This window comes from Ambystoma mexicanum, chromosome 14 (assembly GCF_040938575.1).
Source record: "Ambystoma mexicanum isolate Mex_15411 chromosome 14, UKY_AmexF1_1, whole genome shotgun sequence".
Taxonomy (NCBI): Eukaryota; Metazoa; Chordata; class Amphibia; order Caudata; family Ambystomatidae; genus Ambystoma; species Ambystoma mexicanum.
This window is the reverse complement of record NC_090940.1, coordinates 487,628,510-487,700,598: the sequence shown is the minus strand read 5'-3', so window position 1 is coordinate 487,700,598 and position 72,089 is coordinate 487,628,510.

The window sequence follows — 72,089 nt, the reverse complement described above, 5'->3', positions numbered from 1 at the left end:
CTACCAGCCATCATGGGTAGGGCAGGGTGTATTCTCATCTACGTGTGGATGCATTAACTCAAGTCCTGGTTTCCTGAGCAGTCAGCAGAGGCAAACACTTGATTTGTTTACACCTTCATGTGTAACACAAAACTGTAATTTCTAATTTTTAATAGCATTTGTGTGTCAAGAGGGTATTTTTGGCAGCCAATATAGGTACATTTGGTTTATAAAAAAAAAACATCTATAAATATAAAATGCTTAGGTGTGTTTCTGTACTCAGCTGATGCAATGTATCAGTGTTAGCTTTCCATCTGCTGTCCAAATGGAAAATTGCATCTCTGTTTGATAAACAGAATGAACATGGTTCTATGCGGTCACCTTCACCTTCCACTAATGCAAACATGCAGAATAATTTCAAGTTACTTCTTTCCATCGCACTTCTCTTCACACAGGGAACAGCCATTCCAGTGTCAATGAACAGTTAATTACTGGCTCAACGTTTCAGTCACTAAAGAATGAAATGCTGTAGGATGAATGCCTCCTTACAAGCTAAAACTCTACAAAGGAACAAAGGAACAAGTTTGACACTTACGCATCTACAAAGACACCTCATAGAGGCTGTGTAATCAATGGAACTTAGAGGTAATGTTCTTATACCGTGCATACCTTTCATTTCATCTGATACAAATATGCCTTTCAAATTCAGAAGAAGACAGTTACCTATACGTTTAGCCTTTTCAATGATCATTAATGAAGCAATAGTCGTACCGGAGTACTAAAAGCATTTGTTTCTTGAGCTGAGAAACGGCATTGAAACCGTTTCTCGACTCGAGAGAAAAAAAGAAATTGGCCGCCAGGGATCAGGCAGAAGGGACTACATGTAGTCCCTTATCCTTTCCATGGTGGCCATTTTACTCACTTGTTTGATTATATGTTAAGTGATGTATTAATCAAAGTTGTTGTTATGTTACTTTTATTGCCTGTTTTGGCTGAAATAAAGTTAAATGAACGAACAACAAAAATGTGTACAGGCAGATGTACTTCACAATTGCTCCTGATTTTGTTAAAACACTCTGAATAATCCTGTATACCCATCACTTAATGTATTAATAATGTTGGTATCCAAATTATTATGTACATTCCCATTCAAGTTAGCATCTTGTGCTCATGTTTAGTTCACCTATGATTACCATGGTAAGTATGTTATGATCACCAAAGGCCAGCACCCATGTAAGGAGATCACTGTGGCACCATACTCATTGCAGCATTTCCACCTAGTGTGATTGGAGCCTGATGTCGAGGTGGCAATATTCCAGCAGAGGTTTACAATTGAGTAAGGGGAAATAAACCTTGTCTATTGCGTCATAAACCTCTAATGCAAAGTAGAAACATTATACAAATATATGGAAATTGTAATACCATTAGCAGTGCTCATGTTGCGTGTTTAAAGATATCGATGGCAAGTTAATTTTGAAAATGAAAAAAGTTAGGATTCCATTTAGTAAAGTCTTTCAAATTACAATAAAAAGGCTGGTGCATTGTACAATTACTCTTAAATCACGAGGCACCGATCTAATGTATTCAGCATGGTCACACATGTAAAGCAACAGAAATGTATGCAGGATAGAAACACACATTGGCCTCTCTTTGTTCCTGGACCTGGAAGGGGATAGAACATGACACCAATGTATTTTAAAAAAAACAATTATATTCTTCACTACTGTGTTCTTCACTAAACGTTTTTTATAAATAAAAATGTGATGCTAAAGCGAGCTCTCTGTTGGGGATCAATGTGCGTGCTCGCTACCTTCATTTACATTGAGCCAAACTCCCATACATTACTATGCCTAAGACAACCCTGGGCATTTGTATGCCTGTTTGATCAAAGAAAATGCTTTGTCCCAAAGTTTCTTTGGGCTGTCCATTGAAGAAAGAAGAGAGCATTCCTCTGGCAACCTGACTGGAAGACTGTTCAGAAATAGACCTAAGGAGACATAAAGCACAAGGTATAAGAAACAAGCCCTGGGAATAAGAACGTATTTAATTACTACCCTGAACAGATGAAGGACCTTATCCAAAATGATCTTGAGCAGTAGCTTGAACAAAGAGAAAGGTATTTGCCTTGTGGGTTTTGCATACCAAACTTACAACTATTTGCTGCGCTGATAAAAGGAGTCTACAAGCTGCTCGGGTATCTCTTTAAACTCCAAATACCATTTACCTCTAAACCATTTCCATTGGCTTGTTACTTTGTTAAATTAAAATCCAACGAGTCCAGCCCTGCTGATCACTAATGGGGAATTCACTTTGGCCTATCTATTCTTGAAAGGCATGCAATGAAACACAGCGTTTTCTGGAGGGCTTTGTGGAATCCTTCCAGAAGAGGTACCAGCTGACCATAGCTAGCGATTCCAGACACATCATTGAATTGTATGCATATTTAAAATGTATTCAAGGTCTTTTGGCAGCGAAAAATAGAACAGATTGTTTTCCTGGAGAATTCTTTTTAGACACAACTTTGCAAAAATATTTTGATGCTGAAATGCAAAATCAGATAGTGTATTATAGTGTGGTGGTCACCACACAATATCTATGGAGAGTAGCATAGGGAATCAAAACAATGAATTGCTATTAACATTTGACTTGTATGGTGAATTTGATTGAAAGTTTGCAGACAATTTTGTACGCACATTTTGGCTGCATCCCCTTATCCCCCCTCCAGACTACATTATGGGAAAGGTTCATAAAAAAAATTAAAATTTACTAAGAAAATTTGTAAAAGAACCTTTGTCCTAGTCCCCATTCATTTTCAAAATCAAAAAGGCCAATATTTGCCAGACTGCACAGCGAAAATCACTGGAGGGATTTGGACCAGGTCCGAAACATCTTGGGCGCAAAGCGTTGACTCCCGATCCTTTTGTGGTTTAGTGTTATGTTGTCCAGTATTTTAAAAAATATTTGCCATAGAAGGGAGTGCCGCCCCGTCCCCCAAGAAAATAGATATATCTCCCATAGTGCTTTGCAGGATAGTGGCTTTTCAGAAATGAAAAAGCTGCCATGTTTTTTTCCCGGTGAAATAGATAACCGCGGCTATACCCACAGCTACCCAAAAACAAAAAGCAGATAAAGACCATTTGGAGCTGGAAAAATGACTAAATGGAATCAGGTTATGGGAATGGTCGGCGGAGGACACTATGTGACATTTGTGAGTTGGTGGTGAGCCAGGGACCAAGTTAAGCGTACAAACGAGTTCCCATAGCCGCTATTACTCATCAGGATAATTGCTGCTACAGCAGAAAAGACTAGCAGGAATGAAAGTGCATCAGACAGAAACAATGAGCGTTGGGGGCAATAGGAGAGGGCTGGGGAGGTAGGGAGGCCTGGAGGGGAGTGGGGAGAGGAGTGGGGAGAGCAGGTGCAGATGAGGGGGGCACTTGGTGAGTGCCTGCAAGGGCAGAGAAGCATTGTTTGTTTGCTTTTTCCGATATCGATGGGTATCGAACAACTACAGATAACTTCGACTATCTGTAGTACATAGTTATTATAGCCGTGTTTATGGGAAAAAACGTTTTTAAAAGAAAAAAAAAAATATATATATATAAATATATGTGTGGAAAGAAGGGAGGAAAGAGCGAATCGCACTCCCGCAGGCACAAACATGAATGCCAGGTTCAAAAGGTTCGGAAAAAACAAACAGACACAGTATAGGAATTACTGATGTCTTTAATGTTTTGATAAATTAAAAACCAAACGCATCGTGCAAAAAACAAATACACGATACATAGCAGCACATAGAAGACAGAACAACAACAGGACGCCTAAGGGTAGCAGCCTGCAAACATCGCGTTTCGCGCTATACTGAACGCTTGATCACGTAAGGGGGAGAAGGTTGTACAGTGTAAATACATCATCAATAATGGTCCCTCAACTATGTCGATGGCAATGACTAGTACCAGTTGCAAGGGAACAGGGGCGGCCATGTTGGAAGGGAGTGTGCATATATGCTAGAAGTTAAAAGATAAGAGCACAGTGCTATGCAGATGCTTTTATCAATGATCAGTAGAGAAAATCTCAAACTGACCCGGGTTTTAAATTAAAGAATACAACACCATAGTCTCTGAATTAAGCAAAAAGGGCCTCAAACATGTATAAATACATAAAAAGGGACTTGACAACATATTAATACACAGTGTATGAGGTAACGGTGTGATAATCGCATAGCATAAAAGATATAATGAGCTACACTCAAGATAAATCAACCAACATTAAAGAAACACCCCATATAAATGCATAGTCAGTCCAGTAAAAAAAGTCATTCCCAACACTAAAATTAGACAATGCAATACAATGACAATAAAGCTAGTCAACCACGGTGAGATGTAAAATCAGGTTAAAAACAGTAGGACTGGACCTAAATGTTAAAAATTGGCAGCAGAATGATGCAGCCGGCAAAATATTGTTTGGTGCAAACAGCAGAGATAGCAGCTGAAACATCAAGTGTCAATTATATAGTGCAAATAAGCAAAATAAAGCAGCAAGGCAACAGTGTGCCTATCCAACCTCCAAAATGGAGGATGTAATAAGGTGCCGGTGCATCAATCTAATAGACTGTGCAAAATTGCAAAAATTAGCAGCTAAGTCATCAAAGTGCAAGTGCAAACCATGATGTCAAAATAGCTAAGGCTGAAGGCACAAACGTAATATAACAGATCCAGAACATACAGTGGACTAGAACAGAAATTTGGAAACATTGAAGGATAATAAAGAGCAATGTCAGGAAATGAAGGGAATGACACAAATAACCAAAACAAAGGACTGCATATAAGTCCCCAAAATAAGCAAAACATAATTGAGACAACGCTCCCCCTATTGCAAAATAATCAGCTAAACCAGACAGGTGAGACAAAATAATAAGCATGAGTGCGAAAACAAAAAAAGATGGGTCAATATCTGCGAATAAACCATCAAAAGTAGAGCAGGAATACAAAAATACAGAAATAATAAATCAGAAAGACAAAATAACCCCAGCCATGAAAAGCACAGCATAAATGACAAGGAAAAAGCAATAATGAAAATGAGAATTGCACATAGAAAGAAAATTAGGTTCCGAGAAAGGTATACAATTCCTCGTCTACATTGCGGCCTCTGGGAAATTTAGTGTCAAGATCCAAGATGAATCTGGTTTCGAGTTGTCTCAGCCTCAAAGTACGATCACCGCCCCTCGGATGAGGGGGTACATGTGCCACAGCGAAAAATGTTAATAAATTGGCATCATTGTTGTGTACAGATTTAAAATGCTTGGCCATAGGATATGTCGGATCAGAATTCTTGATGGCTCTCAGATGTTGAAGAATTCTGAGTTTTAGTTTACAGGTAGTACTGCCCACATACCACGGTCAACAAGGGCATGAAAGCACATAAACAACAAAATTTGTGTCACAATTAATAGAATCACATATCTTCTGCTGGACCTGTGTGATAGGATGCAGGAAAGATTTCTTGACAATAGCATGGGCACATGCTTTACATTTCATACATTTAGTGAATCCTGTATGAGAGACTGGAAGCCATGTTTTGAATTGCTGAATCTTGCCCATAGGAGGTAGAAAACTAGACACAAGTTTGTCCCTTAGGGAAGGAGCATGTTTGTAAGTCACAGTCGGACGCTTGCCCAAAATGGGCTTCAAGTCAGCATCAAGGGTAAGAACATGCCAATGTCTTGCTACGATCTTACGAATGTCATTGGACGAAGTATCAAAAGTAATAATGAGTCTAGGATCATCATTTGGGACAGTTTTGGAGCCAGTATCATAAATCAAGGTATCTCTAGACATGCCACGAGCTCGGAGATATGCCATTTCAATTGTTCTTTTTTGGTAACCTTGCTTTAGAAAATCCATAGCTGCTTGCGCACAATGATAATCAAAACATGCAATGTTGGAGCAATTGCGACGATATCGGATAAATTCCCCATAAGGGATTGATTTTTTGCAAGTTGTAGGATGACAGCTATTGGCATGTAGTGGCAAGCCAATATTGGTAGATTTCGTATGTAATGCCGTACTGATACCTGAGTCATCCATCATGACAGTTACATCCAGATAAACAATTTTAGTACGGCTGTGGCATTCAGTAAAGCTGAGATTGACCTGATTATTATTGATGCTTGTAACAAATGAGAGCCAGTCAGTTTCGGTGCCCTTCCAAATGATAAAAACATATATGTGTGTGTGTGTGTATACAGCTACAGTGAGGTAGGGTTGAAAAATCATGAGCCATGGCTACAAGCCATGGCCAGTGGCCTGGTAGTGTTTTAAACAATAGAGTGGGCACAGGCTAAATCTGGCAGGGTTTCTAAAATATACAGTGGGCAGGGACGAAGGTCACAGACACTGTCCATGGCCAAAGGCTGTGGCTAGTGCCCTGGTAATGTTGTAAAATATACAGTGGACATGGTCGAAGACCATGGCTAGTGGCATGGTGGTGATGTAAAATGTACAGTGGGCATGGCCGAAACTCCTGGATAGTGCCCATGGTACCCATGTATAGTGGCCATGGCCAAAGATCATGGCTAGTGGCCTGGTAGTGTTGTAAAATATACAGTGAGCAAAGCCAAAGACTGTGGCCACTGGCCACGGCTGAAGGCCATGTATAGAGGCTTGATAATAGTGTAAAATATACAGTGGGCTTGGCCGAAAGCCAATGCTGTTGGCCCGGTAATGTTATAAAATATACAGTGAGCACGGCCATGGCCAAAGGCCATGGGAAGTGGCTTGGTAATGTTGTCAAATATACAGTGGGCACAACTGAAGGCTGTGGTTCGGTCATGGCTAGTGGCCTGGTAATGTTGTAAAATATACAGTGGGCGCGTTCAAAGGGCGTAGCCAATGGCCATGGCCGAAGGCAATGGCGAGTGGCTTAGTAGTGCAGTAAAATATTCAGGGGGCACAGCCAAAGGCCATGGCGAGTGGCTCAGCAAAGAAATATGGTATAACAAAACCTTTAAAATTCATAAAAATACATTAGTTAAGGTGGCCAAATGTATTACAACAAAAACCCTGAATTTCAGCGCTTTTGGGAAGTCATGACCGGCTTAACTTGGGGCGTTCCCATTGCAAAGCCAATGAACCCAAGATATTATCAGAGAAGCTCTTCACAATGACATACAGAATGGCATTATGGGGGACATGGCATTATGGGGGACATCAGCGGGAGCGTGCTGAGTTACGCCGGCCATGACTTCCCAAAAGCAGTGAATTACAGGCGTTTTGTTTGCGATAAATTTGGGCACATTAACAAAACTTTAAGTAAGGTTTTCTCAGTGATTTTATATATATATATATATACATATATGAAATTATCAAGTTAAAACATATCGTTTTACAATAAAGTGAAATAAATTAATATTTCCATGAGGACTGAGGAAAAAGATTGTCAGTGCTTGGCATGGGATCATTGTAGAGGATTGTAATTGTTTATTTGTACAGCACTTATACACAAGTCAAATGCTTAAAAGCACTTCAAGGTGGGAGGGAGCAAGGGAAAAACAGTAGTCAATCTTAGGCCTTGAAGATTCGGAATGATCTAACAAAAAGAGTGGATAGCGTACTAGGCCTGCCAGCATTTCACCTAGTGCAAGTGAATGATGTGTAACAGGCACAACCAGATTAGGGAGGGGAGACAAAAGGAGGACAAGGCAGAACTTACTAGGCCTAAAGATTTCAGGTCATGCAAGTGTACAGACAGAGGTGCAAGGGAGGGGGAGGGGGAAACACGTGCACCCAGTCCATCAGGACCCTGGGTTAAGTGCAGAGATGTTACCTCTCTCATGGAACGAAAATCTGAAAGTGCAGTAGTGCTGGGCATAGCACAGAGGCCTGGAGACAAGTGAAACGACTGGTGTGGGAGCCTGGGACCTGTGAGGCTCTGGAGGTGAGCCAGGTGAGCAGTGAGCAAAAACTGAGCAGAGTTAGAGGAGAGATGGAGGAGTGAGGCTGGAGAGAAAGAGAGAGGAGGTTAGCAGGGGATAGGGAGAGAGAAAGAGGAAGAGAAAGGGAAGGTCTTGACGAGTTTCCAGAATTTAAGGCAGAGAGTGGCAGGTGGCACTTCCAGATGAAGGCACCTGCAGAGGATAAAGATCTACCCCCAAATCTCTGCTTGGAAAAACGGCTCACAAGCAGTTTGGAAAAGGCCGAGCAGAGAGCTCTAGAAGGAGAATATTTAGGAAGAGAGTGTTGTAAATAGTGTGGCCCCCAGCCACAGAAAGCCTTGTGGACTATGCAGGGGGCTTGAACTTGATCCTAGCAGCCATGGGGAGCCAGTGTAGGAATTTCAGCACCAGAGAGATGCAGTCCCTGGGCTTGAGGCTAAGGATAAGTCTCATGGTTCTGTTCTGGATGAGTTATAGCGGTTGGAGAGTAGAAATAGGCAGATTGAGAAAGAGGCTGTTGCAGTAGTCTAGCCTAGAGGGACCCAGGGATCTGGAGACAGTGAACCTTTGGAGGAAGGTGATAAAATGTAGAATACCTTTGAGGAGGTGCAGCTAGTGGTGGGACTTTTTAGAGTTGTTCGTGATGTGAGAAGAGAAGGAGAGAGTGTAGTCAACAGTTACCCCCAAGATTTTTGCCTCACTAGCAGATGAGGGTGCAGGGCCAAGGGAGGCTGGCCAGTGGGAAATTGGGAAAGCAGGAGCAGGAGTCCCAATGAGGATGATCTCTGTCTTACTGGCATTGAGGCCCAGATTGTTAGCAGCACACCAAGACTGAATTGCGGACGGACAGTCAGGGATGAGCGAGGAGGAGGAAGGGGCCAAGGGTAGCCTGAAGGAGAGCTGTGTGTCATCCGCGTAACACTGAAAGTTAGAGGTGGAGGGTCAAGTGGTTCAGAGGGGCCATATAGACATTGAAGAACCATGGGGATAGGTTAGATCGCTGGGGGACGTCACAAGTGGAGAGAGTGACAGAGGAGAGAAAGGACCCAAGTTCCACCTGGGTGGACGGTCAGAGAGAAAGGAGGCAAGCCACGGCAGGGCCAGATCTGTGATGCCCAGGGTATGTCAGAGACAGGAAACCAGGATGTTGTGGTTTACAGTGTTGAGGGCAGAAGAGAGATCGAGAAGAATGAGGACAGAAGGAGAGTTAGAGTCAATATTTGAGAGCAGGTTTTCACAGGTGTTCAGAATAGCAGTTTCCCTGCATCTGGATGCTCTAAAGCCAGACTAATGGTCATGGTGACAACCAACAGATTCAGTATGGAGGGTAAGATGAGAGATAGATAATTTCTGCAGGAGTTTGCACAGGAAAAGAGTGATATAGATTGGGCAGTAGTTTGCTGGGATAGAAGGGTCAGCAGAGGGTTTCTTGAGCAGAGGGTGCACAAAAGAGGGCTTGAGGTAAGTGTGGAAAACTCCAGTGGCAAAAGAGAGGTTGCAGAGGTCGGCCAAGGCTGGAGCAAGAGAATCAATGTTGTCTTTGATGGTTTTAGGAGGGCAAGGGTCAATTAGTTTGGAGGATGCTTTTATGGACCGCTCTTGTCAAGAGACCTCCTCAGGTGTGACAGGGGAGAGGGAGGGGAGAAAAGGAGGGGGATTTGCAAGGGGGGCCCCAGAGAAGTGGATGCAGGTGAAGGTGGTATGGGGAGAGAGAGAGCAGGATGTCCTGTGTTGTGGCAGTGAAATGGGCACCCAGGGCGGAGCACAGGGCCTGGGTGGGTGCAGTAGAGGATGAAGCTGCAGTAGGATTGGCCAGTTCTTGCAGACTTTGAACAGTTCATCTGTGTTGTTAATTGCCACTGAGATGCAGGCTTAAATATAGTCTATTTACCTGGAGCGCATGCAGAGTCCATATTGCCTTTGAAGAAGGCAGCAGGCCAGTTTGTCAGATGATGCACCTGAAGATCCCCATTTCTGTTCTGCTGCTCTGCAGTTTTGTTTATGGAGTGGTACCAAGTGTTGCACTTTTGGAAGGCTTCAGATGGGCCCTCATGACAGGGACAAGAATGTCAAGAGTGTTGGAGATGGAGAGGTGAACCTTTGAGAGGGCTGTGTCAGGGTGGGAGTCAGCCGCAGGAGTAGAAGGAGGAGAGTAGGTGGAGGCAAAGGAAGACGCTGTCACTGTTTACATGGGTTGGATGACCTTGAAGGCCGGAGGTAGGGAAGGGAGGGCTGGTACTAGCAGAGAAGAGAGCTTCATGTGGCAAGAGAGAAGAGAATGATCAGTCCAGGACAGTAAGGTTGTGAGAGGGATAGAGAGAGGGATGTCTGTGGAGATAAAAGCATCTAGATTGTGGCCAGTGGTGTGTGTTGGGCCAGAAGATAGAATGGAGTAAGAAAGAGAGTTGCATAGGTTGCGGAAGGAAACTGAGAGTCAGGAGAATCAAGATGGATGTTAAGAACCCTCAGAAGGAGGAGTTTGGAGGAGGAGGGAAGGAGATTAGAGGCTAGGCCAGCCCATTCAAAGAGAAAGAGGGTGGGGTGGCCCTGCGGCCGATAGAAGGTGGCCAGAGTGAGAGAGGAGACAGTGGAGAAAGAGAGCCTGCAGACCAGACATTCAAAAGAAGAATAGACCTGAGTGGGAATGATGTAAACAGGGATCCACTCAGGAAAGATCAGGGATACTCTAAAGTAGGGATGTATAAGGTGTATTTGTAATTAGGGCTCTTTCAAATTCCCAATTGTGACTGGAATTTTGAATCTTCCCTTCTGAATTTGGCATTCCTGCATTTGTTTCTCTAACAACAGTGATCGCAAATAACTTGTACCCCTCAGGCGAATGAGAAAAACATGTGAGCAAAAACTAGATGGACAACATGAATGCTTAAATAAAATAGGAAGTCATGTTCTGTGATATAAGAAAGATAGTACTGTTCAGAATTGAAAGAATGTTTGTTTTTCAATCAAGAGCAATTGAAATGACCACATACATTAGTCAACAGAGAAAAGGGTTGTTTTGCGAATATAAAATAACATTTTACAATGAAAATGAAATGTTCGCCTGTGTCAGCCATTTTTGGTTGCAAGATATCTCTTAACATGAACAAAGCATTCACTTAAATATAAAGATGGGTCGATTCAATTATTTCCCTAGTAAACACCACTGGTATTACAATAAGTAGGCACTAGAGAATCAGAATTAGAAAAGCAATAACCATAAGAATAGGAAACACTCACAAAATGAAAGACTTTTCAGGCTGGTAGACAGGGATTAGCATTGCCATAACTATTTCAATAAATGTAACGGATTTCATTAAACAAGGTGCAGTTCGATCGATAGTATATATCATATGGTGTTACTCTGTGTTAAATATAGCAGGAAGAAGTGTTTTTTCCCCAGAAAAATGACTGATGTTTTATGTTTTATTGTGCATTAGTAAGGCTCTTATACAACAGTGAGCCAAGTGGGTATCGGCTGCTGCTGCTGTCTGCGAGTCATCTGTAGACATGCTCCCCTGTGACTGACTGCCTGCTGACAAATTACCTGCACCTTGTGTGCCTGTGTACTGGGCCACTGTGCTTACTGCAACGTACATCTCTGTGCCCCCTCAGCGGCATCCTCACAAGGGGCACAATTACGGTTGCCAGGCAACCACTAGCAACATCTTGAGGCCACACCCACCGGCCTCGCTCCCACTCACTCGCCGCGGCTTGAAAAACCCGACTTCCGGTGAAGCCGCGGCGAAGTGAGCCAAGTGAGTAGCTGCTGTCTGTGAGTCATCTGGAGACGTGCTCCCCTGTGCCTGACTGCCTGCGTACGAATTACCTGCAGTGTGTGTGCCTGTGGACTGGGCTGCTCTGCTTACAGCAACCTCCATCTGTTTGCCCCCTCAGCGGTGTCCTCACGAGGTGCACGATTACGGTTGGCAGGCAATGTCTAACAACATCTTGAGGCCACGCCCACTGGCCTCGCTCCCACTCACTCGCCACGGCTTGGAAAATCTGCCCTCAGGCGAAGCCGTGGCAAAGTGACCCAAGTGGGTAGCTGCTGCTGCTGCTTTCTGTGAGTCATCTGGAGACGTGGTCCCCTGTGCCTGACTGCCTGCTGAAGAATGACCTGCACTGTGTGTGCCTGTGGACTGGGCCAATGTGTTTACAGCAACCTCCATCTGTGTGCCCTCGCAGCAGTGTCCTCACAAGGGGCAAAATTATGGTTGCCAGGCAACCCCTAACAAAATCTTGAGGCCCCATCCACCGGCCTCGCTCCCACTCACTCGCCGCAGCTAGGAAAACCTGCCCTCGGGAGAAACTGCAGCGAAGTGAGGTAAAGTGGAACTTAGTTGTCTTCAGCTGTCTGTGGCATGACCTTGGCCTATGGCCACGTCGACATTCTGCGCCCCACTTGCCTGCTCCTCACAGCACCTTTCCAGACACCACATTCCGTAGCCTGGATTCCCATTAAAGTACTGTTGACATTCATCATGAGCTTTACCATACTCAATTGTTCTTCGTCTGCTCACCCTCAAGCAGATTGCCGCAGTACAGATTTTTCTTCTTTCCGGACTTCTAATCTCTTGTACCCTCAGGCTATTGATACTTTAAATGTTATTAACCTTGCCCTATGGAATGCAAGGTCTTTCTGCAATAATACCCCTGCAATCTTGGACTTATTCTTACGCTTACATCTTCACTTCCTCTGTGTGACTGAAACATGGATTTTACTGCACAACTCAACTATCTCTGTTTCACTCACTTCCTCTTTGTCCTCTTTTACCCAAATCCCCCACCACTGAACGTGGGGTTGGGCATTGGCCAGCTGTTCCATTCTAGCTGCCTATTTGTTCCTCCTCCTGCACCATTAACTGATTACGCATCGTTTGAATTTATGTACAAATCTTTTACCACTCCACAAGCTATTTCCATTCTAATTATCTATCGCCCCCCCTGGCCCACTGGTATAATTTTATGAGGATATTGACAACCTCCTGGTTCACATCTCACCCAGCCCCACTCCTCTTGACCTGCTTGGGGACTTTAATATCAATCTCTCCTCCTCTACCCACCTTACTTCTCCTTTTCTCGCAATACCTGATTCATATTTACTTTCTCCACTTCTGACTCCATCTACCCATACCTCTGGCTCCACGCTGGACCTGATTTCAGGCTCTTCATTCACAGTGTCCTCTCTATCCATTCTTCCCATCTACCTTTCTGACCACTTTCTGTTTCAGTTTCTGTTTCTCTTCTCCCTCCTGTCTCTTCCTCCTCAACTTCATCTTCTTCAAGGACTCTTTTCAGGCGTGACCTTCGCGACTTCAATTCCTCTTTGTTCTTTGATACTTGTCTAAACTGCCTTCCCTCACTAACTCATTTCTCGTCCCTCTCAGCAGACGAGGCTGAGTCCACCCTCTCTTCTTCTCTTGCCTCTAGTCTCGACCAACTCTATCGTCTTTCTCCTTTCCCCCCAGTCATAAAGCTGCCCAAGCCTGGCTCTCCCCTCATCTCTCTTCTATGCGCAGTCTTCTTCATCACCTTGAAAGGCGCTGGCGCAAACACCGTTCTCCGGGCAATCAGGCCACCTACTTTTCCTACCACTCACTCTATGATAATTGCATCGAAACGTCCGAATACACTCACTTCTCTGATCTTTTACATAGCCAATCTACTCATCCTCATTGTATTTTTCAAACCTTGACTTGTCTTCTCTCTCCCCACACACCCGACCCTTCTACTACTTCACCTTTATCTGTTTCTGATCGTGCCAATTTCTTTTCCTCCAAAGTACACTCCCTACGTCAGGATATCCTATCATCTTCTTCGTACAATCCTTCTTCTTCATCTTTTCCAACTCTCTCTACCACTGTCTTTAAGTCCACCATTGTATCTGACTCCAATGTGGCTACTATTCTGGAAAAAACTCACCCTACAGCAGCTCCCAGTGACCTTCTTCCCTCTTTACTCATTCCCAAAGTCTATCTGCACCTGATACCTTTTCTCGCCACTTTTGTCAACACTTGTCTCACTTCCTCTATATTTCCATCAGCATTTAAACACGCAACCATTATTTCCATTCTTAAGAAACCAAGAGCTAACCCTTTTCTTGTCTCACATTTTCATCCTATATCTCTCCTACCCTTCTTATCTAGGCTGCTTGAGCGCATTGTCTACTCACAAATCTCAACTTTTGTATCTGACTTATCCCTTCTTCCTCCCACTCAGTCTGGTTTCCGGCTCGTTACTCTACTGAAACTGCTCTAGCCTCTGTTCTCAACTCTCTCCTCAATGCCCATTACTCGAAACAATCTTCTGTTCTTATTCTTCTTGATCTTTCTGATGCTTTCAACACAGTCGATCATTCTTTGCTTCTTGACTCTCTTTCTTCTTTTGGATTTCACAGCTCTGTTCTATCCTAGTTTTCTTCCTACTTATCCAATTGAACTTTTGCTGTTTCTTGGGGTGCTAACACCTCTCATTCCCTCGCTCTCGATCACAGAGTCCCACAAGGGTCTGTTCTTGGGCCTTTTCTTTTCTCCTTATGAACTTCCTTTCTTGCTCCTATTATTTCATCTTTTGGTGTCTCTCACCACTTCTATACAGACGACACTCAGCTCTTTCTTTCCTTTTCTTCTTTCTCATCTGATATTCATCTCACTCTTTCATCTTGCCTCACTGCCATTAAATCATGGCTGACTTCTCACTTTCTTACTCTAAACCCCGGAAAGACTGAAGTCCTTTTCTTTCACGCACATACTCTTCCACCCCATTCTCCTCCTCCTACTATCTCCTTTCCTCCCTCTGATCTCCTTTTCTCCCTTACAGCCCGTAACTTTGGCCTCTATTTTGACTCTGATCTGTCCTTTGTCCACCACATCTCTCTCATCTCACGTGCCCGTCGGTTCCACCTTCACAACATATGTAAGATTAGCCTTTTTCTTACTTTCCACGCTGCCAAATTCCTGGTATCCTCACTAGTCTTCTCTTATACTGCTCTGTCGTATTCTTTGGTCTTCCCTCCTCACGTCTTGCCTCTCTCAAATCAATGTATCATTCCTCTATTCGATCTCTTTGTCTGCTTTCTTACCGTGACTCAATTTCTTCTGCCCTTGACTCTCTCTGTTGGCTTTCCTTTCACTCTCAGCTTAAATACAACTACCTTTGTCTAGTGTTCAAATCTCTTCATGGGGCCTCATTACGACCCTGGAGTTAACCAATGGCGCTATTAGCGCCATGGTTAACGCCAGTAACTTACCGAATCCGCCATGGTGAAATGAGGAATTACCACCCCATTCCAAGGTTGGCGGGGCGGTAATTCTCCATTTACCATTGGCCCTTCCCCATTCCCATTTTTGCCCCATACGGATCAATGGGAATGGGGAAGGCGGTAATTACGGTACCGCAAATTGTGGTACCATAATTACCTTCAAGGTCCCTTTGCGGGTCCCTACTTCAATGGCAGACCAGCTGTTAAGGTCGGGAGCCGCAAAGGGACCTCGTAGTAAGGCGTTAAGGGGATAACCGCGCCGCAACCTTTTACGGCGCCGTTAACCCCTTAACGCCTGGGTCGTAATGAGGCCCATGGTCTTGCCCCCGTCTATCTTGCCTCTCTTCTCTCATTTTATTCCCCTCTTCGGTTGGCTAATCTTTTTCGACTCAATGTTTCACGCGCTCCTTGTGCGCAATTTTATTTTCGCTCTTTCTTAAAAACTTAATTACGTCAATCATCTGTTTAAATGTGACCGGTCGACTCTGAACACCATGTTTCTACTGCTATTTTTATGTACTGCTGTTTGTTCTCTGTGAAGCGATTTGGCTAAAAGCGCTATATAAAATATAATAAAATACAAATACAATACAACAAGACATTGGGCCTCATTACGAGTCCAGCTGTAGCCATGCCGGTTAAACTAGCAGGCTGCCGCCGGACTCGTGATGAATTACTGCTGATTGAGTTGCTGGAATAATTGGGGCATTACAGCCCTGTAGGTGTGGTACGTCAGGCAGCGGCAATTGTTACTCCCCATTCGAGTCCCATAAGACTAAAAGGGAATGGGGAGGACGGAAGCACCGGCACTGTGCGCAACAGTGCCGGTGCTTCGTTCAAAGTCTGCCGACCAGGGTCAGACCTGGCGGGTGAAACAGCACCCGCCAACAGACTCGTAGTTTGGCAGTTTAGAAACAACAGTGCCGGTAAGCTAACCGACACCGTTGTTTCCGGACCGGCAAACTTGTAATGAGGCCAATTGTGTTTCCAAGTGTCCACAGGGCAAAGGGAGGGACATGGGACAAAGGCAAAAGAATACAATAATGAAAAGGATGGAGGTGGTCATACTAGGCCTTGTGAGCATTCGGATCATGCAAGTGCAGAGAGAGAGGGGGGCAGAGGAGGGAGCGGGAGGAAAGTGCTAAGGAGATTCTGGGGTGAGGGAGTAAGTTGCCGGTACCAGTAACGTTCTAGGCAGAGGTTGCATAGAAAAGAATGGTCATCTGCCGATACAAAGTGCAGTCCAGTGAGGGAACACATGCCAGTGGGTGCCCAAGGGAAGTGCTGGGCATAGGAGGGACTGCAGGCAATTGGGAGGACGACCATGACCCAGGAGGAGACATAAGGTCCAGGCCACTAATCTCAGTAATTTAGGGTTTTAGCACAGGAGGGGGAAGGGGAAGGAAGAGGTGAAGAGGAAAGTATTGAGGCGCTTCTGGAATTTGAGAAGATCCGGCTCAAGACAGAGAGGGAGGGGGAGGCTGTTCAGAGGAGGAACCTAGCCGAAGAAAGAGATCGGCCTCTAACTCACAGAGTTGGAGGCGGAAGAACGTAAGGACCTGGAGGGAGAGTATTTGTTGAGAGCAGATTGTGGATAGCATGGTCGCTGGCCCCAGACAGCCTTATGGATGATGCAGAGGGATTTTAATTTGATCCTTGCAGCAACCGGGAGCCACCAGAGATATTTTAGGGCTGGAGAGATACTGTCCCTGCGATGAAAAGAGAATGTGTTTCTGCAGCCATGTGTATGAAGAATTTTCCGACTTATACACCTGTATTTTTATATTCTATGAGAAGTAGACGGATGTATGTGCTTTATAAGTTATATGGTTTGAATTAAATCTATTGATAAGGCCTAATTTTATCAAACTGTCATTAGGAATAAGAACAACACTGAGTATATTTCCTTTTTTAAAGTAAATTTAAAATGGTTGATTAAGCTAAACTCAAGTTAAACCTGAACTGTGTGTATCCAGAGCCTAGCTCTCAAGACAAAGAGTACCGAGGTCAGCATTCTGTAAAACAGACCACCCAATAACCAGCGACTAATCCATTAACAAAGATGAATAAGCACAGGTGAGGGTACTCAGAATAAAAATCCTTGTTTAAAAAGACCCCCAAAAATAATGTGAGCCAAATATTGGAATACACTGAAATCAGTGGTCCTTTATGTTTTAAGGTCAGAGCAGGGTCAGATTTCATGATGCATGGCAGGCTAGTAATGTTCACTTCAGAAGAATTGATTTAAACATAAAACCCTGAACCTTGACTTATCAGAGCTATAAGAAGTTATCCATTATGTTGCTGTTTCATTCTATATTAAATGAGTTATTGGTTCCCAGGTTATCTGTTCAAGATATTTTTGTTCATTTAAAAACCCCAACTAAACCTTAAAGGTACAGCCATTGGGAGTGAAATGCATTTCAGCTCTAACTTTTTAAACCTTTGCTCGATTCAAACCAAAGTTAAGATTTTAATTCAGCAAAGCAGCCTGATCACATACCAATAAATGGTATATATTAATGTGTATGAATTATTAATATAGTAATATAATTCACTAACTATTTTATGCTTACAGCCACAGAAATTGGAAGGAAGTCTCTGAATTCAGAATTATATTGTGTTTCTGGACAAATAGACTTCACAAATAGCAGAGGTCTATACAAGACATTACAAGCAAAAGACATATTTCAGTCTAATTTTATCCTAATTCTTTCAGGGGTGGGGGGATAACCCAAAGTTTAATACAGCCCCTTACGATGTGACAAAATACACTGGCCCAATTTAAGCAAAGGGAACGATTCTTGTAGTTGTGAACAAAACCTATCACAGGCTCTGCCCTATCCAAAATTGCTGAATAAAATAATGTGGCATGGATGTATTTAGTTGAGTATTTAAAGTTAAACACATAATGTAGTGAAAACATTTCTGTGAAAGCAGCAGAGGAAGAGAGCCTGCCCAACCGTAGAAGAGCTGATTGGGGTCTGTGAGAAACCTGAAGGTGTCTCACTTACTAGTCTCCAGGGATCTGTCATCCAGCTGGTCAGGACATGGCCATCACTAATGAATCCTGTTCCTGGGGGTGGACCAGTGGGGGAGGATCACCTGGGTGAGGGGTCTTAGGGAGTGGAAGTGGGACACTGTGGAGATGCAGTATCCCCTTCCTTGTATAACCTTTTCCCCTTCCTACCCTGTAGGATATTCAGAAGCTCTACCCCAACCCCTTTTCCAACATAAACACTTTCTAACACTGTAACAGACAACAGACTAACACCATAGCCATTTACCTGACATGTCCCAACAGACGGGACAGTCAGAGTCAGGCAATTGACACTAACCATGCACACCTGATGGCTCATTACCTTCCCCACAGGGATAAAAGGCGGAGCAGGAAGCAAACTTCGAGCAAGGCTCAATGCACGAGGAAACAGCTACACCAAACGGAGGAGAAAGGCGGAGAGACCTGGAAGGACAACGAAGGTGGAACTACCCTTGCCCTTTTCAACTCAGACCCTCAAGGCCTCTGAGAGGGAAAGCATAAAACCTGGAGTTGCAGCTGGCATGTGGAGGAACAGATGTCAACAGTGCACAGGGGCTTCCTGCATTGATAGCACAGGCGGGGAGGTATGTGGGCTACCGTTGTACCGTCCTTGAATCGAGGCAAAACCAGCCAATGGGTTCAACACAGCAAGTGAGTCGCAGAAAGCTGATAGCAAATCGGCATGTGTTGAGCCCAAGGTTGCAAGTGGCAACATTAGATGAATGCAGAAACCTGAAACCAAGAACTTGTGTATGTTTGAACTTTTTGTAATAGCACAGAAAGGTGCCAGCTGCACAGTGGTCAGGTGACGTAGGAGTGTTCAGTCGAATGAGTCTCGCTGCCCTTTTTGTGGTGAAAACTGCAAGTACAAGAAGGGCATAGGAAATGGCTGCGTGAGATGTCAGAGTAGTCCTAAAAAGGTCACATCAAATCCTTTGTACAATCAAATGTCTCGGACCCATGGCAGAGAGAAATATAGGCGAAGAGAACCCCGCTTTCAGATAAGATGGTGAACGCTAAAATAAGGCAAGTGTGAACCTGACATAGGGATGCCGAAAGAAAACTAGGCGAAGGGAACACATGCTTTCTGATGAAAATAAGCAACTCATGAACTGTGGTAGAAAGGTACATGAACTGTGTTAAAGAAAGGCCGTAGTGAACCCAACAAAGGGAGGCCCAAGTTGACAGGTTGAGATGAAACAGAGTAAACTATGAAAAGTATGTTAAAGTGGGTATATGAACCCGACAGAGGGATCCCAAGAGGAGAGCTAACGTGAGTGATTCCAGTACTCTGATAAAGCAAGTTGAACTGTGTATCGGACAAGAGTGAACCCAGACGAGGGTTGTCCACGAGGAGAAGTTGCTCAAAAGGCCATTAAGACTCTAGAAAATTGTAAGCTGCATTTCAAAGGCCGTAGTGAACCTGACGGAGGGAAGCTCAAATTGCAAGGAGGATCCGAGCCCAACGAAGGGAGATCTTACAAGTGAAAAGCAATCACCTAGGTACAAAACCACTGAAGGAACTTTTGTTTGTTGTCGTGAATCAGAAGGCCTTCTAAGTCAAGAGATTTTGTCAGGAAAGAGACTTACCCTCTGAAGGTTTTGATATCATTGAACTGGAACTGTGAACATCGTGCTGACGAGGCCCAGGAGTGTGCTGTGCTCAGAAAGCGTGCCTTGTCCCATGCTTAAAACATGGAGAAGGGAGAGCCAGCCATACCATCCTGACTTTTCATTTTTGTGAACACTTCTTTCTTTTCTGGTGAACATTATCCTACACTCTTTTCGGAACGTAGTAGTAAGGATTGGCAATCGTTTATTTTTGGTTTATGCCCTTTTTATTTGGCAAGACACAATTTGGACTGCCTTATTATTATTTGATGGCTGTATCCTGCTCCCATCTTAGATTTAGTAATAGATTGCATGTTTTTCTCACCCAATTTTAAAGTTCAATAAACACCCTTGAACTGTGATCACTTGTGTCTGTCTTTACTGTTGCCACGATGAGTTCCTTACTGGTCCCACCTGCAACTACCTGATGGAAATCATCCTTAAAAAGAACTTTTCAAGAGGGTGATGAATGTCTAAGCTTTTCCCAAGATAGAACACTATATAGAGCACTGTTGACTGATGGATGGGGATATTGGAGCAGGTGGACAGACAGAAAGGAAGATATTACCTGGAAGAGTTGCGTGGAGCTGTTGATGTCCCCTACCTGTCCCGGACCTTTAAAAGACAGACCAAAAGTAAGTGAATGCAATAACCCCAGCACATTGGGTAAATGTGCCAATAATTTATTAAATCCCAGATAGTATTTGAAAGTGTTTAGAGGGAACAATTTCACTACAGGGACAGGGCTTTAAATTAAATATTGTGGCAGATATTGTTACGCTCACCTGGCTCCCACAGGGGCGTCGATATGAACTGGACAGCTGCGGTCTCCACCAATGTGACGTGTAGTGCCGAGATGACGGACTGGACTGGCCCACCTAGCTTCGTTTGCTTGGCCCGTAGGAATATTCTTCTGCAAATGGAGAAAGGGGTTTAACCACCCGTGGAGTTGAGCGTAAACCTCCCACCCCCCTGTTCTCCCCACTGATCACCTTTGATGTCCTCTCTTATAGTCTCACCTGATGGTTTGGAAAGATGAGCTCTCCATCCTGCATTGAGTGCAGGGGCACGTGGATAACCAGTTGCTTCACTGGTTTGAAGGAATTGGTGAGTTCCAGAACAATATTGACTCTGAGATTTCCGGCAAGACGCCGTAAGTATGTAGTTCGTAAGAGTTCAAATGTCTGACTTTCACTCTTGTCCGATTCCTTGCAGGTTGCAGCTTGACCCTAGCGAAGAGTTCCTCGTGGCAACCAGTAATATTCAGGTAAGGATTTGTATTGTCCAACACAGTTTGATAAAATAATGTCAGTATGTAACATGTTGCTTTCTCCCTTATTCAGGCGCTGAGAGAAAGTATGAAGTCTCGGGAATAATGCCTCGGGCGGTAAAATTAGGTAAGTCTATTGTGGTGAGGAGGTTTCCCCTTGTTTGTCCCTTTGTTTCACCTTGCTGTCCTTTTGTTCCCCTTAGGGGGCCGGAGTACGGTCAGGATGCGGTGGAGGCTGCGCCAACACGTGAAGAGGAATAGTACCCCCGGTGGTAAAATCAGGTAAGTCTATGGGGGGTAACTAATATTGCCTCTGTTTATTCCCTTGGCTCACCTTGCTGTTCTTGTGTTCCCCTTAGGTGCCGGAGTGCGGCGGGAACATGCAGAAGGATGCGGTGGATAGTGAAGATATTGTGAAGGCCGGTGAGTTCAGCGCGGTGCTGCAGCAGGCGAGGCGATGCGCATAAAATAACTTCTTTCTTCCAGCTCAAAGGCGCGGTGGATCGGGAATTCAGGTAAGGATCAAAGGTATTGCTCTTGTTCTAACATTTTCTTCTTCTTTCTCCCTTTTCCTAGGAGCTCCAGACTCAAGGCGGGCTTGGCAGAAGACTGATTGCAGACTTGCAGGCACGGTGAGCGTTACGCTGCTGGATGCAGAATAACGCAAAGCGTGTGCTGCTCTTCGGGCGTGGTTTAAATAACCTAGTCCCAGGTAAGTATTCCTCACCGACCCCACCAGAGTAAAAAATAGTCCCAAGGTAAAGTAGTCCCTTTCAAGCCTCTTTTGGCTTGGAGCTCTTGCAGCATGGTCTGCATCAGGTAAGTTTGCAGCATGGTCTGCATCATTAATCTATGAGCCTGGCGCCTATGGCGCCAGGGCTGACTCTCCATATGAGCCTGGCACCATAGACGCCATGACTACACCCAAATGGCCCCTAGCAGGGGTTGTTGGGCTTACTTGGAATAACTTGATGCCTGCTTCCGGGGCTGCTGGACTTGATCTGGATCCCCGGGGGTAGGCATCATGACAGCTATTTAAAGTAGAATGTCTGAAAGCAAAGCATATTAGTCTTTTACAGTAACAATTTGAATTGATTCCCTGAGTGTTGATGGGAGCAAATTATATCTGGGTTTGTGAAAATGCTGCACAATGTGACTCAGATATTTTCAGGGATTGATAGAATTATTGACCTTCAAAAATAGTTTATATTAATTAATATTCCTGAATAGAGTGTTCTGTCCCTGAAAGTGGAATAGGAAGGTGGTTACATTGTCCTTTTATTCCAAAGAAAATAATGTTATTTAAATGAACAATGTTTTTTTTCCAAGTAGCATTGCACAGAAAGGAACCTGCCTTAAGTGGACTCCTAATGGCAAGTAAGTTGCTGATTCCTTTTCCATCTCAATGTTGCTTGTGTGATAAATCACAATATTTTGCTCTGGAATAGAAAAGCTTTGAAAAAGAACCCAAACCTTGGGAGTAAGTAGCCAATTTAGCCCTATCAAAGGTTCTTGTCTCTATGTCCAAGCTCTTGAAACCAATCGTGTTCTACATTTGAGTTGAATCAGCCCTAGAATATGAAAGTCATATGTGAACCAAATATCTTTCTGCGATAGTAACAATTGTTGATGTTGTCAAAGAAAATTGCGTCATTGTAAAGATTATTTTAAGATCAGTTTTGTGTTTTCTAAACCCAACGTCTGAAAATAATTTCCATCTTTTTATTGGAGAGATTTTAAATTTAAATACAACCGAATATTCCGATTAAAAACAGCCTCTACTTGTCCCGGTATTTGGGGTGGATTTGTTGTGATGGTTTGGGTGTTAAATCAGGAACATTTTGTCATAAAAATTAATAGTTAGAAACTCAGATAGTTTCCATAGTTAACATACCATCACGGCATCACAGTATTGCAATGTCCTCATTAAAGAAGACTACAATCAACACCTTGGAGCATCTGGCAAGTTGTTTACCAACATCAGTCTAATAAAAAAAAACAATTAGCACCATGGTCGATGCCGGAGTCTGCCATGGCGGAATGGGGAATTACCACCCCATTCCAAGGTTGGCGGGGCGGTAACTCCTCATGCCATGGCCCTTCCCCATTCCCATTTGTTCCCCATAGGGCATAATGGGAATGGGGAAGGCGGTAAGTACCGCAAATTGCGGTAATGTACTTACCTCGAGAGTCTAGACCAGCCGTTAAGTTCGGGTCCCGCAAAGGGACCTCAAAGTAAGGCGTTAAGGGTTTAACGGCGCCAACACCTTTTACGGCGCTGTTAACCCCTTAACGCCTGGGTCCTAATGAGGCCCAAGGTAACGTTTTTCATTACTCTCAAGATAGGTAATTTATCACAATACTATGATGCATCATTCTCCTTCCGGAATCAGCTTGATTCCAGGAAGAAAAGCGGTTCTGGGAGTAGTTCCTCAGTCATTATAGTTTGATGGAATCTGTTCATATTTTAGGAGAGACAAATGTAACGTGTCTCCAGAGCTCTGGTCCCCTGAAGGCTGGACTACAGCTACGGTCTCTTTCTAAATCTTCCTGCCTCTGCTTTCCGTCCTCTACAACTTGTCCAGAACAGGACTGCAAGACTTGTCCTTGGTCTCAAGCCCATGGATCGTATTTCTCCAGCACTGAAAGCTCTTCATTGGCTCCCAGTGATGGCAAGGACCAAATTGAAGACCCTCTGCATTGTCCACAAGGCTATCTGGGTCCGCACTAACTCCAACTCTCACTTCCTAAGTATCTCCCTTCTCGAGCTCTCTGCTCATTCACCTACAACTCTCTGAGGGGAAGCCGCTTTTCCAAGCAGAGCGTCGGGGGCAGATCTCTTTCTTAGGCTGTGCCTCCCTCTGGAACAGCCTCTCTGCCTCCCTCAAACTTGTGCAGAACCCTCTTCTCTCTTCCTCACCCCTGCTGATGACCCATCTGTTCCACGCACTGGTCACTTGGCCACCCTCTGAATTTGGGGCCAAGTCCCTGCCTGTCCAGTTGCACCTTGCACTGCCTCTTGGCCCCCCCAACACTTGTGGTCTGTATCTGTAACCCTACAGTCCACCCTCTCTCTGCACTTATCAGCCACCTGCTGGCTGCACCCTCTGATTACCAGCACTTAGCCACCCACTGGCTGAACTCTGTTACCTGCACTTCTCCATCTGCCTTCCCTTTTTGCACTTCTCCAACCCCCTTTTGCACTTCTCCCCTCCCCCTTCCTGTGCTTGCACATCTGAACAACACAAGGCCTAGTAAGATCATTGTTTTTTCCGCCCTTTGTTTCCCCCTCCTTGTCTTGTCGTGCTTAGAAACACTTGTGTGCAGGTGCGTTATAAATACCAGAATCATATCATATAATGTGCAGTGGTTTTCAATAACGTCTGGGATTAGAGCACCCAGTGCCTTCATCAATAATTATTTTGCTTAAAACGTTTTCAACTCCCATTCAAGTGATCACAGGTCGTTGTTATGTTGGATCAATATGCAGACAAACTGAATGATTACTGCTGGTACCACCAAGCATTTACTGCTGTATATGGAATCTGAAGGAGTTAGCAATGGTCGAGTTCCCAGGTTTGGGGAAAAGATCTGCTTCCTACTTTTCACTAATTTACCATGATGGTAATTATTCTGTTTCCAGGATTATTTGATTGCACTAAAGTGACTATACATCTGTGTACATTAAATCTATGTATGTAACAACAGAATGCTTACTGTAGTTACTGAACTGCTGGATGGATACTGTATCTGGATACTGCATCTGAAGGAGTTAACAATGGATGTAATTATCAGTAGCTATATAATGCAAACACAGTCAGTAGTTAAAGAGTCTCAGTAGTCCAGGTGGCAAAGACTTAGCCAAACTCGACGCAGGCCCCTTTTTTGTTCAGCATGTTGATTTTCATTCTCTGTTGTCTTTTAGATCCAGCATATCTTCTAACAAGGGCACAGTGGGATCCACACATTTTTGTTAGCACCATACACATGTTTTTATAATCCTTTTTGGCAAATAGGAAGCTAAATGTTAGGTATGGTGCCATACGTGAAGCATCTGCATTTTGTGAATGATGTATTTCCTTATTACATATACAGACCACCTATGATAAAGAATCAGGTCCAATTGAGGCCAAATGAAAACTGAACTTGTAGTGTGACATGTGTTGTGTGCACTTTTCAAGGCCAATAGATGCACTTATAATAATGACTAGACATTTGTGAACATTGGTTGTTAGGCCCTTGTTTGTCATCTGTCTTTGAGCTGAGTAAGCTATAAGAAGCAGTCTGCCTCGTCAGCTGCTGTGGCAGGGAAGGGAGCCTGCTTCCCGCAGCTTGGTGACACATGTACTGGAATCGTTCCACTGATTTTGGTTAAGCAGAGACTTGAATTCAATTAATTGTGTAATTTCTAGAGAGAGGCCAGGATTCTGAGCACGGGATGTTCAGTGGCGGAATGGAGAAGTTGCAAACACAGATGTCAGATGTTGATGGGCTACTAAACCAAGTATAAGTGTCTGGGGTTGCTTGTGTTTCCATGGAATGTGCACATGCCTGCCAGTTCAGACGGGTCTTCTTCCACTTGTAGTAAGACCAAGACTGATTTGCATATGGCCGTTCTCCATCTGTAAAGTCACTGACAGGCTAAAACACAACGGTGTGGATGGTTGCCCAGAGCAATGCAATGTTTACAAATAATTCATAGCCTTCCATGTATTATATTGTTAGTTATAGTTTGTCTGCATAAGTGAGAGAGGGTATCCCAGTTGTGGGTTTCTTACACCCTGCTCCATAGGAAAGCAAGTTGCACCAAACTGGTGAGGCCAGCAAGGCCGAAACATGCATCGTATTGCTTGTGTTTTCATGCAAATGTCACATTGCTGATCAGTTTCGGCTGGACTACTCCCATTGGTGGCAGGGCCATACTAATTTGCATATGGCACACACAGGCTAAACAATGTTGGTATTAAAAATTGCCCATGGCATTTCCAGGGATTAACATTAATTGAAAACCTTCCACACATCATATTTTGTATTTATAATCTAAAGTTGGACAGACACAAAGTCAGTGACAAAGAGCAACATCTCTCACCACCTGTGGTTATGATGAAATGACTTTTAGAGAGAGCCTGAAAACCAGAGACACACTAGAAAAATGAGGCAGTGTTAGGGTTACATGTAAACAATCTCGAACAGAAAATGCTGGATAGGTAAAGCTTCAACTCGTATCTGCCTATAAATAGCTTAAGGTCTGGGGGGTAACTCCCTCACACATTCTGTAATGATCCTTTGCCTCCCCACACAGTCACAATAACATACACAACACCTTTGCCACCTCCACTGCTTTTTGGATCGATTCCACTTAGTCTCTGCCTTTTCAGGTTAAGATTTGTAAGGCAAAGAGACAAGTGGGCTCATATACACGAGACCCCTGATAGAGCCAAAACGGTGAGTCCTATGGAGGGGAGGACCGACCACTAAAAGAAGATACGGAAAATAAGAAAATGAGTTAATTGAATTTGAGCCAAAACCTGACCTCTTTTAGTTGGATATATATTTCCACAGAATTGTAACCGAGCTAGGAAAGGCCGCCCGATAGAAACCCAGCATTCTGGTCAAAAACAAAGTAAGAGTAATGATAAAAGGAAAGGACGCTACTTGACACAATGCATTCTTTCAGACACAGGGCGATTGCAAAGCATAACAAAACAAAGAGAAGGAAGCCAATGGAAACATTGCATTCCATGAGACAGAGTAAAATCCCAAAGCATAACTGCAGTAAGAGAAGTAAACCAATGGAAATGCTGCATTCTGGGCGAGAGAACCCACATCCAAAGCATAACAAAAGTAGGAGATGGAACTCAATTGAAGCGTGAATTTGATATGCATTTATTGAAAGAACAGGTATGTCAGTTCCGTTCAGAAATGACTTATAACACATTTGCAGATGGCGGATCATTCCCCAGGACGCTGTCTATCCAGTGCGCAAAGACGGAGACAAGTGGTGAAACAGTTTATGAGTGTGAGTCACAAAGTGGGACAAAGCTCAATAAAAAAAACGACATATAAGAAACAGGTGACTTACAAAGGTCGCACGAGTGCTTCGAACTAACGAGCAGTACTGTGAAAACATAACAAATTGCATGATTACATTATTATTTTGCAGCACATGATACAATCAGATCGCAAAACATAACAGAAGTAAAGGAAACCAGATGAAAGGCAGTGTTGAAGTTAAATCCTAAAGTGTATCTAAAAAAGAAGTTGAAACAAAGTAGATGGCTCCATTTTTGGAAAAGACACAAAACATAAAGCTTGGGAAACAACCAAGAAAGAATGCAAATGGAATGGCGCGAGCCGGAAACACAGCAGAAACACGCAAAGCACCTAATAGCAAGAGGAGAAACACACGCACAACCAAAGTCAAGGGATTCTGTGAGACGGAGTAGAGATTCCCATAGCGTGGGAAACGCAGAGACCTGGACAAAGTCAGAAGGCCGGCTTTACAAAAGCGTTTTACAATGGTGCAATCCCATTGAAAAACGCTTTGTAAATCACGCCCTGAGACTCCAAGAGAAGACATGGGGAAGTGCGCCAGGGCTGCAAGGAGAGCTCCAGACACTTAACCAATGCCGTCAAATGAATGAATTAATTACATTTTCATTTACGCTTTCAATAAATATATCAAATCGAATTATTTTGTTTCAAGTAAATTATTTGGCCCAACGCACCACAATTAGAAAAATAGATAGCTAGAATGACTAACAGACACATGAACAAAAAGATGGATACAGATTGATGGAAGGACCACTAAAAAAGCGAAACAGAGGACAGAGTGATGCGCAGGCAATTACTTTACAAAGGACTGAACTGATACGAAATGACAAGGTGTGTGTTGCAGTGCCATTTTACACACCTAAGTGTGTTGCTGTCAATGAGCCCCAGGCTAAATGAAGTTGGCAACACCTACCTTAGGTGTGCAAAATGATAAATAAAACATGTGGAGTATCTCACGCTGATTATCACCTGGATGAAAATATCAAAAACATACACTCATCTGTGGAGAACCATGTTATCCACTGCCAATGTCCATATTGCTATTTAAATCTATGTTGTGATACCTTTCAAATACTGACTACGTTCGGGGTACTTCCGTTGCTAACATGTGCATAAACATGAGCGGCCGCTGCATTTAGAAATATTATAGTGGGGTATCTGGGTTTCTCCTACGTCACTAATAAGAAGATCTGTCATTTGTCTATCACTCATTCGACAGCCCAGTAAAAATGATAAGATATAATGGGCATCATTATGAGTTGGGAAGTAAGTGGAAAAAGTGGCGTTAATGGAATTGCAGCACCTTTTAACACTCCTCCGAACTAGAGGCCTCAGATATTGGGTGCAAAATCCAGAATCTGCAAAAAGACAGCAGAATTAGTACCGTCAGAATTACTGCAAGCAGAATTATTACTGACACCTGGCGATACTCCTACAATGACCTTCTACCTGTGCCCCCATCTCACGCCAGTAGAAGTGCATGCTCAACCATTCTATAGTCTTCTTGATGCCAAGATGACCTGCAAGGGCGACCTCATGCACCACTTGCAGAAGGGGGTCTCTAAAGGGAACATTTTAGTAAGAGCCAATGTTAGTGCCCATCACTTGAATGCCCAAGGAGACAGTCCTGCTCTTAGTTGTAGCATGAAGACACTGGGAAATACAGAATATATTTGGAAGGTGGGCTCCTGTACTGTGAGCCCACATAGTCCTCTGAAGGAGACCATCAGAGGCTGGTGTCTTCCCTTCAGATGAGACCCTTCCTCCTGCAATTGGCACATGACGTCGCCCTTGCAGGTTATTTTGGCATCAAGAAGACTAAGTAGAGGTTGAGAATGTACTTCTGTTGGACTAAGATGGGTCACAGGTAGAAAGAAGGGCATTGTAGGAGTTCTGCTACTTGTCAGATTTCTGGCAAAAGTGGTGCAAATCTTCAGGCTTCATTATTACAACCACCTGTAGTGGGTACACCATTTTAGAGGGTAGTGTGATGATTCACCGGATCTCGTCACTTCTCCCCGGAGGGGATCACTTCCCTGTAAAGGTAGGGAGGTGAGCCCACTACGCAACATTCTCCAAACGGGATGCAATAAGCGGGGCCTTACAGGGAGAGACTCTCCTTTTGGGGGCTAGGACTCCAGTTCCATCAAAGAACTCCCTAAGCACCTTTATGAGGAGCCACTAGCACCAACAGAGCTTCGTAAAAACCATCCCAAACAAGTCACTGTTTGTTATTGTAACAACACACAAAATAACCAACAGAAAGACAAACATACTGAGAAGAAGAGTGTGCAAGAAATTAAGATTACAGTGGTTGGAAGCCAAACATACTGAGACGAATAAGATCAAGCAAGTAACAAAGAACACTTGGGGAAGAGAGACAAAGAACTACAGGTCTATGCTGGGCAGGACGCAGCACTTGCCAATAAAAAGGAAAGACGGACCAACGTACAATGTTGGTGAAGCCCAGGAGTTTCAAATCCTTGAGAGCGAGAGAAATCAGGAGAGCCCGGGAGGTCCTTGGTTGAGAGGAAGGTAGCAACCAAGAAGTAAAAGGAGACACAAGAGAGGGCAGGGAGCCAATCTGTATATGAACATTGGAAAGGCGAGACAGTGAGGTGACTCAGAGGGGGTGGACTTTCTGGTCCTCAAACGACATTGAGACTGCAGTGGAACAGGCTCCAGAGGGCAGCACTTTGAAACAGGAAGAAAGAAGAGACGTTAGAAGCATTCAAGCTGTGAGAGAGAGCCCAAACCCACAGGAAGAACCATTGATTCCAACCCAACAGAACAAAGGTAACAGGAGCGGCAGGAGACCCGGGAGGGGAACAGGACAGGAAGAATACAGAGTACAACAAGACTCATCATAATCATCCCAGTGTTTGTGAATATCTTAAAGAAAGTGACGAGTATCAAGGGACTCATCACACTCATCGCAGTGGTTGTGAATACCTTAAAGAAAGTGAAGAGTACCATGGGACTCATCATACTCATCCTAGTGTTTGTGGATACTTTAAAGAAAGTGAAGAGTACAAAGAGACTCAGTACACCCATACCAGTGAATGGCAATATTGTTAAGATACAGAAGAATCGTTTGAGCTACAATTCATTCAGCCCAGAAAGTGATCGAAGACCAAACCAAGAATAGAAAGTAAGAAGGAGACACTGCAAGATTCCCAAAGGAATAAGGGTCAAGACCTTATCTTTATAAAACAAGGAACTGTGTTTAAAGAACAACAGGGGAAACCCAGGAGGTGGAAGAGCTCCCTAGAAGAACTAAAGGAATTGGTTCATGTAATCACAAAGAACTATTTGAAGATAACATTTTAAGGCTGGAAAAGCCTGTCCAGGAGAAGGGAGTCATTCTCCTGGACTTTGAGGTTTTTATCAGTGGTAGGATCAGCATAGGATAGTTTTGGACAGAGTACAGCATATTAATTTGCACTACTCTATTGGTGATGAACACCCTAGTTATTTTTGTGTTAGGTAGGGCAAACCCTTTTGAGTAGCGATAGATAGGCCTTTTTCCTTTTAATTAAATAAAAATTACTTGTGAAAATACCACCATTTTGTCCATCTCCTCCTTTCTAACCTACCACAGTAGGAATTGACTTCGCTGGTCCCCTTGACCATTCTGCATCCTCTGGCAGTAGGTTTATCCTTGTGGTCGTTGATCACGTCACAAGATATCCTGAATCCATCCCACTGAAGACCGTGACTGCCAAGTCAGTTGCAAGAGCATTTCTGGGCATGTCTAGTAGTGTTGGCTTCCCTAAAGAAGTTGTGTCTGCAGAGACAGCAATTTCATGTCCAAATAAATGCAGGCCATTTGGAAGGAATGTGAGGTGTCATATACATTTTCAACCAGAGACCAATAGATGAGACGTTCAATGGGACCCTCAAAAGACTGATTGATGCACTTGAGGAGCACCAGAGGAGAAAGTGGGATCTCCTGATGCCATGCAGAGAGGTCCCTTAAGAAGGGTTTGGCATCAGCCATTTTGAACTCTTATTTGGTCACCCTATCAGGGGACCCCTTGCCATAGTCATGGAAGGATGGAGGATGCCCACTCCTCCTGTCACTACCAATGTAGTAGACTATGTGTCAGGATTGAGAAAGAGGATGGTCTTACTGATGGCTGTAAGATAGTTGGGGACAGTGAAGTACAGGTTTTGTTGGATAAATGGTGGTAAGGGGCTCATGTAGAAAATGCAACCATCAGAAATGCCCAGCACTTCAACAGGTTCAAATGCATGTATGCATCATTGCAGTGAGCATGTGTTAAAGTTAGTTCATTTCAGAAAGAAGTTCCATTTGACTGAGTTTGCACCAAATTTAATAACTAATGTACATTAACCTACTAACTTAACCTCATATTTAACAAACTGAATTCCTACCCTTAACAAAAAGTGCACAATTGGTTCAGATGGAATAACATAGAAATGGTTTTACAATGCTTTTCTGCAATGGAATTCAAATGTGCAGAATAACATCAGTTTGTGTGGCCAGCTGTGGAATATGAAATATGCACTACTAAAAGGACATTGTTTTCACAGGAAGCAGAAAGTGAGATGATACATTTCAAGTTTGGTAGGCGTTTGGAAAATCACTGAGCAGCTCGGATGATGTGGGCACGTTAGGAAGAGTCACAGGTCCTTTTGAGTGACAGGGTTATCATTTAAAAGTAAGAGAGACAGGGGGTGTGGGTAAGATGTGCAGTGCAGAGGTTCAGAAACTTCCTGGCGGATGGACAGGCTGAGTTCGAGGACAGCAGAGTGGCGCAGCAGAGATCCTGGCAGCCAAGTCGTGTCCTCCTTGTGGACTGCCCAGGTGTGCTGAGATCGCGATATCTCTTATCGGCAGCAAGTCCAGAAAGGAGGGCTGTTCCACAGATAGCAGCGCAGGAATCTCACCATCTTCCAAAGTGCACATAAATCAGTCATAAGTGAGGTGTATATCTGGAATTATGCATTTGTATAGTTAGTCAGAGCCAGCAGGTTTCTTTTATGCGTAATGTTCCTTGATGTGAAATGAACACAGCTTTGAAAATTCAGAAAAAAGGGTTTGCTTTGCTGTTATTTTTTTCTTCCCTTTTCTTTCTCAAACTGCGTCTGCTGCCAAGTGTATCGGAGTACAAGGTCGGTGGTAAGATAAAAACTGAAGGTGTCTATTAATGAATGCAAACTGTGCCAAGTAATAATTGAGATGTTCTCTTTTGTACCCAAGTTTACATGGCATGTCATGTTTTTTGAATATATCCAAATAACAGTGTATATAAAAAACGTTTCTAAAACGTAAACAATTTGTGTCAAGTTTTCTGTGAATAAATGCGCTCACTGGCACAGAGATTGTGAGGTTACAGAAAATAGCCCCAGTTTAATGCAGTTAGTAATTAATTTTACCACACGTGGTAAAACCTGAATTTTGGTGTTCATAGTAAGTAAGTTTAAAAGTGTGTGATGCATGTGTATCTGATAACTCACTCATAATGAAAAATGTTGTATGATTTGGCCGCTAAAGCATAGCTCAGCATCATATATAAGTTGCTGAGGGGAAACAGTGACACTGTCAAATATAAGTGTAATAAGTCTGGTAACTTTTATTTTGGAAAGCCCAGGGATGAACTGCAAGCATTAGGTTATATTCTGAGAGGAGCATTATCACTCTAAATAGGGAAGAGACCAATGGGTTACCATAATAAAATATAGCACCATTTTACCATAATAACAAGATAACACAGGATTAGGTGTATCTCCTCCAGAAAATATATCTTGCATAATTTGGTGTGTTGGCCTTTGGGAATATTCAGACGGTTGCTGGGCATGGCATTGCATTACGCATAGCCATTCTGTGCTCTGAAAAAGGAATTAGATCTGTGAAGTGATAGTGCAGCATTGTGCACTGTGTCACAATGTTCCATATTGGAGCTGGTTTTTCTGAGCTGGCGAACTACGTTGAGACAAAACACATTGTCCATGGGGTGTGGTCATCAGAAAATGCAATTTTATGGATGACCGAATATGTGGAGAAGTGCAGAAGGAATCATTGCAGGGCATTTTTGAAGAAGGGAGCATTGTCAAGTCTACCTGCTGAGACTTCTTAGAGCTTCAGACTGGAATGGGGAAAGGAGTGCATAATAAGATTGTGTGCTAAGTTATTGTTACTTTTAAACCGGTCTTTAAAAATGCAGGGGTATGATTATGAAGTAATTAATACATTGCAGGGCAATTTGGATGATGCAGTTGAGCAAATAAAGTGCCTAAAATTGGAATTAGAGCAATCTAACACAGAAATGCAGTCTAAATATGGTGATATGGATGATCAGTTGACTCAGAAGAAAAAGCAATTTGATGAGAGTGAACAAGAATTGATACACTTAAAAGGGATCTTAGATGCAATAAGTCAAGACAAGGATCATCATCATTAATGTCTACCTAAATGGCACTGTCATGGGCCAAGGCCCTCAGGTCCTACTACTCCTCTTCGATAGGCGGTTCCCTTGCCTCATCAACTTCCTTTCATCTCCTGCTGTCCCCTCCTCTCCTCCCTTGGCTTCCTTGCCCTCTCTTCCATCCTTCTCAGTCCCACTTCGGGCTCCCACCACTCCTCTGCAGGGTGTACCTCTAATTTGTACCCCTCCCGGTAGGTCTTTAAGGCTGGCAACCTCCTTCATCTTGCCACTCTCCACTCTCGCTCTGCTGTCAAAAACTCCTCTGTCACCTCTTAGAAGAAATTACCCTTGATGTCCTCAGTCTTACCGAGACACGGTTCATGGCCAGCTCTGTCACAAGCTTTGACACTCTCACTTTCTGGCCGGCCTCACTGGGGCCTTCTCCTACCCCTACTTTCGACGATAAGAACCTCAGTGTCATCTGTGACTTTACACTTTCCTCTCCTTCCACCAGAAGCTCATTGTCAACTAAGCCCTGGTTCTCTCTAGGTTGGACTATTGTAACAGCCTCTTTCCAATTCTACCTGCCTCTACTTGTCCTTGGCCTCAAACCCTGGATCGTATCTCCCCAGCTCTGAAATTCCTTCATTGGCTCCCAGTAGATGCAAGGATTAAATTCAAAACCCTCTGTATTGTCCACAGGGCTTTCTGGGGCCTGGGTCCAAAATACATTTAACTATCCCTCTGTAAATACCTCCCCTCTCGAGCTCTTCGCTCCTCTACCTCTAACTCCCTCAGGGTCAGTCGTTTTTCAAAGTAACAAGCTGGGGATATATCTCTTTCTTTGGCTGGGGCCTGCTAGGGTTTTGTCCGAGGGCTATTACATAATTTGGGTAGTATTTAGACTCATGGTAAAAAAGCAGTAGCATGGTAAAATAGTGGAAGTACAGCATATTTATGGTAATGAATGCCCTATGTGATGAGACAAGTCACCCCCTTATATTTGCATTCTGTTTAGGGTTGACTGTAAGTGCAGACTATAGGGCTTCTCACTTGCAGGGACAACACAGCACTAGCTGTTTTTCAGGTCACTTATTTATGAAACCAGGCTGCCACCTTTGATGGATCTGCTCTGCTGTCAGCATGCACAGCTGAGACATCACACACATACAATCTGTCTATCTATGAGGTCAACAAATGACACAACCCAGATCCCGGGAATAATTTATCGCCATGCGTGGTAACTTTTGTGCATTAAACATTGAACTTACCGATTGACAAACAGCAACACTCACTGAATAGTGACACAAAATATTCATGGGAATACAACTCAGCCAGAATAAAACAGCAAGAGAGAAAATTAAACATGAGAGCACAGTGTAAGCTTCACATACTGTGACCTTGTTTCATGCATGTTGGGCACAGCTAAGTTTAGCATGAAATACAATTTCCCCAAATGACATTTAAAAGATGCAGAATTCTTTTACATAAAAAATAAGGTATCCAGTTATAATGTCGAAAAAAATGGTCGAATGCAAAAATGTAGAAATAAATTGCGAAAAATCAATTCTTATGCGTTTTTTTTATTTGTATGTTTTTTTGGTTTAGCTAATAAAAATAAACGGGTGGTTGGGGGAGAACCCCCCCGTTAAAAAAATCAATTTTAAAAAAACACATTCGAAATGTATTTTTTTCTGCATTATTTTTTTTGACATTTTTGCATTCGACATATTCACTATAAACCAAAAAATAACTATCCATCTCAGAACACAATCGCACACGTGCCTCCATTCACAGATATACTCACATTCAATTGTGAAGCCTCTGTGCTATTATCAGGAAAAGCCCCCTCTCTGAAGTGGATTGTCATCAAGCGGAATTGAGCAAATTTCACAGCTTTGGCAGCCCAGTGAGAAGCCAGCGACCTCACTCCGACCCGTCTTTCTCAGACAGCTGCATGGAGAGAATCTTGCACTCTCTGCACAGCCTGGCTCTGCCCTCCATGCACAGCCCAGCTGCTCTCCTGGTCTCTTCTCTCTGCAAAATGATGACTGACCCTCCACCCCTCTTGTAGTAATATTTATACCATAGGCCTGTCAATCTTGCTGCCCCTGCCCCTTCTCTCCTGACATCTCCTGTCACCGAGCTCCAGAGCATATTGTATCAACCTGCTTCCTGGAGCACAATAGCCTTCTGAATGAAAAGACAACCTATGCATTTTGCATGCATGTTTAAAACTTCCACTGACCAAAATAAAAATAAAAATGTGTCATCTGAATCATTTGCACTGCTCTGTTAAAGGGTGCATTAATTAATTACTGGGGAAATGTTGTTTAATGGAAAATTGTTAGTTGATTACTCTGGGTTAGTTTATTGGGTGCAAACTGTACGGATGGCCTATTCACTATAACATGGAACATTTTGCACATGTTCAGCATATTTCAATTTGCTGTCTTTGCATTCATTTCACAGTCTCCTTTGAAAGTCCAGTTTACTACCATGTTTATTGCCTTTAGTATTTATTTATTTTATTTATATATTATGTGTCTGTTTCTCCTCTGCTCCGCACTTTCCACTTCTCCCCCCTTCCATGCACTTTGCCCCTTTTCCTTTCCCATGCACTTGCGCGTACTCAATGTCACTGGGCAGAAAAAGATTGTTGTTTTTTTCTCCTCTGTTCCCCTCCCTTGTCTTTTTGCGCTCTGAAACACTTGTGTACGAGCGTGATATAGATAAAATATCACTATCAATATCATGGATGATGCCATTTCAGAATTCCAAACACTTAGAAAGAATAACTTAGAGAAAGATAAGGAATTCCATGCTATAGAACAGGAAATGTTTAAATTGTTGGAAGAGGATGACAAAAAGGACACAGAGTTCCAAATGCAAATAAGTGAACTGCAGCCGTGATCAATAAAATTAAGGATGAGAACTCTAACCTTTGTCAGGAGGAGGAATGGCTTCATAGACAATGCAAGGATTTGGAACAGCAAATATTTAGTTTTAAATCTCAGGAAGAGCGACAAGGCACTACATTTAATTGAGTAGAGATGAACCCCGGCTCTGACCAAGGGAACAGAGTAACAATAGCTATCCATGTGGCCAGTCCTGATTATAGCCCATTGGGTGGGTTTGTTTCACCCGCCGGTGGTTACAGTCAGTAATGCTCACTAGGGAACAGAAATGAGCGACAGAATAATACACCCCAGAATGCACCAAGTAGCCCTATCAAAATCATGAAATCAATCTAAACTTTGATTAAACCATTAAAAAAGGGAGACGTTTGTTTCATGGGAGACCATTTAGGACAGTACACGATATATATAAAGTCCTTCAGATACCTAGGTAATAGTATAGACAGTACTTTCACATAACACTTCACTCTGCAGCTGCTAGTGTCATTCGGGTCTCAATGAGCAGGAAAACCTGTAATGGGCGAACTTTGAGAAAGAGGTTAAACATCAATTCTTACCTTATCAGTTGATAAAAGACGCTAAAACAACAGCGTATACAATGACTGCAAAGCCAGGTATGTCTCCTTGCCAATTCCTCAAATAATTAAAAAGAGCATTTTCCCGTTTTGATGTGTCTTTTAAAACTAATTCTCTAGAATTTAAGAGTGCATACTTTTATGGTCTCCGAAGAAATATTATATCACAGTTCAGTCGCAAATTTGACAGGGAAAAATCATTAGAATGGATAATAGAGCAGGGGACCAAACTGTACGAGGTGATCTATTGTCAAAGGGAGGAAGGGTCTAGGAATAGAGAGACAAAATCGAAATCTAAAGCAACAAAAATGGAGGTAAAACCTGCAAAAATGCCAGTTGAATCAGCCCATAATCAGGCAAGGAACAAAATGACACCTAATCAGAGGGGCACGCCACCACAGAGGACGCCACCCCAAACTCATATGTTCCAATTAATCGATCCAAGCAATAGAGAGAGTAACATTATCCCTAGATACCTGGGTGATGCCCCATGGGTAGGATTTCGCCCTGATAGGTCAGGCATGAATAACAATCAAAATCAAAGAAATAATGGCCCTTACCAGACACTGGGGGCACAGAGCAGGTTTGACCCTAATACAATGATATATGACCACCACGAAAGGCCATGGTACGTGGATAGATTAATTGAAAATGGAAATCAGCATAGGGGACAGTTCCCGGCAAATGAAAGACAAAATATGAATTATGTTCCGTGCCATTATAAATCACCTCCACGAGTCGACCACGGTCAAAGAATGGTCACACCGCATTCCCCACCTCCTATGGCCCATGAGTTCAAAAGAAACCCAAATTCCAGAAATCAATCTCCTGAGAGGTACGAGAATAGGCCCAATCAGGGTGAGTTTCGTCAATATCAACCCAGGTAACACACAGAGGAATCCAGGGACATGGATTGATTTCAGTGTCTAGAGGCTCAAGTTAAAATGTTGTCTGAGCAAATAGGAAAACTCTGCACACTTCAAAAGCAGCAGCCAAGTGAAGGTGCAGAATGCCGTAGGAGTGATTGTGTGCGTTCTGACAAGTGACTATTTAATAGCCCATGCACTGGTAACAATACAGAAGCCCATGAATCATCCTTGTGTAACAGTCCTGAATTGCTTGCTGATCCAAAAATAAGAATTCAAATGAATGAAAGTGAGACAAGGAATGCCCAGACACACAAAAGGGGTTTGTGGTTCAATTTAGAGTTGAACCAGAGTATTGAAGTGGGTGCACATAAAGAACCAAAAGGAGAAATTGAACAAGAAAAACCTAAAGAACAGAGGCAGATATAGAAAGAACAGTCTATGCGAAAATAAAACACCTGATAAAGAGGTAGGATTAGTTGCTAGAATATCCTCATTTGATTGTCAGAATACTGTTGTGCTCCAGATAGAAATAATGGTAGCTCAAAAGGAGGGTGCAGTTCAGTCACCTGAGGAGTATTTTGAGCCACAAATGTTGCAAGATACCGAAAGTACAGACATTATGCAGAACAAAGATAAGTATTATGTGCTACAAAATGACAAGCTGCCACGTGAAACTTGTGAAAAGGCTCAGTCACAAAGCTGTGGTGAGAACACTGGTAGTCCCAGGTTAGAGGGGCAGTAAGTTGCCCCAGTCCAGATGGGTTCTGAGCACAGATATATAGGCCAAGAAATCCACGATGAAATGGACAAAAAGGAGGGAAACATATAATTTAAGATGCCCATGTGTTTAGCAAGGAGGGGAAAGGGGAATAAGAAAGGTGAGTCCTGAAATCAGCAAAAACTCACACTTTTTGTGTGTGTTAGGGGATGTTGAAGACAGGTATGCCCCTATCACTGTGGAAGAAATATGTTATGCTTTTGCAATGATTGACACGGGTGCACAGGCCACAATAATGTCCAAAGAGTTGGTAAAAAGTATCAATGAAGGGCGATCCCCACAAAATCATACAAAGGTGAGACAAAATGAAAGCCCTGTGCACAATTTCAATGGTGAGGAAATACCTATCGAAGTTGTCACTGAGGTTGACATAAAGCTAGGGAAGCACTGGATGAGACTGGAAGTATTGATCAAATCCATCAGTGAAATACCTTTCCTCATAGGGACAAATTGCCTAAAGCGGCTGTCCACCCTCATTGATGGGGTAAATGGGGTCTTATGGTCCCTAGCCAGAAAACCATTGAGTCTGAGAAGCTGATGTCACATAACAACAGTATAAAAGAATGCCATGCTGTGGGTGAAATGCGGGGTGAAAAGGAGAAGCAGTCTCTAGAGATTTATTTGGATACAAGAAAAAATGGCAAACAGAAATAAATGAAAACACATTGCGATTTAATTTAAAGGAGGTGAAATGCAAGCCAAATGTTACTCCAAAGATAAACAAAGAAAAGCACATTTCAACCCTTTCTGAAATATACATGGGACATGGGCAGCGATGGATCCTTATCCGTATAAAGGGGAATTTTGAAATGATAGAAGCCACTTTAGCACTTGAGCAGGAAAGAAGTTTCATTAATGAGAAAGTACTCCGGCAAATAATGGACAGGGAGGAGATCCCACGATTAAGAATAAAGAACCAACGCATTTTTGGGGTGGATGATCCAGAGTCAGGAAATAGGGTTGTATGAAGATGCATGTTAAAGAATACAATTGGTCCTAATACTATCCATCACAATGTGTGGATAGTGGGTGGGACACAAAATACATTGTACATGGGAAATCACATCATGCACAGAATGTGTGTGGTGTTAGACTTCTTCAATAACCAGGTTTGGTCCAGATTAGGAGGAGCTGTGCCTGAATTTGAGGACCAGAGACAGGCTTATCAATGCACAAAGATGGCCCCATATGCAATTGAATTGCAGGTGAGAAAGTATATTACCATCCCCACATTTACCAGACAAGTTACAGTAGCATTAAAATACAGGAAGGGACAACAGATAAAAGATTCTGATGCATTTGTATGCCTAAATGAATCCATGATGCAGCAAAGGCTAGAGTCCGAATATACACCACTGGCAGAGATTGGGGATGGACCCATTAAAATTCTGGTGGACAGTAAAGGATGCCAGGACATTCATTTAGAGGAGAATTCAGCGAAAGGAATGGCAATGCAAAAAAATATTATACTGCAGATGTCATTAATCCAGTGAATGGGACCATCCCTGAAGGGTATAGGACTAAGCAGGGTGAGTTGCCAGAATTCTTGGATTCTCAACCTAAAGGAATCTTCAACATTCAGTCTATGTATCCTTATGAGTCAAGAGAGACAGTGTCCTGTCACTGAGATGACTGCATCCTATTTGATTTGAAAGAGAAAAAAACAGAAAAACAGCATATTAAGATGGAAGTCAATGTTCTGAAATATTTAAATATGTCAACTCTCCAAAGAGATACAGCCATATGGGTAGAGGAGAATACAGAGGTTCCTCCCTTGGAGGATTTCCCAAAGTTCCCTAAAATTGTAGTAGAGCAAATTCAGACTGAAGATGCATGCACAAACGAAGAAGAAAAGGACCAATTGAGAAAAATATTTATGGAATTTAAAGAGGTTTTTGCCAAAGACACATATGATTGTGGGTTAACATATTTGCATGTTGCCACATTACCAGAGGGACATGGTAGAGAGCCAGTAGTTCTGCAACAAAATTGGTTGCCCCTTGCATGTTTGGGCTCACTAGCTGAAATAATTAAAATGTGGATTCCAGAGGGATCATTAGGCCCATTCATAGCACATCAAACACTGTGGAGTACATTTACTAGCCCAGCAGAACTCCCCTGCACCACCAAACTGCATGTTCAGCAGTTACAAGAAGAATAGCTGTGCTGGCTCTGCTGAGCACGTATTCCCTTGCATCAAAACTGCATTTAGCAGTTATCAAAAATAATGGCTGTGCTGGCTCTGTTGAGCACATATGGGGCAAGACGAAACATAGAAGACTCCGAGAATGGCTGCAGTTATTTTCTTCATGTGCACCAAAAAGAAGAATTCAAAAGCAGCCTGGTGCAGCGCTGCTATCCTGAAAGCTCAAGACTTCTAATTGAAAGAGAAAATGTTCTGGGTTAAAATGACTGTGCACTGATGTAATTTCCATCTTTTCAACATTACACAGTTTGGTACCAGTGAGGCACATGCATGCCTATCTGTCTTCTGGTTGTACACAAGCAAAGGAGGGCATTCCTCACTGAAAGGTATTGTGTGTCAAGTAAAATCTATGAACAGCAGAGAAATTTGTTTCAGGCCGTATGACCTGTGTTTACTTTCACAACAAATTAACCCGAGCAGAGGAATTAAAAAATGAAGCTGTTCTCCTTGGTTATGCATCAATTACAAAAGAAAACTATTTCTAGCACCTTTCCCTGCCATGAAACTGATCTGATCTGTCCAGGCTGTTCTGATGATGTGTGTTAAAGAAACTGCATCTGGTGAAATCCCCATGTAAAATAAACATGTGCACATTTATTTTTGCAATAGCAGTGAAATAAAACTTTGAAAGTTAAAATGTGAAATCTTCCCATATCCTTGCACAGAAATAGTATTTTAGGTGGGGATGGGGTTTGGTTTAAATGTATAATATATTTATTTACAAAAAGACTGGCTTTTGTGAAGGAAAGCGAGAAAAGAAATGTTTGAAAGCTGTTTTAGACCAGCAGAACCAGTTTTGCAAAAGGGGAACACTTCAAAGGAAGCCCCTTTCCCAATGAAAGGACCAAGGTGTGAGAATGTGCGACCTCGTCAGACGAAATGGCTTTTCTCCCAGCATGGGACAATGGACAGCCCTGCCACTGAAGTGTGAATTCCTCTGACACCTCTCCTCAGCTTCAGCTGCCTAGGATCAAAAGCGAATCGATAGAAACCCTGGGCAAATCTGACCAGAGCATGACATGTGGCTGGGGGTTGGAAAGACTGCCCATATTTGGAAACAAAGCCAGCCCATTTGATTTAAAAAAAAAAACTGTTCATATCAGGACATTTATTTCAGTAATCTAAAGAAACAGTAATGTGAAATTTTGACCGTTTTAAATGTCAGTTCAGTTTTGTGCCATTAAAATAAGACATTGTATTTTTTCTGACATGTTGCGGATGCAAACTCCAGTAAAATGTCATTTCTAGGGAAAGATAATTGTAGAATTTTAGGTGAAATGAAAATGGCAAAAGATTGCCAGAATGGCTTAACAGCATTGCACCGACTTGCGATTTGGAACAGCATATTCCCTGTAAAATATGGAGTCTGCCTATATATTTTTCAGGAGGATAACAATTGCAATTAGAGGGTTTTGTGTCATAGCTGATTTTGGTAAAAGTAACTATGGCAATACAATGCACCTCATAAAAAAAAACACACACTGAAACTGAGTCACTTCCTTCAGTACAATCTGCTTACAGGGAGGCAGCGACAGTTACAGGCTGACCTATCCGATTTAGAGATATGTCTAGCTTAGTTCTGCCCACACAGTAAAAATCCTCTGATGTCATCAGGTCTATATAAGGTGGAGACATTCAAAAATACAGATTCAAGAAAATCCAGCATTCATAAATCAACATCCAGAGATCCAGACATTCCACATTCACCCTGCAAGATTCCAGATTCCAGTGCCAGTCCAAGGGTAGCTGATAGCAGATCCAGGCAGAACGTATTACCCAGGCTGAACCTCTTATCCAGAATTAAACCCTACAAAAATCCCAATAATTCAGGGGGAAAGGGCGAAAGGCTTTGGGATTATCCAGTGACTAGACCTGCTTCCCAGTTGATGCACCCCACTGTCCACAGAGACCAGAGTCCGGTTGCCTTGCTGAGTCCTTAGAGGAGAGCCGCCGCTGCACAGTGACCAGACCCCACTATTCCATTCAAGTGCTTGTTGTAAGTATTTCCCTTCCCCAGTAACCAAAAAGCTGCATCCCTTGCTTTGTTAACTGGTATTATGTCCAATCCCATAGAAATCCTATAAATAATCTAGTCAATACTTAAATTGTCAGAATCCTCTGTGTATCCTGTTGATAGGAAAATCTGTAGTAATCTCCATGTCTCAGCACCATTCTTTCCAAATCTTTTCAGTCTGTTGTATAAGTCCTTCGTACTATTTTGAATAAATTAATGAATTCCCATATAAAGAGGCACGCGGCGTGAAGGGGTTCAAATTGCAAATTAACATTTTTCGCTGGCAGCGTTCCTCCTTGATAATCTAGCCACTAAAAGGTAGTCTCAGTAGAACTTGTCATATTCCTTTTAAAACCGATGTTCCCCATGTCACTGCTTTCCTTATAAAACCTGATTACTGTTCCTGTCAAGTATCCCATATTGTTATCCATCCAAAGTCACCCTTTCACTTTCAAATCATACGTGCTACATACCTTTGTGCCTTAGCTTTAAAACTGCATTCCAATTTTGTCTGTTCAGCTCATTTTGCAAGCCGTTTTTCCATTTTAAACCTGTGAAACGAAACAATTGCAATTTTGCCACGTGGGATTCCTGCTGCACTGTGTTCCTTCCATAGTCGATTTTCTGCACTGTATGCCCGTTGTTTAGTACCTTGCCTTGTAGCTTGTGAGTTTTCTTGCTGTTTTGATACAGCCACACAAATTATTGCCTTCACCATTGAACCGCACATGTAAAATACCCATTCAGTAATTCCAAGTTCCATTTTGCTCATTTTTCAAGGGATCTCAATCCGATTTCTGCCTCCTATTCAGAGATGGTAGGTCAGATTTTAAATTCGATTTTTGCATAGTATACCTGACTCCTTGCTCCTCCTCTCCACCCACACACAATTTGGTTAAGAGGGTTTTAAGGAAGTGTTACAAGGGGAATGCCATTTAAAGGCACTACCCAAAAGTAATCTAGCTTTCATTCATTTGTGCAGTGTGTACCTGAGGTTAGAAGGTTATACTAAGTGTATCCTATACTTTTATTGTGTAATTATCACCACACTGGTGAGTGCAGCCCTATATTGAATTGTTACCTCTATCTCTGTGTGTCCCTTGCTCTCACAGGGTAGTGTAGTTATCACCAAGTTCGAAATAGTGCCAGAAATGGCTTAGAAAGAATTAACGACCGCTTGGAAAGTTTGTAAGGGGTTTATACCGAAAACAAATGTGTTCTAACACATGTCTGAGAAGAGCAACTGATTCATATATCTCAGACATACTCTTACCCTCTCCTCACTCTGCTATTCTCACCCCTTCACTTGGGGATAACATGCCCTGCTCACCCTCCAGGGATACTTTGCCCTACTTATCCACCTTGGATATGATGCATTGCTCACCATTCAGTGTTAGGGTGCTCCACTTATCCTCCTTCCACACACTATCTCCCTCTCACTTTCAATCTCATTCTAATTACCCCGAAACCTCTCAGTCTGTATCTTTCTCTATTTCGCACACCTTGTAATCCTCCTTTCTCACACTACAATACATACAACTGGTATCACACTTTCTCACAGTCAGTACGTCACTTATACTTTAGTCCAACTCTGCCACCATCTCTTCAGCACACAGCTGCACCATCCATCCTCTGCCTGGTCTTTTAGTCCACCTCCCCACTGCCTCACTTCACCTCTGCAAGCCACACTCTGAACACCATTCATAATTTTATTTTTCTGTCTTCCAAGTTATTTCCGTAAGGGCCATGTTACAGAGTTGAAAAGCTTTAAAACACCCTCTTAGCCCTGCTCCCTTTTTAGTCTCTGTCTGCATGGTAGCATGTGACTGTCTTCATGTGCTGTTGAGTTTTGTTTCCAGTTTGGTTTCGGGAGGGCTTCTTTGTCTCGTCTGCTCCCCTGTAGTCCCTTATTACTCCCAATTCTTTTTTTGTTGCAGCACCATTCCCAACGGGCTGTCAGGGGATGGTAGGTCGAGGCTTGAGTGTCATATCTCTATTTGGCAAGACAAATCTGAGTGTAAGCCATTTTAGTTCTTGATTACCATTGTTCCAGTCCTGTTTTTCTTGGTTGCACCCAGGTGTACGCTGGGAGGTGTTGTCCTGAAAGAGACAAAACAGCTCTCTGGCCATAAAATGTACTGTTAGGCATAATGTGACAAAGAGTGGTACCCACATTTATTTTCAAGGCACTTGAGAGGGTTTCAGGGACTGCCCCCCCCCCCTCTAAATCCCACTGCCTGCATTCCATCCTGGTAAGCCTGTGGCCAGGGTAGGAGTGATCCCTGCCCTACCTGCCCTGTCACAATGAACAAAAGCCAAAACTAGTGGCTTTGCCAATGTGTGCTAAACCAATGTGCTGAAAATGTGAGTTATTTCAGTACAAATCCCTAAAACAATTGGAAAAAAAGAAAATAGTATTTGCAATCAATTCTGAGGGAAATGTAAAGCAACACATTAACTACTCCAAAATATGCCCAAACACAGACAGTACTTAGGAGTATTTGGCAACACTGCACCACAAGAAAAGCATGGGGCCATAGTATGCCAAATATGCTTTCCTTTTATGTCTTGTTGTAGCCAAGGCAGATCACGTGGTTAGCCTCAACTGTCCAAACCAGAATTACAGATGTTAAACATGTGCTCATGCTATTTGTTGCCAAAGCATCTCCTGAGGCCTGTCAAGATTGTTTTGGATCATAAACGTTCCACTGAAAACACCACATTCTTAATAGATACCCTGTATTTATCTATTTATGTCATTACTTAATTAATTTGATGTTTTAGACGTGCTGCATTGCAAATATAATATAACTGCACAGAGTGAGGTAAGAGAAAAGTGGGGGTGGGGACAAAAAACAAACAAAACAGTGGAAAGGGGTGCATTCCATTTCCACAGTAGTATGAACGGGGTAGAGGGAAAAAGGAGAAAAGACAGAGGAAGCAGGTTAGGGAGTTTTTATAGCTGTTAAAGGAGACATAGATTCTGAAACAATCAAACATATATCAGTACTGCACTCTAAAACAGATCAAAAAATGCCACTGGGGTGCCAGTATTTGAAAGAAAGATTATTAGAGAACTACAAGAGATGTACGCATATTCATGTTATTGTCCTAGTAATTTGGCAGAAAGGGATTATATAATATTACTGGAACTTAAGAATGCTAAAATAAATAGCCAATAAAAAAGAAGGAATTGCTTCACTTAGTAAGGTGAAAAATGATAGACTGGCCAACAATCTTTTTAATATGGGAGAGCAATATGAAGAGTTAAGGAATGATCCTTAGCCTGTTTGTATCATGAAGTGATAACAAGAGGAAAAGGGGTTTGGCCAGCGGCTATATTATTCAACAATCAGATAAGGACAAATAAGATGATGCAACACTATCTTAGAAGTAAGTATTATATAATACACTATCATACTAAGAGAACATATTTTAACAAAAGTGAAGATAGATATAGAATATAGAATGATTTTCCGTATCCCTTTTATAGGAATGTGGATGGATTCACAATTAAATAATGTCAAGCACACAACTATCTATATACAATATCAACCATTTATAAGGACTTTAATTACAATAATGAAATGATCACTTATTAGATATTTAATTCATTTTTTTCAGAAAACTAATGAGTGACTTTTCTTTCGATGACAAATCATTTGGCAGATTTAAACAACAAATCTATAGATTGGGTAGGAGGATATGTGGTTGAATGGCTAAATTACAAACGTTACAAGCAGGAAACCTGACCTCGAATCACAACCTCCCCACATGACCAAAGCGTGTCATCTTTGGCAGAGCATTACCTCACTGTGACTTATTTTTCTGTAGATGATAAAGAAAATTCTGGTCCTGAAAAAGGAGAATTTTTAACTCTACTGGAAAATGTATTGACGTGAGTAGGACAAAGAAAAACAAAAAAGGACATGTTTACAACATAGTCAGGTGTATTTTAATAACGAATATATGATATTACTCATATACACTTTGCATGGGCTTACCTTGGCGTTTTGATCCGTGCAGGTACTGTAGTGTGAGTTGAATTCTGGTCATGATCTTTCTCTTTGTTGGGCCGCTGGAGTGTGTGGTTCTTGTGGTTTATACAGCCCGTCTGTGGTTGGTAGGACAACATTTGTATTCTTACCCGGCTTGCTCGCACATAGTGCACGCATTGATCACGTGACCAGCCTCATGTGACACGCGATAGAAATCTCTGCATTAAAGGCTTCCCCGGCCTTCATAAGCTACAGGGGATGGAATCCATGGAGATGGTGTGGCGATTTTGAAGGTGTAGGTAAACAAATATATTACTTGGATGGCTACTTACTGCTGCTCTGTATTTTGTATTTATACGCAACATCTGCTTTCCAAAGCCTGATGAAGCGGTAGCAGATTCATTATTGTTTAACCGTCCAATGGGGTTTGTTGTGTTTCCCAGACGCTGCGCACATATATGTACCATAGACCTGGGACCTTAAAGACGAGGTAGCAATACTTAGAGATAGATGCGGATGCAGAATTTACTCAAACATCAATAATCAAACGGACTCAAGAAGTTGGAAAAACTCAGTGCTGTTTTGTTTGCAATTGTCTAAAACACAGAGTTAGATAAGATATCAACGGACGTCGCAAAGCACAGTCTCAATTAATTTCATTAAAAAACACACTTGTATAGTCAAAATGTGTCATCATTGACGTCATACTACGTGGCAAACTACAGAAACCTACTTGGGGATGTGATAGGCTTACAGGGAACATGTAAGTATACGTTCCATTCTGACGTGGGTTGTGATTGGGTCTCTAACATAAGGTGGACAACTAAGCCCTCCTCTAGTGCAAGTCATCTTTATTGTCATAAAATACATCATGATTCATTGGTTATAAAAAACCATAGGGCTCCTTGATATGTGGCCCTCTACAATTGGTTGGCCCACTTGTACCCTTCTGGAATATTGAACTCACTAGCAGCACGCAGGTCAGCCTGGTCATGCCTTCCCACCCAATTAGCCCAACATCCATCATCACTCTTGCTTTCTGCCATTCAATAAAGGCTTTGAACTTGGCCTTGCAGAAGCTCTCTGCCTGAGAATAAAAGGGAGTGTGGCATGGTCTTATCTTTTGGTTTTGGAGTAGCTTGACCCAAAGTCTATTTTCATCTGACCAAGTGACTGGAGACCACATTTTCGAGCTCTTTGTTGCATGTAATACTATTAAATGATGAACAGTTGACTCTGCCAGTGGGCCTCATCACGACTTGGGTGTTACTGCCGGCGGTGTTACTGCTGGTGGTATTAGCCCTACCGACGAACTCCCCGGCACTAATAGTGCCGGATCACGAGTTCGGCGGTAATGTTAATCCCCATTCCCCATTGAGCCCATTCGGGAATGCCCCATTCCCCATTGGGCTCAATGGGGAATTTTCACGCTCTTACCGCTGGCGGATTTCCCGCCGGCGGTAATAGCGTGAATTTTTGGCGGATTTCCCCCCAGCTCAGGGCTGGGGTGAAATCCGCCGAAGCCCTGATTTGGCGGACCCTTAAATCCGGTGGTAATAGCACGACCGCCGGATTTAAGGGTTACCGCCAAAGTCGTGATGAGGCCCAGTGTGTTTTCATCCCACCTTAAACAGAAGTTTGTTACTTTGTCACATTCATGTAACTACTTGACAGCCAACCAGGCTCACGGTGGCCTCAACTCTTGGTGCTGGGCCAGACAGCCTTTCATGAAATCTCCTTCACCATTTGTTTTTTTCCATCTGCGCCACATTGAAACCCTTTCCATTCACAGGGTTCAAGTCTTGTTAAAGTCCATCGTGGAAAATTCAGGTTCTATACATTCCTATGTATATACGTTGGCGCATCGCTGCAATCTTTTCAGTACATAGCCAGCCTCCCGATTATTTTGTCTACTGTGTTACAGCATCTGTACAAGTGTCAAATTACTTTGCATTTTCTTCAGTGCTTCTTGGCACGAGCATCTTAATTTCGATCCAGAAATGTTGCTTATCCTTGACACCTCCACTTAAGATCTAATAGAATGTCTATGTTTTTTTGTCTTGTGTATCTTTTCAGAGTGTGTCAGTTCGTATGACGCCACCAGTCTCCTTTCTCATTCATTTTCACACTTCTTCTGGGACTCTGTGCAGAAAACCATCATTTCTTCATGAATGCATATAGGGTTTTCGCACGGATACCATGTTTCAAGATTTTTTTGCGGTACAGGCATCCTCACTGGTACTGCACGTGTCACAATTTCTGGTTCCCAAAATATAGCCAACATGTGGGCGGAACATCTGGTAGGGCCTTTTGGCTCTTCCTCTACACTCCTCCACTGGGCGATTCATCAACCACTCTCTCATCAATCTTCACATCAAGACATCCTCGCCTGAAGAAATGCATCTTTGGAGTGCATATCTTTATGACTCCTTAAAGGCATCTAGCTGATTTCACATGTTCCTCAACACTCCAGGTCATAAGACTGCATTGTCCATGGGACTGCAGTAGATCCATCTTCCCACATACTTCTTGTGGTTCTTCAAAAACAGGAACTTTGTTCCCTCAGGTGCATGAATGCTGGCCTTTACCTAGTCTCTGATTTCTTCATCTGTCAACTCTTTAGGTTCGAATCCTGATTCAACATCAATTACAATCTCCATTCCTACTGCTTTCTTCTCAGTCTTTTTGCATGGTGTGATTATTAGCCTGATCACACAGAACCGAAACATTATCATTACCAACAGGGCTCCAAGGAACTTGAAAATGTTTCCCATCCATTGTGAAACGCATGAGAAGATTGATGCAAACCAGCTGTCATCAGCAATCTCCTCCACTTCATCTTCCATCTTGATGTGCAGTTTTGTCAGCATCGTTATGGCCTCTGTCAAGGTACCATTCTCGTCGTCCTGAGAAGGTATGAATGTGCAACATGATTCGCCAATATTGGCATAAACAACTCCATCCATATCTGTAATCATATCCAAGACATATCTGTTCTGCCATCTGTCGTATGGCTCTCAGCTCTTCCTTGATAGCATTAAATCCCTTTGATCGTCTGCAGAAGCTCCAATCTGGTTATCTGTAACTATTTGGTATTTGCCATCGTCTGGATCCCATGCAAAAAGATAATTGTAAACACTGAAGAAGTCTTGCTGAAAAATCTGTGTTCATATGGAATGGCATCAAAGGCTTCTGTCGATTTAGCTGAGAAATAATGTTCTCTCTTCATTCGATTTAGGAGTTTAGAAGATTTCTTTTTCCTCAGGTGAGCCTCTGCTTTAGGAAACTTGCCAATGTTCGGATCACTCTTTGGAATCACCAATGCTGGAACATGAACGATCACTATAGAACACAGCCCTCCCTAGTCGCTGGGCAGCTTCATGTATGTATGCTCTGGATCCACAGGCCCAGTAGTGATCCATTATTACTACTGTCCCGTCTTACATTCCTGGCACATCAAAGATTCGTCCGCACTGCTGATTCTCTCCAACCTTTCTCGTACCATTGTTTCTGAAACATAGTTCTGCACTAGCCAACGGCACTATCTGCAACGGACCTCCTTTGTCTTCGACCCACGTTAGAATCTTTGCAAGTCTCTGCCAGAGAGGTTTACATCCATTTTCCACTTGTTCAATAACTGACTTGTGATGTCTAGTTATTGCCACAGCTCTGCACATGACTATGCCTTCTTCCCAGCCATCTGGAGAAAGTACTGTTCCCCAGATTGGCATCAGACCTCTTTCCTTGCAGCTTTGAACTTCTTCATCAGTCTTCCCTTGACAGTTGAGCTTTCTGTTTATCTCTGATCCAGCTCCCTTCATGCCAGGTTGTTCCAATTTGATCACATGATTTCTAGTGTGTGCTCTTTCTCTTCTCTTCAAATCTTGAACATAATCATCTTCAGCTGGGGATGACCATTCTGTCACTGATACCAAGCATCCCATTCGACACTGGAACTGACCTCTTGTATGGCAGAGTACAAGGTAAGTTAGACAATGAGCTGTTTGAACATCTATTTCAATAGCTATGAATATCTTAGAGTTACCCATAGCATATGGCAGTAGTTCACATACATAGCAATCCTCATTAGAAGTACTTTTTCCCACTTCTTTCATCTGCTGATACCACATGTTTTCCCCAAATGTGTAGTACTGTCTAAATAATCATTTAATTCATAATAATCCTCCCTTGAATTTTGTGCATGCTAACAACTCATGAAACACATCAGTAGCCATCCTTCCTACAGCAGGAATCATAGGGCCACTTGTCAGAGTAATCAGTGCCTTCACATGAGCTGCTGGAGTAGGAAGAATTACGTAAGGCCTTGGCTTTCTCACAGGGTCTAGTTCTGCCAAGGTGACTGGAGTAGGAAGGATTAATGGGACTCCTTCCTTTCTGGAATTATTAAAGTAAACAGTGTGGATCAAAAAATGATAATGGATGCTGAACAGGCATAGATCATTCACCATACATTAGGCTCCACCATCGGTGTCTCTTCATACGTTGTTGACTGTGCTCACTTTCTGGAGCTGCAATATGATCTATAGACCACATGATTTCCTGTAATTACTTTTAAGGGAGGAAAGACTTGTTTTATTCAAGCAATATCGTTAGATGCTCCGGTAGTTGTTGAATTTGCTCTATGGTCTCCTCAAGTAATTGGCTGATTGCAGGTCGATTTATAGGATCTCGCATAAACACATAAGTGTTAGTGTCTCGCCAAACAAGATAAGGGTGTACTTGAAGGAAATAGTAAAAGATCATGACAAGTAGTTTATGGGCATCGCCGTTAGATAGGACCATCTGTGCGTCCGCAAAGATGTTCAGGTAATAGTCTGATATGCTCTCTAATTGCTGGCAATAATTGTCTAATCATCGTGCCATTTTTAGGATCTTGGACAAAAGTACGTATATCAGTGCTTCTACCAACAAGAGCAGGGTAAGCTCTCCTCCATAATGAAAGGGCTGCTAAATCTGGGCTCATGCCACTTTCTTGTTAAATTCCTTATTAGAACCTTATCTTTAATAATTTAGGTACACATAGTCCCTCAGGTCTGGTTGCTGTATGGTCTTTAATCTGTGGTCTGAGACCGACACCCTGTCCGCTTGACTTGATCTGAAATGACAGAGAAACTAGCGGTCATACATGTTAAGTACTCAGGTAACTCACTTCCTATCAATTCTGCAGTTGTCTGGGCATCACTCCTAGTCCTCAATGGAGGAGCCAGAGGTGTTCTCATTTGACTCGCTGTAACTAATTTATGGGTTGTGAGGTGGTGGTCAGAGCCAGATTGATTTCTCCATGCATATAATGCAAGGGGCAGGCAATGCAGCCACCCCTTCTTCAGTTTCAGTTTCAACTTTGCTGTTCTCTCCTTGAGCAGACTGTTGAGTCTCTCACATATTCCATTCACATGGGGGTGATAAGCAGAAGAAACTTGTGTTTAATGCTAAGCAATAAGCTTATCTGTTCAAATACCTTATTCACAAAATGGGGGCCATTATCTGATCTCAACACCTCCTATACTCCCCATCTATGAAATACTTCTCAGACTAAAAACTTAACAGCATAAGTGGCATCAGGGTGTGTGAATGGACCAGCTTCAATCCATCTCGAAAACAGGCACACTACCACTATATACCTATATCCATTACAGACCTGCAGCATATGAAAATAATCGATATATAAATGCTGAAAATGACCATTTGGTCAAGGATTTACTCCTCTGACTGTTCACAATGTGTGCCCAACAGTAAACTTTTGACATATGATGCAATTTATGACATAAATATCATTCTGTTCTAACAGGTTCTGTAATAACCAATCCTCTGCAATGGTTGTTGCTAGGCTCTCCCTATTCACATGCGCAGTTTAGTGTAGCTGTTCTAATGCCACCCTTAATAAGGCTACAGGCTACAGGTTTGCCAGTGCTGTCTTGTTGCCACAGTGCTTCGGAAGGGGATAAAGAACACCCCCTCCACGTCCACAGTTCTTTCTCTTCCGGTGGAGATCCACCTTGAACTTCCATTAAATGCGTTCATGACAAATGATTAAAATGTTCATTGACATCCATTATTACAACCATCTTCTCTTTCACATCAGGAGTATCAAAACTATAAATATCAGAAGAATATGCAACTCTTTTGGCCTCTTTGTCTGTGGCTTGGTTTCCATGTGAGATAAAGTCAGTTATCTTAGGATGTGCTGTGCATTTAACTATTGCAATGTCTATGGGAGTTGGAGTGCTTTAATAAGCCTGTCTAACAATGCACCATATTGCACTGGAGTGCTGTCCGTCGGAGGTAGCCCCTCCTTTTCCAATGTGATAACCCTGCGCGTACAATTGACTTCACGTAGGCGGAGTCACTGTACACCATCACTTCCTGCCCTGCGTTATTCTCAAGCGCGACAATAAGCACCACTAATTCTGCAGCCTGTGCTGAAAAATGAGACAGCAGTCTTGCACTTGCTACCACTTCAAATTCCCTATTGGCTCTGTGTCTTACCACAGCTAAGCCTTAATGCCTTTCTCCATCAGTTTGGTCGCTCTTCGAAGAACCATCAATAAAGAGAACCTGCTCAGCTGCTAGTGCATTCTCTTTTACCCTTGGGATCTCGTAATAAAACTCTTCATAGTTTGAGCAATCATGCACTTGCTCATCCCCTGCCTGTGGTTTGGCTGCAAACATGGCAGGATTCACCATTTTACACCTGACTATTTTGATCGCTGGATTTGATATAACTACCTCATAAGAGAAGCTTGTTGAGACGTTGGTGTACCCTTAGGTTTCTCCAAAACAGCAAACAAAACATGCCCAACAAATAACCTCATGGAATACCCCATCACTATGCTTGCCAATTTCTCGATAGCGAACACGGCTGCTGCCAGCGATTGTTCGCAAGGGTAGTGACTCCTCATAACTGGGTCCAGAATCCCACTGTAATATGCTAAGAGTTTGTACCCCAATGTGGTTCTCTGTGTGACTACTGCTGTCATGACTGTCCCATTTGTGGGCGAGAATAAAAAGAACTCCTCAGAATAATTGGGAATTTCTAAAACCAGAGCTGTACAAATTGCCTTTTTTCTTCATTCAAACCCCTCATCCATTTCCTCAGTCCATTCAATGTTTTCCTTATTCACCTGTGCCTTCTTCAGGGCATGCAACAAGGGTCTTGTATATGAACTATAATCAAATACCCATGTTCTAACATAATTACACAGTCCTAAAAACTGTGGCATTTGCTTTATTGTGTGCAGTTTTGATGTTTTCAAGATCGCCTCAGCTCTTTCAGGTGTAACTTTCTTTTCTTCATGCGAGATTAACTGTCCTATGTACATCACCACTTCCTGACAATAATGAAACTTCTCTTTATCCACCTTATATCCTTTGTCTACTAAAATAATCATTAACTGAATTAAGTCTCATCTGCACTCTTCTTCTGTTGTGCTACAGACCAAACTATTATCTATGTATTGCAGCACAACACTTGGCAAATCAACATTGCTTAGGTCCATCTACAGGATCCTGTTAAAGGTCGGTGGAGACCCACAGTACCCCTGGGGCAAACATGTACTTTTCAGTTTATTCTGACAGAACTTAAATGACGTAAGATCTTGGGAATCCTTATGCAACAGGATTGAGAAAAACGCATTTTTCAAGTCAATCACCGTGAAATATTGTGCTTCCAGGGGAATACTGCATAACATCATCGAAGGATTCGGAACTAGAGGAAACTCTGTCTCTACAATCTGGTTACTCAGCCTCATGTCCTGAATTAAATGCCTTGACCCACCTTTTGATTTTTTAATAGGATACACTGCAGTATTACATGGTGACTCTGACGTCACTAAGATGCCTTGTTCCATCATAGCTGATATAGGGCCTCATTACGAGTTGGGCGGTAACGCCAGCGGTATTACTGCCGGCGGTATTAGCCCCACTACCAAACCCCCCAGCGCTATTAGCGCCGGATCACAGGTTTGACGGTAATGGAATTCCCCATTCCCCACTGAGCCTATTCGGGAATGCCCCATTCACCATTGGGCTAAATGGGGAATTTTTGTGCTCTTACCGCCGGTGGATTTCCCGCCGGCAGTAATAGCGCGAATTTTCAGTGGATTTCCCCCCAGCTCAGAGCTGGGGAGAAATCCGCCGAAGCCCAGATTTGGCGGACCCTTACATCCGGCGGTAATAGGGCAACTGCCAGATTTAAGGGTTACCACCAAACTCGTGATGAGGCCCATAGGGCCTCATTACAAGTCCGGCGGTAAACGAGGGGGTAAATCCACCTGGCTACCGCCGGACTCATATTACCATTCTGCCTCTGTGACTCCCGGAACTACCAGGGCATTACGACCCTGGAGTCCTGGGAATTCCGGAGGCGGAATTCGGTTAATCCCCATTCCCATTGAGTCCCAGAGGACTCAATGGGAATGGGGAAGTGGAAACACCGGCACCATCTCGTGATGGTGCTGGTGTTTCCACGTCTGCCTGCAGGCGGGCGGTGTTAAACCCGCCAGGTCAGACCTGGCGGGAACACCACCTCCCGCCTGCAGGAGTTGGGATTGGGTGGTCTGGAATTAACAGTAGCGGCAGGTTTACCGCCACTGTTATTTCCGGACCGCCCAACCTCTAATGAGGCCCGTAGTCTTGAAAATACCTTTGTCTGCCTCTCGAGACATGGGATACTTCCTTGCTTGAGGTAAAATTTCTCCTGGTTTCAACTTAATTTTAACTTCTCCTACCCCTTTTAACAGGCCTACGTCATAAGGGTCCGTAGTCCATAAAGAAATTGGAACCTTCTCTATATCCTCATCAAGAAATGTGGATGCTGCCGCACTATCATCATCTTCTGTGGGACCTCTCATCTTTTTGTCCTAATCCAATACATAATGCTCATTTGGAACATTACTTCCTCATCTGACGTGTCGTCCCTAAACATATCCTCTTCAGTGACATCAGTCAATCTATATCCTTCCCCAATAGCAATCACTGTTCTCCATGGCCTACCTTCATCATCAAATCCTTCGAGCATGGCCAATTCCCCTTGCACTATGGCCACCTGTAATTCCAAGGGAAAAACCTGTCCCCCCTCTTCGTCCATAGGTATCGGTGGCCTAAATAGAAATTCCTCAGGTATTCTCATAGTCCTGCCCATTAAAGCAGGTAACCACGTTAACAGAATACCATCCCATAATGAAGATCTCCTATAGTAACATCAACCCTTGGTTCCTCTTGAGGATTTGGTGTCACCGATGGTACTGAACACATGAAGTCACCCTGTGATCTGTCCTTTTGTGGGTACATACTTATTCCCGTACCTGTGAAAGGATTCCCAACATCGATGGTGACTGCCCTTGCAGCAGATTCAATGGTGCTTGCTGTGGTTGCAAATCCTTTTGTGTTTGTGGTGCTTGTACTTGATACACTGTCTGATCTTGGGTGAACCCATCCGTACCCTGCAGGCGGGCGGTGTTAAACCCACCAGGTCAGACTTGGCGGGAACATCACCTCCCGCCTGCAGGAGTCGGGATCGGGCGGTCCGGAATTAACAGTGGCGGCGGGTTAACCGCCACTGTTATTTCTGGACTGCCCAACCTCTATGAGGCCCATAGACTTGAAAATACCTTTTTCTGCCTCTCGAGACATGGGATGCTTGCTCGAGGTAAAATTGCTCCTGGTTTCAACTTAATTTTAACTTCTCCTACCCATTTTAACAGGCCTACGTCATAAGGGTCCGTAGTCCATAAAGAAATTGGAACCTTCTCTATATCCTCATCACGAAATGTGGGACGCTGCCGCACTATCATCATCTTCTGTGGGACCTCTCATCTTTCTGTCCTAATCCAATACATAATGCTTTTTTGGAACACTACTTCCTCATCTGACGGGTCGTCCCTAAACATATCCTCTTCAGTGACATCAGTCAATCTATATCCTTCCCCAATAGCAATCACTGTTCTCTATGGCCTACCTTCATCATCAAATCCTTCGAGCATGGCCAATTCCCCTTGCACTATGGATGCCTGTAATTCCAAGGGAAAAACCTGTCCCCACTCTTCGTCCATAGGTATCTGTGGCCTAAATAGAAATTCCTCAGGTATTCTCATAGTCCTGGCAAATAAAGGAGGTAACCACATTAACAGAATACGCATCCCATAATGAAGATCTCCTATGGTAACATCAACCCTTGGTTCCTCTTGAGAATTTGGTGTCACCGATAGTACTGAACACATCAAGTCATCCTGTGAGCTGTCCTTTTGTGGGTACATACTTATTCCCCTACTTGTGAAAGGATTCCCAACATCGCTGGAGACTGCCCTTGCAGCAGATTCAATGGTGCTTGCTGTGGTTGCAAATCCTGTTGTGTTCGTGGTGCTTGTACTTGATACACTGTCTGATCTTGGGTGAACCCATCAGTATCTTGTGGGCTATATGCTAGAGGATAAGCTGCCCCCCTCTTGAGAATGTACCCATTTTGCACATACCCTTGGCTCCCACATGTTCAAGCAATGTGCCCTGTCATCCCACATGTCCAACACACAGGTGGGAGTCTTCTAACTTTCCCTGCCTGCATGCTTTGATTATCATTTGCACATTCCGAAAAACCACCTTGGTTATTCTGAAAGTTTCTCTGATTATTCTGAAAGCCTCCTCTGCCTCGGAAGCCTCCTCTGCGTCTCGACATAAATCTGTTTCCTCCTTGATCCAAATGCAGTTGGTTATTCACCTGCAGCATACCTGCTGTCTGCTGTGATCCTAGCCCTTCTCCGCTAGTCAACATCACCCCTACTATAGCATATTTCAACAGCTTTTTCTGTACTAGTTTGGCTTCCTCAAGCTTCCTAGCATCTTCTCTCTTTCGATTTTTCTCTTGCAGCAATCGACAATGGTGAAGAATCGTCAGCTGTATTTCTGGCCATAGCTTTGCTTCAATACCCACCAGCTTCTTGAGCTGTCTTTGTACCTGTTCTGGCAATTCCTGACACAAAATATGATAGAATACAGGTATAGATTTTCCCCATGGCTCTCGGGTTTCCAAAGACCACTGTTCGTGAAAATTCTGAATGTAAACAAGTGGATCATCGCCTTCCAGCATCTTGCGTGCCATAACTGCGCCCACATCTGATGTATCAGGATATTGTACTCTAAGCACTTTCCAGGCTGCTGCTCTACAATTATTAAATGTTTCTCAATAATTTGCTGTGTTCTGTGCTGTGACACTTGAGTATCCTGCTCTCGTCCAAATGTCATCAGCCCTTTCCCCTAAGATCCAGCGCCCAACGTTAACTGGGCAATTTACATCTTAATTTGTCCTTATCTATCTGGGGTCATGGGATATACTGCGGTTTGGCCACCCCTTTTTCTAACAAGGGAAATTCTGAAATCCCAAAATCACAATTGGCTCCCATCTTCAGCCTATCCATCGTAGGGACAATGGTTCCTGGTCGCCTTTTTCCTGATAATGACCTCAGTCTGCTCACATATGGTGGTGATTCCCCCCTCTCACTAAGAGGTCACCTTTTAGGTCACTCTGGGCACGCAATAGGGTCTGGTGTCCTTTCTTTAGTCAGGTCCAAATCCAACCACCTCACTTCTTTATCAGTCTTAAAACAACCCTCAGGACCACACGCACCAACACCCTCTTCACCACGGAAGGTTTCCCTGTCTTCATCTGACATATCCTGTCCCCAACTAGCATAGCGGTCATCATTCTCGACTCTGTTTAGAGTCAGCCTGTCCAAAGACAAGCGTCTATGCTCGAGGTAATTTCAGATCAGCCGTCTTTCCCTTTATTTCTCAATTCACTTTTTGTCCTCATCTGCTGATAAACCTTCTTGATTTTATCTCCAATACTTCCTATCTCAAAATTCTCCTCTCGATTTAATCTAGAGGGTCCTGGCATCGGTTCTTGCGATGGGAGGTACTCTTCTATGTCTTCCCATAATACTATTGGACTCAGTTCCATTAACTCTTTCTCAATGCGATCAATGTTCCATCTCTTAATTTCTCATTCTATATCTATGGTCACACCTGGCCATTCACTTTTCTCTTTGTCCCGTGGGACTTTAGAGATCACATCTTCTTCTGGAGTTCTCTCTGGGCTGTCATCACTGCTATACGCAGGTGGCTCATGTATCAGATTACTATATCCTGTTGCTTCTTTAAGCTCCCTTAATAGATACAATCCTTCATCTTTTGTACTATAGCCATTTACTTCAGATGTGGTAGGTGGATCAGAAGGCTCAGCACCTCCCTCTTTACACTGGTTAAGCATCCAGTCTTCGGGAGGTGGGTATTCCCTTTCCTCCTGATACATTTCCCAAAGCTCTAGGCTAGCTAACCTTTTTTCCAATTTCTTTCCTGTGTATGCAGTATGCGAGTATGTGGTCATGTGTTGCAAAACTGCTTTTGACAGTGATCCCCATTGTGGCAATGGCATGAACATTGCATCTGGCGTGCCCTTATACCATTCTGCACTATATTGCTTAAACTTGGGTGCATGTTTTGGCAGCTGTTTGCACAGGTACATGAGCGCAGTAACATCCTCAGTTATGAAAAGTCTCAAATCGACTGTCAATACATACCATTATTTTACACAGAAAATATTTTTCAGAAAAACAATATAATAGGAGCGTGCACCAATCGTCGCCGCTCCAATCCTCTATATCTCACTCAGTCTACCTATTGAGTCAGTACCATTGGTGACTAAATAAATAAATAAATAATATACTCTCAGCTTTTTACCACAATCTATTCTTTGTCGCTTCTCGACATTTCATAATTTCCTTAATACATACAACACATACAATATACGAACAGACAAACTGGCCGGCCCCAACATATATCTTGTCTCAGCGTTCTTCGCTACTTATTCCTGCCCCTAGAAAATACCCTGATGGGGGTGTGAGTTATCTCCCTTAGCAGAACGTTGTTTGCTCGTCACCTATATATCCACTTGGATTTTGAGATAACTCTTTCTAGACGTCCTTTGGAGGTAGGATTATGGGCTTAATCTGTGATACTCCTCATGTTACCTATACTTCTAAATGATGCTCTTTGTTGTTTACTAAACACCCCACCAACCATCTATTACTCTCTTCCCATTATCACTTTCCCCACTTAATATGCATATATCGTTTTTTGCCACCTTTCTCAATCTACTCACCATTTGCTTTTCAGCACCTGACTCTCGGGATCGCCTCTTTCTCACCCGGACACCATAGCCTTCGGAACGCTCATCTGCCTGTATAAATCGGCAGGGGAATTCAGTGAAAGAAGAACCCAAACCACCTATCTCGTTTTGTTTTGCAAGATCTTAGTTTCGGCTGCTATCCTCAGGAAGCCTTGCGGTCCTCCGCCTAAATGGCGGAGGACATTCAATATTTTCGAGACCCTTAAAAGCCTACTGGGTGGATGGATCTTTAACTATCCTACCTCTGATACCACATGACCCCATAGACCTGGGCCCTTTAAGATGAGGTAGCAATACTTAGAGATGGTGTGGGATGCAGAATTTACTCAAACATCAATAATCAAACCGACTCAAGTAGTTGGCAAACCTCAGTGCTGTTTTATTTGCAATTATCTAAAACAGGGAGTTACAAAGGACATCAATGGACGTCACAAACCACAGTCTCAATGAATTTCATAAAAAACACAACTTTTATAGTCAAAACTCGTCATCATTGACGTCATACTATGTGACAAATGACAAAAACCTACTTGGGGATGTGTTAGGCTTACAGATAACACCTAAGTATATGTTCCATACTGACGGGGTTGTGATTGAGTCTCTTACATAAAGTGGACAAATTAGCCCTCCTCTAGTACAAGTCAACTTCATCATCATAAAATACACAATGATTCATTGGTTATACAAACTATAGGGCTCTCTGATATGTGGCCCTCTACAATTGGTTGGCATGCTTGTACCCTTCTGGAATATTCCACACGCTAACAGCACACAGGCCGGTACACCAGGTGCAAGGAAAGTTGGACTGGTTAGGCCTCCCAACCCAATTAGCCCGACATCCATCATCACTCTTGCCTTCTGCCATTCAAATAAGGCTTTGAAATTGGCCTTGCAGAAGCTCTCTGTGCGTGAGAATAATAGGGAGTGTGGTATGGTCATATCTTTTGGTTTCGGTGTAGCTCGACCCAAAGTCTATTTTCATCTGACCCTGTGACTGGAGACCACGTTTTCGAGCTCTTTGTTGAATATAATACTATTAAATGATGAACTCTTGACTCCGCCAGTGTTTTTTCATCCCACCTCAAACAGAAGTTGGTTCCTTTCTCACTTTCATGTTAATACTTTACAGCCAACCAGGCTCACAGTGGCCTCGACTTTTGGTGCTGGGCCGGCCAGCCTTTCTTGAATTTTCCTTCGCCATTAATTATTTTTAGACTGAAATCCTTTCCATTCACGGGGTTCAAGTCTCGTTGAAGTGCATTGTGGAACATCCAGGTTCTATACATTCCTATGTATATACATTTGCACATTGCCGCAATCTATTCACTACGTAGCCAGCCTCACGATTATTTGGTCTACTTGCGTTACAGCATCTGTAGAAGTGTAAAATGACTTTGCATTTTCTTCAGTGCTTCTTCGCCTCTTAAGATCTTATAGAATGTCTATGTTTTTTTGTCTTGTATATCTTTTCAGGGTGCGTTAGTTCTGCTTCGTATGACGTCACCTGTCTCCTTTCTCATTCATATTCACAATACTTCCGCGACTCTGTCCAGAAGACCATCATTTGTTCGTGAATGCATATAGGGTTTTCTCAATGGATACCTTGTTTCAAGAATTCTTTGCGGTACAGTAATCCTCACTGGTACTGCATGTGTCGCAATTTCTGGTTCCCAACATATGGGCACCATGGGGCCGGAACTTCTGGACTGGGCTTTTGGGTCCTCCTCTACACATATATTCTTGAATAAGTGGTGAATTTTTACTTTGTGGTTCTGGAAAGGCGACTTCAGTCCGAGACAAGTGCCTAGAATTTTGGTATGCCATCACACTGTGAAAGGTATGATCATTTTCTTGGTTGAGCCTTTCACTAGGGTATGTTGTTCGTTTTTATTGGGTTTTCATTTGGGCTCCCTAGTGCAGATGAAGTCTGCTGGAGGCAACGTTTTCTGTTTCACATTTGGATGGCTTTTTCCTGATGGATCACTAGAAGCGGAAGTACTTTCCTCTTGCCTAGTTTCCTACATTCATATCTTTCTACACCTCGGTGTGGTTGCCGCCTGCATGTTCATGTAAGCACGGTAATGGAGGGACCTTTTGGAGGGTTCCACTGGAATAATGGTTGGGTCTTTTTTATTGATTGTCCACACAGATTCTAGGATATGGTCTGATCCATGATGAATATTGAATAACCCACTAATGAGGTTCCGATTGAGTTTGCAAGGCCTGTCATAACTCGTGTGTCATATCGGCAGAGACATATATGGTATGTTGGAGGCATTTGCTATGGGCCCGTTTGGGCATCTCACACAGTTCTAAATGAGTTGGGCGTAGGAGTTTATGGTGATTAAGCAGTGTTTTGTTGGTGGTAATTGGGTGTTTCATTTTATTTTGTGTTTTTTAGTTGAGCGAGTGTTGCTTGAAATTGCACAAGAAGATACATTTTCTGAAGTCACAGATTTCTGGACTATCAGACCCAAGCATTTCTTATCTCTTTGCTCATGGACTTCGAGGTCTGAGTGCACTCTTTACCAACTCCACTTTGCATCTGGTTTCTGGTACCCATTAGAAAGTTCCATCATTCACGGTATTATGGACTGAAACCTGTAGGGTAAGGTTAGGTTGATGTGATTAAGGCATTATTATTCATTTAGGTCATTTGGTGTGGTTATACGGGCTATTATTATTTGTGAGTTGTTAGGGTGCAATTGTTTGCACCTCGTGTGAGTTTTTTTTTGTTGTTTTATTGGTTGTCCAACTTACAACGTTTAACATTTTTAAAGACATCCTTTCTTGATTATAAAGCAATTCCTCTATAAATTTGCTACTTTCAACAGTTTACCAAGAAATTTCAAAGCATCTGTTGTTCAACCAATTTTCGAGGCTGTCAAGAATCTCTTGCTTGTATTGCCTCTAGTAGGTCTTCTGGGCATCCCCAAATCTTCAATTTGTTCCAGAGTAGTTCTCGATTTATACAGTCAAAAGTTTGTTCGAGGTCTATTAACCCCAGATATACTTTGCTCTTAATTTCAAGTACCTTTAGTTTCAGCAGATTTAAAATGAACAAGTTTAAAGATGTACCGACTCCACTAACAAAGGCGGATTGTCTCTTATCCAGAATGTTCGCCTTTGTAGCCCATATTTTCAAGTCACGCAGTAATATTGTGGCAAAAAGTTTGCCTATGGAATACAATAAGGCTATGGGCCTGAAGATTCTAGGATCGCTGTGGTCTCCTTTTTTAAAAATTGGTACCACAACGGCATCTTTCCATGATGATGGAATAGTTTTAGATTTCACAACTTGTTCAAATAGTAGATAAACAAAATCTGCCCATTGGTCTTTATTATCTTTGAGCACTTGATTGGAGATACCATCAAATCCTACTGCCCTTGATGAGCTTAATTTGACAATCATCTCATATATTTCCATACGGTCAAAGATTATTGACCATGGGTGATGTGAATTTGGCATTATTTGTTTGATTGCATTCTCTTTATTTGCAAAGAGGGAAGTGTAATGACTGATCCATTGGTCTTCTGGAACATGATTTGTCGCAACTGCCATTTGGAAATCCTTTCTATTATTGACGATGTTCCAAAGGTATCTTGGATTACAGACGTTAATAGACGGCAGCATTTTTTCGGCATCAAGCTGTAATCTATGAGCTCTTGTTGACTTTAACCAATTTCTATACTTTTGTTTGCATTTTCTGATTGCTTTCTGTTTTTTGGTCTGTGTATCATGTGTCTTTTCTTCTATTGTTCAGAAGAAACATTGTGGTACATGTCTTTTAACTCATTTATTTATCATTGATTACATATTCTCTTTTAGTTGTATTTGGTACACTGCATCTCCTGTTTTAACTCTCTGTATGAGTTCTCTTATTTACCCCCATCCTCTTCCGATTTTGTATAGTATTTCTCATGTATCTGCCACTCTTAGGTAGAAGAAAAGGCATTAATGGCTCACATTTTGGCTGATTTCAGGTGTGAAATTAAAATGCTGGCTCATTGTTCATTCCTTCATTTAATAACCACCAAATACATCAATACAAAGATTGGTTTCCCGTATATGGCATTCATCAACATACTCAAGTCCAATGATAGAACCAACAGGGCAATGCTATGTCAAACCCTGAAATAGAAGAGGTTGGGCCCTGTAATTTTGAGAGCAATTAATGTACTGTAGTGAGGCTGTTGTTAAATGTGGAAACAAGCAACCCCTTTGCGATGAACAAAGTAGTAAGTCAAGGATGCGTGCTAGCCCAACAACATTTAACCACAAAACCAAAAACCTAGTAAGCCATTTCCAGGCCAAAGGTGCAGATGTTTCAGTGATGAGGGTAATCTGTAATAAGGTACTTTTATTTGCGGATGTCACAGTTCTTCTGATACAAGCAAGTTCTAGTGTGAGCAGATACAACTGGTGACAAATGGGATGAAGTCTAAGGTGGTGTACATTGGGCTAGGAACCAGAAACCTAGGAGCATTACCTTTGACATGTGGGGATTTTGATGAAGGTCAAATTATATCATTACAGTGACCTACAGTTCTCCTCTTCTACCCTAGAATGACCAAGACCCCAAAGCCACAGCGGCACTCTCAATAGCATTTACTGGGTTGCTTCTCTTTGCAAAGAAAATGGGGTCCCTTCCTGTGGAGGCTACAGAGATTTTTCGATCCAGATATAAAGTGGTGTATACCTTTGGGTCTTAAATCTGTGGACATGGGAGCTGTGTTTCATGATTAAAACAGAAAGGCCATTCTTCAAGGGCTCCTCAGGTTCCCAGCAGAACCTATTTAATGGGCATGAGGACTGAGGTAGGCGTGCAGGCAATTGAAGGCTTCATAAAACATCTAAAACCCATCCAGATGTGGGTCCACATCTGGTTGATTGATAAAGCTATAGGCACATGAGTATGTGGAGTGGTTAGGCCATTTGCATGACCCTCCCTGGATAATGTATGTGTGTGCTTTCTTAGGGGATTTGGGCCACCACTACTTTTGAGTTCATCACTACGTGGTACTGGATGACATATTTTTGGATCTGAAGGTACACTGTAGATAAAGTATGGAGGCCGTGTGGCTTCAGTGTGCCACTGGTAGCCAGGCTTGTCTTGGCTATTCTCTGTTGAAACTGACCACTGGTCTGGAGCTCAACCTATGTTGGATTCTCTACAGGCGACCAGGTGTTCTTTTTAAAAAATGCGTTCTATACCTCTCTATGTCAATGCACTCAATGGCCAGTGGGAGTGTAAACGAGCATCCCAGCGACTGTGCCTGTGTGAGGTAAGAGATTACATAGCTTTGCCTAGAGGCCTGTTCTTCCTCCCACTAAAACCTAGATGAAGGTGTACTTGGATGAAGCTTGTTTTGCAGGGGCAGTGACGAACAACTGAATGGGAAGCAAACTGACCCTGTTGTTTTTTGTGATTACCCTCTTCATGGTATTTGCAGCCTATCCTGAACTGCTTTGAGTAGTACCCAGTAGTTTTCATACATATTTTTCACTGCAGTATTTTTTAGCAAGATGTGTTCACCTATTTATTTGCTGTAAAATGCAGGGGGTTGTTTAGGTGAGGCAATATAGGGGAGGCCTATGGAGGGGTTGGTTGCTGGAGAGGGGGTGTCCTCCCACATTTTGCAGCAAGTGGAAAATCGGTATAAATCATCAGCAAAAATATCTGCTGTGGAAAACTGGAAGTTATTTTATGGACTGATTTATGATGTTTGAGGGCAAGGAAAGATATTATTGTATGTTTAATGTATTTAGTGAGTCCTTTAGTGGCTAACATAGAAAATATGTAGATGACTGATTGGTAGACGCTATTTAACGTTAAGAAATTGTTTTGGACTGTTTTACTAGTTCATTAGAAACATGCCAATATTTTTGCCCCGGATATACTTTATAAACCTTGAGATCTTCTTACTAGAATTACTTGCTGGCTTGATGGGCCTAATTCCCCGTCAGGCATGAGACCATTTATTTCCAAAAACATTTGAGTGTTTTAAAGCCAAAGAGGAAGGCCTTCAAAGACTCCATTTAAAGAGTTCACGGAATAACTAAAATAAATAAATAACTTTTATCACTAAAATGCACCATTTTGAAATCAAGGCAGCTGTAACCCCTCCTCCACCCCCGCAAACCCCCAAAATGCTAATTAAATACCTGGCCCGCCTCCACACCATCCCCATCACAGAGGTCCTTTTTTCTATCTTGCCTATGAGGCCCTTTGCCTTAAACCTACCACTACTTAGAAGAGAGTGGGGGACAGACAATAAGGGAGAAAAAAAGGGGGACTCTGGAAAGAAACAAGATAGCTAATGAAGGACCGTGTTGAGACAGAGATAACACGTGGGAGGGCGGGAATGGGAGAATGAGAGACAAAGCTGCAATTAGTGTATGTGAGAGAAAGCGAGGGAGTGAGAATGGAAACACAAAGTGGCTGGAGAGTATGACAGATACACAATGGATGCCGGAAAGAAAAAGAGGGTGAATGGAAAGGAGTGTTAGAGTGAGAAAGAAGCCAATAAAGTCAAGGGGTGAAAAATTCACCCAGAGAATGAGAGAAAAAAGAGAAGAGGTGAAAAAGAGACTCATAAACTAAAGTGGCCAACACAGACTGAGCCCGAACATGATACCGAGGGTGAAAGAGAGAGAGATACGTTAGACAAGACCTCCAATGAGAAAGAGTTAACAATTATCAATATATTTTTATTTATTTATTGTGCCATAGTTTACTTTCAACTTTTAACACATTTTTCAAAATAACATTAACACATTAAACAAAATCAACAGATTTTCACATAATTTCATATAATAATCCTACAAAAAAGTGGTACCATTGGCCTATATATTAATGTGCATTGCAATCAAATAATAAAAATGGTATGGTTCTATTTCAACGGGATACTCAGCAAGTCTCTGTTTCGCCTCCTGCCATATTGCCCAAGCCGCAGCCAAAAGAACTACAGATTTTGCTCCAACAAGCGTGGACCGAAATTGATCGTTGATGATATCTTCAAGGTGAGTTGTTTTATTCCCATAACCTTTGTAATAGTAGTCCTTGAGGGCTACATACAGAGAAAGATGATAGAGAAGCACAGGCACAGATTGAAAGTCATTATGACCGACAGAGATCCACATTTATGGAATTTGATCCCAGAGGGAGAACCTGTATTAGACACATAAATCCAGAGTGAGAGATCAAAAGAGAGAATGCTCCAAAAAGTGACTCAGAGTGAAATAAAGGAAATAGGTGAAAGGTAGATGGTATAAGACTTACCGAAAGAAAAGGATGGGAGCAGGACTCACAGAGCAGGGGGAGAATGGCTCAAGAAGTGAGCTATCATTTTATGCGCAATATGTTTGTCCCTCCAGTGTGATACTAAGAACACTTTTATTTTGCACACTCTTGTGGTTACTAGACTACATTGGATTCAGTGCATACACATGTTGTGAGAGTGTCTTAGACCTGACTCTGTCAAGAAGGGATAGTACCACCTCTCAGCCTAGAGCAGGAAGCCTACCAGAGTGAATGTCAGGGTCAGTCCTTCGCCAGATGCAGGGTGAGTGGTGGGGCTCTAGTCTCTGCCCCTTCATGTGCTTAGTTACACTTAGGGAGCACCACTGGCAATCGCCCAGTGCCTGCCTTACACCATGCTGGTCAGTGTTCCCTCTTTTCTTTTTTAGAGCCACGAAGGCCAGAAACCCTTGCAGTCAAGTGTGAAACACCCTGCCCAACAAAAAGAGAGAGAGGCAGCAAAGAACACAGAGCAATGTGCAATACTTATGAACAGCAAAAATGCCTAAGAGCCGCCGGAAACAAACTCTGAAATCCACAATTGTTACACCAAGCAGACATCATGGAACGCAAGTGGACCCTCGCTGACATTGGGGGCAGGGCTTGAAGGGAATTTTGTACCCTCCCACCTGAGTAACCCGTCCCCTGGAGGAGAAGCCAGGTAGGGATTGGCGAGGGGAGTCAGGTGAGCAGGATAGCCAAAGGAAGGGGAGGAGCAGGAAAAACCACTCAGGTAACGAGCCGAAATGGAAAGTGTTGGTTGTTTGGGCGAGGAAAGGAAGACAGAGGGCAGAGAAGAGGTCAGGTGAAGGTACGGCGGTGGAGCGGAGCATGGACATACTGATAGAGAGCAGGTTAAACGTGAGCTATTGATTTGTGAAGGAAAGTGGTACCTGGGTGTGAGAGAGTGTGTAAGGTGAGCGAGAGAGGTGAGTGCAGGTCAGTCAAACAGTAGGACAACATGTTAGTGAGGGTGAGAAGTTTGGATGAAAATTAAAGGGGGCTGAATGCAAGTGGAAGAAAGGATGAAAGGAGAGTAGGGAGTCGTGGAAAGGAGAGGAGAGAGCAGAGAAGAGGAAAGGAAAGGGGAGGGCAGGAGAAGAGAGGTGAGGACAGTAGAGAAGAGAAGTCCAGAGGAGAGGTGAAGAGAATGTATAGGTGAGTGGAGAATGTAGAGGGCAGTGGAGAAAAGGGAGTAGAAGACAGTATAGGAGAGTGGGGAATAGTAGTGACAGAGGACTGGGGCGAGAGAGAGTGTATGGGGTAGTAGTGCAAACATCAGAGGGACAGAAGAAGTAAGGGAGAGGTGGAGAAGTATACAGTGGGTGGAGGGACAGAAGAAAGAAAAAGGGGGAACGAGAAGGAGAGAACATCAGGGATAGGAGCACGAGGGCATGAAAGGAGGAGACCAAGTGGAATTGAGTAATTGAGAAAGGGGCCACATCACATTCTGCAACCCAGCTATTCCTTGGGAGATTAAGATGGGGTACAACTATAGGAACTCGTAGGGAGAGAGAGGGGTAAAGGCTGAGTATTTTAGGTCATCACTGTATCAATATTCAAGACTGCAGGGGTTAGGGAAATCTAGTTGCCAATAAAGGGGACTGGGAAGCCTATGCTAGGGTGGTGGGAAGCTCAAGGGCGAGTGGAGGTGGGGTGGCATTAGGACATCATCCTGTCCTTGTAAACCATCAAAGAGCATTCTCATTTGAATTGTGTTAAAAATAGCAATTCATGAACAATCCTTTAGAGTATTGGTATTCTTACGGCCATCTGTGACAATTCACATAACAGCCTTCATTGTAAAGGCCACAGCTTCCATGAATATCACCTCACATGTATGTGTGCTCTGGCATGTGTACACAAACACTTGTCATGCCTCACGCTGGATTGTGATGCAACCAACACGTCCTAATAAAAGGTACTGTACGTAGCCTGTGTGCTACAGATTTTGTTAAGACTCCTTTGCAGCTTACAGAACACAAACTAATGAGCAGTAAGATCTTTTCCTGTGCACACAGTGTCAATAGCCGACCACAACTGGTGAGAAGCTGCACTTCCATGTTTGGGTTTTCCATTTCAAGCTTCCATGCTTAGTTTGTCTTCTTAAATTCCTGGAAACTAGTGGAAATTGATGCAGTTGGTGGCCCCAGGTGTGATGAGATACCTACAGAAAGCAAACGTTAAGACGCCGTAGACACAGCTAAAACCAGATAGCAGTGCCTCCTACTTACCAAATCTTCCGTAGTCATCAATCTACATACATTTGCCTACTCCAGCTGGGTGAATTAATTAGTTGCACTGAGATAGCCTAAAGCTCCAGCTACATAAATACAATGATGTGTTGTTGATGAAGTAGGATGGGATCTGTGTTTCAGATGCCCTTTGAGCCAAACTAGGCGTTAGCAGGAGCAGACGTATGCCCTTGGGGACTGGCGAGATGATGGAAGGTGAGGTCATGGTACTGCTAAACCAGATTGGAAATGTATAACAAACCAATCGCCTTGCAGCGATTTGCAGAAGAAAGGGATGCTGAAAGGGTGTTACTTGCAAATGTAGCGCGAGCTCCGGTGCATACAATTACAGAGTAATTCAGCTAATGAGCTTATGCTGGAGAGAACTGTCCAGCGGATGATTCACAATATGAGAAAAACAAACAATGGTTGACTGACTTTCAGGAAGCTTTGTACCGAAGGTCAGACATTATGGAGTAAAAAGAGGTAGAGTTTATAATTTAATTAACCAGGCTTTGAACTAAGTAGTGAAATAAAGTGGCACGTTTTCAATACTATCCCTTGCAATGTATGTGTGTCTAGGCACATGACGAATCTGATGAAACCTTTCCAAAAAAAGGACTACAATCACTGCTAGGTTACTGTGCCATTTGTGTGATGGATACCCACAATGTGTATTAAGAATTCGAATCCCCAAAGAAATGTGTTCTCTCCCCCACAGAACAAAAGCTAACAGTTTTGGCCTTTGCATTGGAATGCGATCCTCATTTTCCAACCACTACCAAAATAGTACTAGCGGGCCATAAAATGGCAAATGCTGCAAAATGGTGCTAGTACCAGGGTGTATTATATATAAAAGTTCCTGTCAAATCCTTATCCGCTGCCTACACAAGTGCCAAAACTGTACGCTCAGCAGTGCTTACTTTTAACAAGAATTCAGTGCATGAAACCAAGGCAAGGGCATATATATGGATGAAGATACACATGGTTAAGACACTTTTCTGTACACCTGGAGCTGGTTTATAGCTGCAATTAAGCCACAAGTTTTCAGAATGCTACCTAGAAAGCACAGAGTTAGGAGATCCCTGGGGAAGTGTTTTGGTCAGGCAGGGGCAAGTAGTAGGTGAGAATGGCCATAGGAACCAGCATGGCCATGGCCCGCCAATGCGTGACTAAACAGCCAAACAACACCCACAAGCTGTGGTCTCTCCTATGTTTACTTCGCATGAAAATAGTTTCAGTTAATAGGAGGTTATAGCGCCACCTAATGGAAAATCTTGATGGTTGGTTAGAGCTTGGTCCAACCTGAAACCCAGTTATTACTTGGGGAAAACATCTACTCCATGCCAGGTAAGCACACCATTCTTCTGGCTGTGGTGTATAGGAACTGAAAGAGGCGAAACATTAGTGGAAACCGATCCAGGCAGGAAGTACACTCAACAAACAATAATATCCCCATCAGTATATTTTTTCTAGTTGATATACTGCACACTCTAAATATATAAATAACAACTATGATAAATCGAATCGCACATATTGCTATGCAAGAAAATATGTAGTTTGTATAACCTTAAACACAGAGGGAGGGGTCATTGTCGCAGGATAATGACATGTTGCCAAGTTGGGTGGAGGGTCATTATCCCAAGCGATAATTACCACACTTGTGGTCTATATGGCAATTAGCACATAATGGAAGCAGCGCTACATGTTTTCATGTCCCGCTTGCAGCCGCCCTGCACTTACCGAGGATCAGGGCACTCTCACGGCTGGCGCTTGCCATGGCGTCTCTGGCACTGCCCTCGGCATAGACTGACTGCATCTCCTATCGTGCCACACATGCACGCTTTTGCCATGATGCCAACACACACTGACGTCGCCGTGGGTGAGACGCATTGCAGAATCATTGATGCCCATGAAGCCGACTCCTCAATGCTTGATTATGGCCAGCAACTCCGGTGAGTAGCTCCTCTACTGTTTCTGTGTACCGGCCCTCGCCCTTGCTTCCTTCAACCTTGCGTGCTGCCTCCTTGAACTGATTTTCCTTCCTCGTGCTGCTTTTGACCCTGCTTGCCACCTAGATTGGTTCTTCTGGCTCCCCCCTTTGGATTGGTTTGTTTGCTTCGGACGGATTTCTGGAACTTTGACCCTGCTGCAGTTTTTGGATTGAGTCTCCCTTCTCCATGGAATTTTACACATTGAACTGGTTGCTTCATTGGTCCTGGAATTAGATTTCCTTTTGGATTGTAGCTTTCTTTTGCATCTTAGTTTTCGTCCTTGTTCGGCCTATAGGTAGTCGCATGTGAACTTTCACTTATTTATTTTACCTGCGTCCATTTGGCTACTAATATCGGGTACTGTTACTTGATCTTCGGACTTCCGGCATCCTGATAGGAGGAATCCCAAATTAGGTGTACCTGTGTTTGCGTCTACCATACAGGTAGGATAAGGGAATTGGGGA